This window comes from Lolium rigidum, chromosome 6 (assembly GCF_022539505.1).
Source record: "Lolium rigidum isolate FL_2022 chromosome 6, APGP_CSIRO_Lrig_0.1, whole genome shotgun sequence".
Classification (NCBI taxonomy): domain Eukaryota; kingdom Viridiplantae; phylum Streptophyta; class Magnoliopsida; order Poales; family Poaceae; genus Lolium; species Lolium rigidum.
The window spans coordinates 140,201,184-140,272,995 of record NC_061513.1 but is presented as its reverse complement, the minus strand read 5'-3'; the positions used below and the strand labels follow the sequence as shown (position 1 = coordinate 140,272,995).

Below are 71,812 nucleotides of genomic sequence, written 5' to 3'. Positions count from 1 at the left end.
CCCAGGACGCCGGAAGGTTTTTCTCCGGCCGCAGCAGCGGCGGGGCCGACGTGCAGCACCAAGGACTGCGGGCCGGCGGATGAAGTGCCGGGAGCCGTGGCCTTCCCCTTGGAAGCCTCCGGCTTGAGGAACTTGGTAATCTTGAGGACTTCTGGTGGTGGCGTTGGTGTGGCCCCACTTTGCTCGGCGTTGGGGGCTTCCGGCGGAGGCACCGGTGAGGTCTTGGGAGGCGAAGGTACGCCCTGCCCCAAGGTAGAGCTTGCCGGCGCGGAAGAGTCCGGCGCGGCCTTGGAGGGGGAAGAGTGCGAGCTCTTCTCCTTCTTTCTTTTCGGGACGGGAGGAACCAGAGGTTCCGCCCGCCCGGCAGCTTCTGCATCGGCGCCGATGTTGCTGGCGCCGGTATCTTGTTTTTCTAGAGGGGAGATGAGGTCCTCCTCCGCGCGGTGTTCTGGAGGTGTAGGGGCCGCGCGCCCCGCACTTGAGGTGCCTCCCAGAGGGGAGGCAGAAGGGTTGCCGGTACCAGATGGTACCGGACTTGACTGAGGAGGAGGAGTTGAGGTCTCAGGCTTCGTGCCGCTGGCGCTCTTGGAGAGCTTGAGCGCAGGGCTGAGCAAGAAAAAGAGAAAGAGTCAAAAAGAGCAGCCAAAAGGAAGGGTTTGAAAAACAAAGCAAACAGAGAAACAAAAGCTTACCCAGAGGAGACCGGCATCGTCTTCCCCTTGTAGCGCCTCTTGCCTGCCTCTTTCCCCGCAAGGACTTCCGTCCGGAAGCGTTTGGCGGGAGGAGCTTGGCTTGAGCCGGCTTCAGGTGCCGGGGCCTTGTTCTTCTTGCTCTGGGGAACGAGCTTCTCCAAGAACTCGCGGCCGACCTCAGCATGCAAAGGAGCCTCATGCTCATGAACCTGCGGTTGGGTGCTAGCTGAGGGAGCATCTACAGAGGAGAAATAACAGTAAAGCATGAGAGACCAGAAGAGGAAGCTACCTCAAGCACAGTGAGATCGTCACTGGAACCGGGAACTTCAGTCGAGAGGTTACCGGGGCGCGAGGTATGGATCCGGCCCATCTTGAGGTCCATCCAATGGATAAAAGGATTCAGATCGACCTTGTCCAGAGGACGCTTCCGACAGGGCCCTCGCCGCTCTACTTCGATGCGAGGGAAGCGGTCTTTGGCCTGAAAACAAATGGAAAGTCAGTTAGCCACAACGTAAAAGGTACTGGTACAACAACCTGGGTCGCACAATCTCTTACTTCATCAGTTGGAGGGTTGGTGGAGCTGAGAGGCAGAAAGCCCAACTCCCAATCATCCGGCATGGCAGTCTGGCAGATCTGCTTAGCCTTGAGGACTATGTCCTCTTTGCTTAGAGGGAGGCCGGTGATCTTGGTGGGATCGCCAGGGCCGTACATCTCACTCATTTTATGAGCCCGGCGCTTAAGAGGAAGCACCCGGCGCGAGATGAAGGTGCGGATGATGTCGTCAGGGCAGATGTTGGTTTCTTTCCTCAGCTTCTCCATGAAGCGTACGACCCGGTTCGTTTCAATGTGATTCGTCCCAGGGAAGTAGCCCCAGTTGACCTTAGTGGGTGGCGCCGGGTTGAAAGCCGGCAGATTGATGGGATCTGGGGCGCCGTTGTTCTTCACATAGAAGAAGGTCCCTTGCCATAACCGGCATGACTCGTGACCAGAGAATTTAAAAAAGGGGCTCCCTTGGCGGGAGCCGATGATACAAGACCCGCATTGTACGGGGGGGTTTGGGCTTAGGAATGTCCTTGCCCTGAACGGAGTTAATCCGGAGAGAGAAGAAGCGAGCAAAGGTCTCGCTAGTGGGACGGATGCCGATGTAGGCCTCCATAAAGGTAGCATAACAAGAAAGGTAAAAAACGGCGTTGCCGGGAAGGTGGTGAGGCTGGAGTTGGTAATAATCTAAGATTTGGCGAAAGAAGTCGGAGGCAGGAAGGCCGAAGCCACGCTCGAAGTGAGCAAGAAAGACTACGAACTCACCGGGTTTAGGCACCGGTTCGATCTCGTCGCGAGGAAGCCGACAGGACACTCCTTCCGGTATCCTCCTAGACCGGTAGAGCCAGTCAATCTCGTGCTGCGTGACGTCGGAACCTTTCCAGGCTCCGCGTGTGATACCGGACAAATCTTTTCCGGGGGCTTGGCTAGAGCTGCCAGCCTCTTGATCCTTGCCGGTATCGGCTTCCATCCGGGCAAGATCTGCTGTGAGTCCGTCGGATGCTTCGCTCCGGTGGCTACTGGAGGGTGACTCGGAAAAGGACTCTTCACTAGACATAAGAATCTACCCAGAAAACCGATTCCCCAAGATCTACCCTTGCGCGAAGATCTACGAGTAAGAGAAAAAGCAAAGGAAAATAGGAAGTAAATCTCCTACCGGCCCAAGATCTGAACAGCAAAGAAGAGAGATGTAAATGCGCATCGAGCCTAACCTGAGGCGACGGAGATGCTGAGGAAGAGGGTCGCCGGTGGTGCAGCGAGCTCATAGCGGCTAAGGAAGGCTGGCGACGAGGAAGCAGAGAAGAGGTCGCCGGAACACGAGCGGCGCGGCGGCGGCAGATGTGCTGCGGCGAATCTCCGCGCAGCAAGGCTTGGCGAAGCTCGGCGGAGACGGAGCGGAAGTTCGCCGGGCGGCGAAGCTCTGGCGACGAACGGAAGCGGCGAGGGCGCAAGAGGGCAAGGAGCTCTGTGCGCACGAGGGAGTTGAGAATGCGAAGAAAGGAGGAAGAAGGAGCCGTTTCCCCTTATATAGGAAGAAGAGATAATGGGCTGGAAACCGCTGGGGCGCGGCGGTTCGCTTCGTGGGCCGCCACGTGGCGCGAGGATACACGCGCGGAAAACAGAATGCCACAGGGAAGCCGCACGGATCCGGTACGGCAGCGGGGAACCGGTGTGGCGCCATAAGTGCTGGCGCAGAAGCCGAAGGGAAGTGACCCCTGACACTGGCGCGTCAGGTACAGTGCGCATGTCACTGACAGGCACTGTACCCGAGAAATTCTCGACTTCGCCGAGGAGAGAGTTAATGTCTAAGATACCGGAGGATAAGATACCGGAGAATACCTTGCGAAGGAAGAATATGTGAGTCCGGCAAAGATGCCGGAAGATCTAAAATCTGGCCACCGGAAAGATTAAACCGGTACCTTAAGATATGGGAACCTGGCATGGTCTGTTGGATAAAATCCACCGGACTATACAAGCTTCGGGGACTAATGTTGGGGGGATGACCCCCGGTATGCCAAAGGCATGCCAAACCGGATGGTTTGAGCCATCAAGATACCGGTTTAATGTTTATACCGGAGCACGAAGTTAAGTGTTTGGCTAAGAAAACTAAGCTGGTATCCCCAAGAGGGGTATACCGGAACCAGGTAAAAAAGACACCGGGCTACCGGTAAGAAGTGCACTGTAGCACGTCGGCAGGACTGGTCAAAGATTCTCTCCAGAACTAGAGGACAAAGATGAGCTAAGAAAAGTAGCTTTAAACGAAGCCGTGACGATAAAGAAGAGGATGACGCTGAAAGAAGCCGGAGGACGTCAGACTCCCTGATTAAAGAAGACCCCGGCGTCATCTATGATTAAAGTAACTTTGTAAAGTAGTTTGTCTAGTCAAAGATGCCATTAGGGTTTCTTCCTCTGTAAGCCACCCTCTCCCCTATATAAGGAGAGGGGGCACACCCGTACATGGGACGCTCGATCGAGAGAGAAACCTTGTATGCAAAAACCCGTATCCTGTTGAGATCAATGAAGAGAAAGATCTAGAGCAGAGTTCTTCCTTGTGTGTTTCTTCTTCTACCTTTGCCTTTGGCTGAGTTCTTGAGGAAACCATCCGGAAGTTCGTCCTATCTAATCGAAAACCCTCCCCCGAATCCTCTAGCGCCCATTCGGCCCCAACTTAAGCCATCCTATGGCATCTGTCTGTTCGCCACGACGACACGGCGTGTTCTCGGAGGCGCTTCCTTGGGACGGCGGAAGGTGGTTGTGCTGCCTGGCCTGTAGGTGGCAGCGTTTGATGTGGGCATTTCTCTTCGGGTACCCGACATTAGTCTACCTTCTTTGGCCCAACTAGGGCCCATGAAGATTGTCCAAGGCCAAGGTGGACTCGTACGTTGGTTGCAACGAAGGAAACCTACTAGAAGATGGATTCTTGACGAACAAGGCAAGCAGATGTCAATAAAGAAAAGATTAGTTTATGTCTCAATGTAACCTAGTCGAGTTTGGACAGGACTCTCGGGACCTGGCATCCTATATAAAGGCCAGGAGAGGGCATGCCGAACAACAGAAGAACACACGCAACCCTCGCAACTTAGCATACACAAACCCTAGAAACGTTGCCTCCCGGCGAGTTCACCATAGTAGTCTATCGGCTACCCCATTGTAACCTATTCTACTCGATAAATCAAGATCAGACAAGCAGTAAGTAAGGGTTTTACCTCATCGAGGGTCCCGAACCTGGGTAAATCTCTCTCCCTGTTCGTTTGGTATCCGATGTCTCGTGTTAGCCTGCAGGATTCCATCAACCCTAAAGCCCCTCATGGTGGGCATTGCCGAGGAGCACCCTCGTCAGCGTTTCCTGTGGCGAAGTGTGGTGGTGCACGGCTAGTGCGGTGGCTTGTCGGCGGGTCGACGCCCTCGGCCTGGGCGAGAGGGGAAAGATGCCCCCTTTTGGCAGCTACGGGTGCCCCAGACGTTCACGGCGACATGGATGGCCTTTTCTTGCCGTGTCTTCTTCGGCGAGCTATGTCCTAAAGCTGAAGTCTTTTGGGTGGTCGGTGCGTTGCCCTGCGGCGATGCCCGTGGTGTTTCGTGTGCGGTGCTCGTGCTTGGTGATGGCTCTTGGCACGCTTGGGGATAGCCGCTCTGCCTTTCGATGGTTCGGCTCCCTACGAACCTGGGTGAGAAGGTTGGGGCCTTCTTCGGAGGCCAAGGAGGATGGCATGTCTGGTGAAGGAGATATGCCCTAGAGGCAATAATAAAGTGGTTATTATTTATATCTTTATGTTTATGATAAATGTTTATATATCATGCTATAATTGTATTAACCGAAACATTAGTACATGTGTGATATATAGACAACAAAGAAGTCCCTAGTATGCCTCTTAAACTAGCTTGTTGATTAATGGATGATTAGTTTCATAATCATGAACATTGGATGTTATTAATAACAAGGTTATATCATTATATGAATGATGTAATGGACACACCCAATTAAGCGTAGCATAAGATCTCGTCATTAAGTTATTTGCTATAAGCTTTCGATACATAGTTACCTAGTCCTTATGACCATGAGATCATATAAATCACTTATACCGGAAAGGTACTTTGATTACACCAAACACCACTCGCGTAAATGGGTGGCTATAAAGGTGGGATTAAGTATCCGGAAAGTATGAGTTGAGGCATATGGATCAACAAGTGGGATTTGTCCATCCCGATGACGGATAGATATACTCGGGCCCTCTCGGTGGAATGTCGTCTAATGTCTTGCAAGCATATGAATGAGTTCATAAGAGACCACATACCACGGTATCGAGTAAAGAAGTACTTGTCGAGAGACGAGGTTGAACAAGGTATAGAGTGATACCGAAGATCAAACCTCGGACAAGTAAAATATCGCGAGACAAAGGGAATTGGTAATATATGTGAATGGTTCATTCGATCACTAAAGTCATCGTTGAATATGTGGGAGCCATTATGGATCTCCGGATCCCGCTATTGGTTATTGGTCGGAGTGAGTACTCAACCATGTCCGCATAGTTCTCGAACCGTAGGGTGACACACTTAAAGTTGGATGTTGAAATGGTAGTACTTGAATTATGGAATGGAGTTCGAATATTTGTTCGGAGTCCCGGATGAGATCCCGGACATCACGAGGAGTTCCGGAATGGTCCGGAGAATAAGATTCATATATAGGATGTCATTTTATGTGAAATAAAATGTCGCGGAAGGTTCTATGGAAGGTTCTAGAAGGTTCTAGAAAAGTCCGGAAGAAACCACCAAGGAAGGTGGAGTCCACAAGGGACTCCACCTCCATGGCCGGCCAGCCCTAGATGGGGTGGAGTCCCAAGTGGACTCCACCATAGGGGGCCGGCCACCCCCACATGGGAGGTGGGAATCCCACCTTTGGGTGGGAGTCCTAGTTGGGCTAGGTTTGCCCCCTCCTATGGAAGGTTTTGGTTTCGGGTCTTATTCGAAGACTTGGACACCAACACTTGGGATCCACCTATATAATGAGGGGCCAAGGGAGGGGCCGGCCACCCCAAGACCACAAGGTGGCCGCACCACTAGATGGCCGGCGCCCCCTCCCAAACCCTAGCTGCCCCTCTCTCCTCTATAGTTCCCGCACGCTTAGCGAAGCTCCGCCGGACTTCTCCACCACCACCGACACCACGCCGTCGTGCTCGTCGGATTCAAGAGGAGCTACTACTTCCGCTGCCCGCCGGAACGGGGAGGTGGACGCCGTCTTCATCAACAACCGAACGTGTGACCGAGTACGGAGGTGCTGCCCGTTCGTGGCGCCGGAAGCGATCGTGATCAAGATCTTCTACGCGCTTTTGCAAGCGGCAAGTGATCGTCTACCGCAGCAACAAGAGCCTCATCTTGTAGGCTTTGGAATCTCTTCAAGGGTGAGACTCGATACCCCTCGTTGCTACCGTCTTCTAGATTGCATCTTGGCTTGGATTGCGTGTTCGCGGTAGGAAAATTTTTGTTTTCTATGCAACGTTATCCTACAAAGTGGTATCGAGCCAGTGTCTATGCATAGATGGTTGCACGAGTAGAACACAATGGTTTTGTGGGCGTTGATGCTCTTGTTATCTTTAGTTGAGTACTTTGCATCTTTATGGCATAGTGGGATGAAGCGGCTCGGACTAACTTTACATGACCGCGTTCATGAGACTTGTTCCTCGTTCGACATGCAACTTGTATTGCATAAGAGGCTTTGCGGGTGTCTCGTCTCTCCTACTATAGTAAAGATTCAATTTACTCTTCTATTGACAACATTAGTATCAACGTTGTGGTTCATGTTCGTAGGTAGATTAGATCTATATCGAAAACCCTAAACCACGTAAAATATGCAAACCAAATTAGAGAGCGTCTAACTTGTTTTTGCAGGGTTTGGTGTTGTGATATGGCCATAATGTGATGATGAATATGTATGAGATGATCATTATTGTATTGTGGCAACCGGCAGGAGCCTTATGGTTGTCTTTAAATTTCATGTTGAGTAGTATTTCAAAGTAGTTGTAATAGTTGCTACATGGAGGACAATCATGAAGACGGCGCCATTGACCTTGGTGCTTCGCCGACGATGATGGAGATCATGCCCGAAGATGATGGAGATCATGTCCGTGCTTTGGAGATGAAGATCAAAGGCGCAAAGACAAAAGGGCCATATCATATCACATATGAACTGCATGTGATGTTAATCCTTTTATGCATCTTATTTTGCTTAGATCGCGACGGTAGCATTATAAGATGATCCTCACATTAATATCAAGATAATAAAGTGTTCTTCCCTCGTATGCACCGTTGCATTGTTCGACGTTTTGAAGCATCTCGTGATGATCGGGTGTGATAAACTCGACATACAACGAGTGTAAGCCATGTTGCACACGCGGAATACTTGGGTTTGCTTGACGAGCCTAGCATGTACGGACATGGCCTCGGGACAATGGAAACCGAAAGGTTGAACACGAGTCATATGGATGATATGATCAACATGTTGATGTTCACCATTGAAACTACATCATCTCACGTGATGATCGGTTTTGGTGTAGTGGATTTGGATCGTGTATCACTTTACAACTATGAGGGATGTTGTATTAAGTGGGAGTTCATTAGTAATTAGATTAAAACATGAACTAATTATCATAAACATAGTCTGAGTAGTATTTTGAATTAATTTTGTAGTATTGGCATCCGTTTACTACTATGCGCTAGTCTTATAATTGAGATAGAAATACTGTTAAAATCTGACTAGAAACTTTACGGATTAGTACCGTATTGTTAATGAATCAAGAAATGATTAAGTCCTATTGCAAACATTTAGTGAAACTCACTTTGTTGATTCAGAGAGCTATGGTTTCAATTAGTACCTAAAGTTATCTTGTCTCCGTGAAACTTGAAGTTCAAATCTGTTTGAAAAGTAAGGAGCTGAAAATTTAGTTTTCAGAAATAATCAAGGTACGAGATATATGTGATATCTAAGACCTTATTGCAAGATGATAGAATATAAATTTGGTGAGACTACATTAACTCATAAGTTTTATGGGAATGTACGAAGGTTGAAAACGCAAGGCGTCTCAATCCTCCAACTATTGGGGCACTAACAATATTCGCATATCCATGAAGTGATTGTCCTTAGTATGCACCGTTGCTAAGACTCGTCGTTTCAAAGCATCACGTGATGATCGGGTGTTATAGATTCTACGTGTGCTTCCAACGGGTGCAAGCCAGCTTTGCATATGCGAATACTAAGGTTTAAACTTTATGAGCCTAGCATGTACGTACATGGTCTCGTAAAGTTATCATGAATTGATGGATAAAATTATGAGTGAAATTGTTCATCGTATTACAAATTTACTAATAGTGAAATCTGAAACACTTGTCATGTGATGATCAACTTCAAAGTAAGAACCTCAAGGTTATTGGTATTTTACCAACAAACCTAGAAGTTATTGATGTTGAAATGTTTTTCTGAATAATGAGGAAAGCTAAAAGAGAAACTGCAAAAGATATTTGGCAAAATAAAAGAGAAGACTAGAAAGTCTAGCTCAGGTGTATATAAATGATATACATGTTATGGTTGTATTCCTAGTTAAGTCACACAATGAAATTCTTGGGTATTAATACCATATTGGTTGGTATGAAGTGTCATACAAAACAACGCAATACAAGAATACAATGGCCTAAGTGATCGACAAGGAATATGATAGGAATGCACGTCCGGTAACAAAATAAAGTGTTATTATGTTCGTCGTTGGCATTCTATCTAGCCCTTAGAATTTATAATAAAGAACTTAATAATTGTTATTTTGCTCTGGTCAAATGAAAACAATGAGTTGTTCAAATTATGACATTACTCCATGTATGATGGATAAGTTATTATAAATCTTAATGGTGAAACACACATACATAACACCGACGCTAAAAATGCCATAAGGCAAATGATTTGAATTCCACTTATTTGTGGAACCGCAATTTAGGTCATGTTAGAAAGGATCGCATGAAGGAACTCCATGCAAATGGATTTTTGGAGTCATTCGATTTGTTGAATCGTTTGACACTTGCAAAATCTTTCTAAAAGGTAATGACTGAAATACCGTTCATAGGCCGAAGAGTTGAACGGGCAACTAACTTAGTGAAAACATACATAATGATATATGTGGTTCACTGGGGCATAGTTGTGTGCGGAAGATTCTTCTACTTCATGAAAACTTTCAAACAATGAATTGAGTATATATGTGGATATATTCAATAAGGAAAAGTTTGAAACATTTGAATAGGATTCAAATAAATTTCAGCATGAAGTGGAAATTATCGTAATAGAAATCAAATATCTATGATTGGATCATGGTGGAAATATTTGAATTACGAGTTTTAGCGAACATCTAAGAGAGTTATGAAATTGTTCTACAACTTACGTTTCTTGGAGTATCATAGTGATGATGAAGTATCCAAGAGATATATCCAAACTTTGTTGGATCAATGATGAGATAAAATATTGATGCCATTATATTTTTGTGGATTATGCTTTAGTGACTACCGCTTTTACACTCGAATAGAGCATCATCATGATCCGTTGAAATGACACCATACAAGTTATGGCATGGGTATAAACCCTAATAGTCAACCAAAATCGGATGAATGTCTTTGTTGGTTATCCCGGAGATTTAATTGGGAATTCTTCCCACGAGACAAAGACAAAAGTGTTTGTCAATGTTTCTTATTTCCGAGAAATTGTTTCGAGTGAAGTATTTGAGTGGGAGGACAATATAATTTGATAAGGTTTATGAACCCGAGCATAATGATCGAGTAGCGCAACATCGGAATTGGTTTCTGGAAGCGGCCACGACGATCATGGCTCTCATGACTACAAAGTGTTTTAGCCATGGAGATCGAAGTACATATTGAACCTTGTAGGTATGGTTTACTTTGTGATCAAATAAATGATTTGTGGACAAAGGATTGATTTTGAACAATGATAAATCAACTACAAAACAAAGAAGTTATGATGGGCCCTGACTCCATTAAAATGGCCATGCGCCATGAAATCCAAGATAGATGAATACTTTATGAAAGTAAATGGATCTATGAAATTGATAGACTTGGATGAAATATCCTTGAAGAAAGCTTGACTTATCGAAAAATTGTTTACGACAAAGTTCAAAGAGTTGAATACGATAAGATTAGATCTTCCGTAGCAATGCTTATAGTCTATGTGGATTATTCTAGTAATCACTACATATTTCTTTTATGAGATATGCTAGTAGGATGGCAAAATACACTACTTAACGAAGTATGTATACAAGATACAACCAAGAGTTTTGCTGGTCCGTGGAATACTAGATAGGTATACAAGCTTCAATTGGATGAAGTAAGTATCACTGGAGTTGGAATCTTCACCGGATGAAATAGTCAAAGAGTTTTTGATTTCATCGTAGACGATGAAGAAGCTTGCATTTGCAAGAAATTAAGTGGGAGCGCTAAGACACATTTATAATACTTTATGTAGGTGACATATAGTTGGTTATAAATGATGTAATTATATACTTGATTAAAAAGGTTTCATTGAGAATTAACTTCAATGAAAGGATATGGACCGAAACAAATTTAGTGTCAAGATCTATGAAGATAGATTGAAACATATAAATAAGTTTAAGTCAAAGTACATATGATGGATATTGAAGTAGTTCAATATAGAAATATTAAGAAAATGTTCTTGTCATGTGAAAGTTTTAACAAGACTTGAGTGTATCTGACACTCAATGAGTAAAAACACATGAGTGATTATAGATCACGAATAATATGTACACAATCAGATATCATGTGCTATAAAGTGTTATGAGCATAATTCATATGATGATCATTGGACGACAGTAAGAATATCCTTGAGTACTTTAGAAGAACTAAGGATATATATATATATATATATATATTTGTATGAAGAAATGACAAACAAATCGCTGTAAGGTGTTACACCGATATTGGTTTTGTCACATATAAAATATAATTTCAATCTCAAATTAGACTAAGTGTTGTTTAAAAAGTAGCACAATGAGCTAGAAGTTGTCTATGCTAGATTTAGAAGAGTTCTAAATATTGTGACGGATTTTACAAAAGAAGGCAGAGTATGTCATTATTTTGACAATGACAAAGGATGTTAAGTCAAGAGGTTCTTTGAGAACTTGGTGTAGTTCCGACAGAGTCAGAACTTTGAAGCTATATTGTGTGTGACAATATTAGTGACATATTTCAGACAATGGAATTAAGGTTCCACCGGAAGATCAAACATATTTAAATGCCAACTCATTTGGAAATGAGTGATGCGTTGAGACGCAAATGAATTACAAAATACATACGTTTCGAGCGTGTCGGATCCGATGACTAAAAACCTCTCCCGTGAGCAATACATGATAAAACACCGTAAGGCCAAGGTGTTATATCTTTACAAATGTAAACTAGATTATTGACTCTAGTGCAAGTGGGAGACTCGAAGGAGATATGCCCTAGAGGCAATAATAAAGTGGTTATTATTTATATCTTTATGTTTATGATAAATGTTTATATATCATGCTATAATTGTATTAACCGAAACATTAGTACATGTGTGATATATAGACAACAAAGAAGTCCCTAGTATGCCTCTTAAACTAGCTTGTTGATTAATGGATGATTAGTTTCATAATCATGAACATTGGATGTTATTAATAACAAGGTTATATCATTATATGAATGATGTAATGGACACACCCAATTAAGCGTAGCATAAGATCTCGTCATTAAGTTATTTGCTATAAGCTTTCGATACATAGTTACCTAGTCCTTATGACCATGAGATCATATAAATCACTTATACCGGAAAGGTACTTTGATTACACCAAACACCACTGCGTAAATGGGTGGCTATAAAGGTGGGATTAAGTATCCGGAAAGTATGAGTTGAGGCATATGGATCAACAGTGGGATTTGTCCATCCCGATGACGGATAGATATACTCTGGGCCCTCTCGGTGGAATGTCGTCTAATGTCTTGCAAGCATATGAATGAGTTCATAAGAGACCACATACCACGGTACGAGTAAAGAAGTACTTGTCAGGAGACGAGGTTGAACAAGGTATAGAGTGATACCGAAGATCAAACCTCGGACAAGTAAAATATCGCGAGACAAAGGGAATTGGTAATATATGTGAATGGTTCATTCGATCACTAAAGTCATCGTTGAATATGTGGGAGCCATTATGGATCTCCGGATCCCGCTATTGGTTATTGGTCGGAGTGAGTACTCAACCATGTCCGCATAGTTCTCGAACCGTAGGGTGACACACTTAAAGTTGGATGTTGAAATGGTAGTACTTGAATTATGGAATGGAGTTCGAATATTTGTTCGGAGTCCCGGATGAGATCCCGGACATCACGAGGAGTTCCGGAATGGTCCGGAGAATAAGATTCATATATAGGATGTCATTTTATGTGAAATAAAATGTCGCGGAAGGTTCTATGGAAGGTTCTAGAAGGTTCTAGAAAAGTCCGGAAGAAACCACCAAGGAAGGTGGAGTCCACAAGGGACTCCACCTCCATGGCCGGCCAGCCCTAGATGGGGTGGAGTCCCAAGTGGACTCCACCATAGGGGCCGGCCACCCCCACATGGGAGGTGGGAATCCCACCTTTGGGTGGGAGTCCTAGTTGGGCTAGGTTTGCCCCCTCCTATGGAAGGTTTTGGTTTCGGGTCTTATTCGAAGACTTGGACACCAACACTTGGGATCCACCTATATAATGAGGGGCCAAGGGAGGGGGCCGGCCACCCCAAGACCACAAGGTGGCCGCACCACTAGATGGCCGGCGCCCCCCTCCCAAACCCTAGCTGCCCCCTCTCTCCTCTATAGTTCCCGCACGCTTAGCGAAGCTCCGCCGGACTTCTCCACCACCACCGACACCACGCCGTCGTGCTGTCGGATTCAAGAGGAGCTACTACTTCCGCTGCCCGCTGGAACGGGGAGGTGGACGCCGTCTTCATCAACAACCGAACGTGTGACCGAGTACGGAGGTGCTGCCCGTTCGTGGCGCCGGAAGCGATCGTGATCAAGATCTTCTACGCGCTTTTGCAAGCGGCAAGTGATCGTCTACCGCAGCAACAAGAGCCTCATCTTGTAGGCTTTGGAATCTCTTCAAGGGTGAGACTCGATACCCCTCGTTGCTACCGTCTTCTAGATTGCATCTTGGCTTGGATTGCGTGTTCGCGGTAGGAAAATTTTTGTTTTCTATGCAACGTTATCCTACAGCTGGTGGCGACGCGCTAGGTCTTGAACATATGGCATGTGTCTGGTCGTGAGATTCACGGCGTTTCCTCTCCTCCACTCTGTCCAATCCATTGGATGATGGCATTGAAAACCAAGATGTACTTTTTTTGTATTTTCTTTGTTTGCTTGTTCCTTGATGCTTGTAACTTGTTCGTTCAGCACCTTGTAACTATGTCGTTTGTAGCCTTATTAATTTAAAGCTGGGCCTGAGGGCCTTACCTCTAAAAATGTGGACATAGTGTCAACGATTCTAGTTGGATCGACACAAATGAACGAAGTGGCCGGTTTGTATACAGAAGTCTACAAGGCATTTTTTTCAAGTAAATTCCAGAAAACCACAGCTACCACCATGGCAATTGTAATACTCCAACACTGACCCGCTAAACACAGGCGGTTGATTTTTCTTCAAGTTTCGGCCACATCATATAGTCATGTGAGCCTAGACGCGCACCTAGATAGCCCACCGATCTTATTGTTTTTCTTTCATTAGATCAAATTTTTGGTTGAACTGGACACACAACATGCAATTCTAAAAGATGATGTGGGCTACAAAACCAAACAATACTTATTATTTCTCTTCCATAGTGGTGACGTACAGCACCCCAATAGGGATGATTTGCCTTCAATAACACTACAATATGCTGACGACATCATCATCCTAGCACGGGCAGCTGTACATTCAACCAAAAAATTAAAAGAGATACTCAACAACTTTGCAATGGCAACCAGCCTCCAAATCAACTTCGCTAAAACCTCCTTCATTCCAATGCATGTAGGTGAACTTGACACCCAATTAATTGCAACAGAGCTTGGCACAGATATACACTCCTTCCCACAAACGTATCCAGGGCTCCCTTTATCACCTACAAAACTTCCCCCTTCAGCTTTCCAACCTGTAATTGACAAGATTGACAAATGTCTAGTAGGCTGGTGTGCTGCTCTCCTTTCCAAGGGAATACGTCTTATTCTGCTATCAACAATAATGAACAACATACCAACTCACTTCATGGCCTCTCTTTTAATCCCTCTACTCATAATTGAAAAAATCGACAGGAAAGTAGACCTTTCTTTTGGGCAGGCGATGATGCATGCATCGGGGCTCAATGTTTAGTTGCATGGAAAAAATCTTGCACTCCAAGACAGAACGATGGTCTAGGTGTCGAAAATTTGCATGTACAGAATGTTTGCCTGCTTCTGAAGTTAAGTTACAAAACTCTGCAACTCTACAACACCCCCTGGAGGATCTGGATCACTAACCAATCACCATTCCCTATTAGCCAAGTCCTCCAAAGCTCCTTCATAGGAAAAACTATATTCAAAAGCCTAGATACCCTCCGGGCAATAACACAATGCACTGTCAGATGGCTTCTTCCTGAGCCGCTAGCCAAAACACACCATGCACTATACTCTCACCACACTATACCCAATGCCCTCGTCTGTGATACTATCCAAGTTGGGGCTCAGCATGGACTGAGGAACAGATTAACGGAAGCAGCAACTATCGAGCTTGCCTCTCTCTTCTCCCTCTTGCAGAACATTCAGTTATCCCAGGAGGACAATGAAAGATACATGATCCATGTGAAAAAATCATAACAAAGGATGCATACCTTGCCCTACAAGATAGTGACACTGATGACACCACAACTTCTATCAGGGGTTCTAGAGTTCCTGGCCCGGTCAAGATCTTTGGCTGTCTTATGCAACTCAACAAATTGAACACACGAAAGAGTCTGCACCATAAGACCATCCTCAACTCACCCTTCTGCCCTAGATGCCCTCAGATGATTTAAGATCACCGACACCTCTTCTTCGATTGCCCCACAACACATATGGTCTGGCAGAGAGCTAGGCTTGTGCCACACCGCCAGGTTTGGCATGAGATATGACTGCCACCAGTCACCGGCTCTACCACCCTCTGCATGGCCAATAGTGCTTCTCACCCTTCTCTGGAAAATCTGGGACGCAAGGAACGCACTAATCTTTAGAGATCAAGTACTCTGTGCCCAAACATTCCTCTCTAATGTAATCTCGGACCTCTCTCTATATGGATTTATCGATTCAGAAAGCCCTCACTCAAAGAGGGCGCCATGTCATGGACAAATGACCTCTCTGCATGTAATTCCGAAACCTAAACACTATGTTCAGTTTTTAAACAATTTCGTGGAAGCAGAAATTTCATGGAAGCAGAAATTATGTTGGAATACAGAATGTCTTTGTTCATATTTTGTTCCCACGAAGCTCGGGGTACTTATACGCTCATACTACATAATATGGTTTATATCCTTGATTCATTGGAATCCACCTATCTTAGACATTACATGTGTCATAAAACTAGATCAGAGCACAGAGTAGGTGAAAATTTTATTGTTTCTCGTTGGTTGCCTGAATTTACCATCTTGTAGGATCCATACTTGTTGGTTGAAATCTTTATCAAAGCCGATGTTGAACAATCTATAAATATGCAATCCCTCAACAACATCTTCAATGTGAAGCAAACTTGGCAGTTGGCACTAGTGCAATATATTCCATCTACATATATATTGATATATAGTTGTTACTCCTTGCACCACAAACACGAGGCGGTATTCAATTTGTGCTTTGTTTCTCAGCTCGACCTTGCCTCTTGATGTATGAAGGGGGGCCTTTCGATTTCCCCTTCGTGCTACTTGAAGGAAGTTGCCCTTCTTAGTAGGACTAACCTTTTAGGAATGGGAAGCAATGGGATGCAAAATTTGGCTAAAATGTTCCGGGGAACATGAGAGTTTCCTAGCCATTGATCTATGCAGGGGACATGATTATCAATTCTTCTTCATTGATGTAGCTATGCAGAAAGAAATTGCATGTTATCTACTAGTGTATGCACTCAGTGCCTCTTTGGTATATCCTTGGAAGATAGGAACGCCGTGAGATTTTAGCGGCGGTTTCCTTGGATTGGCCGTCCACTACCCTGGGCTCCTTTTTAGTTTTTCATGACTATGCATTTTGCCTTTTACTACTTTCTTTGTCTTTGTGCATCATGGACATGCAGAGTCCGGGGTAACCTCTTTTTTACTTGTCTCATCTTAATGCGAACTTATGATTTTAGTGGTCTTTGCCGAAACAAAGTTATGTAGAAATAATATTTTATTTGTCTAGAAGAAAGTGAATACTCTTACGTAGTATATTTTGTGTCAGCTGGCTGAGATCTTGGTGTTCCCACAACATTCCTATGACATGATGGAGGGCGCACTAGAAGAATGAAGTTCATTACAAGGGACTTATGTCTCGATATAGATGCCAAGTGTGTCATAGAGTAGTGAATTTTTGGTTTAGCATGTGTGGCTAGTCAGGCATTTTTGGTTTAGCATGTGTGGATTTTTAGACGCTGCGCAGGTGAACCGCGGCAGCCACGCCTGCTCGCTGGGGATCAGCGCCTTCTACGTCTCACTAGCGCTCTTCATGTGGACGTTCGGGCCCATCTCCATGCTCGCCTGCATCGTCCTCATGTGCGCACTGCTCTACTTCCTCGACAGTCCACACACCACCAGGGACTATGCCAAGGGGATACAGCACATGCACCGTGAAATGAGCGCACATAAAGATAGCACGCTGTGACTTCAGTGAAATCAAGTATCGTGAAAGCATGATGTTCATCTTAGAATTGCTCAATGCATACAGACATTTTCAGCCTCAACCAGTGTCAGCTTGTCTGTGGACGCAGCGCGAATGATCCTAGTTTTTTTTTGATGTTGTGTATTAATCAGATAACAAAGTTTTGGTTACAATCGTTCAAGGCCGCTTTCGACACGCAGGTCGGCACCACACCATGTAAAACCCCATCACACAACACACTACGGCTAAATTGACATAAACCATACGCTACAGTATTGCAAGATTTGCTAACTTTGGATAGGATAACTTGTCGATCTGTAGGTTTCATCCTTTTGAAGTCCTTTGCAATGAAACATAGCTCAGACCTGATCCTGCTGTCATCCTCGAATGCCTCAATAACAACAGCACAATCAATTTCTATAATGAGGTTCAAAGCGCTATTAGCAACCTCCAGTTTTAAACCTTCTAGGCATGCAATAGCTTCTCCCATTTCAGCACTTCGGCAATTTTGTATGACTCCCCAAGCGGACAGAATAGTATCTCCGAGATGATTTCGAATGATCGACCCCCAGCTACCCTTCTTGTCGTCCACCAAGAAACTGGCATCAACATTACACTTTATCCACCCATTAGGAGGCTTCTCCCAGGTTTTAGCTTCCTGCTTCTCCATATTTGGAGAAATCACTTTCAGGCTTGGTGGCTTATCTATTTTGTGTTTACCCTTTCTATCCACCACTATATCCCCCTTCTTCAAATTCTGCAATGTAGCTAAATAGTTATGTAAGAAACTAATCGAATTTTTAATAGAGACCTTACCATCACTGAAGATTATATTATTTCTATGATGCCAAGCCCTCCACCAAATAAACATGAGTTTGTCCCTCATGTCTTTATTCAGTTTGTCAAGAAGGACCAGAACCCAATCATCTCCTATACACCGAAGATCGTTCTCACAAGATAACTTCCAGCTATTGGCCAGACCTTGTCTATTTGCCATTGCGTGGGTGCACTTCATAGTTGCATGGTATCCTGTTTCCTCTTTCATACCGCATATGGTACAAATAGGGATCACATTTGGGATTCTTTTACTTCTATTAACTTGCACTGCTAAATTGTTTGTTGCAAGCTTCCACGTGAAGATCTTCACCTTTGGGGAACATTTGCCTCCCAAATAGTATTCCAAAGTCCCCTATCTCCACTATTGTTCCCACTAGAATTTGGAGGATTATTTAACTTGAGATCAAGTGCCAGATTGTACGCACTTTTTACAGTAAACATTCCATGTTTTTCAGCAGTCCATGCAATGAAATCCTCCTCATCATTCCTTGGCAAACGGATCTTCAAAATTTCTACATCATCCTAGTTGGATCGACACAAATGAACGAAGTGGTTTGTACGCAGAAGTTAACAAAGCTTCTTTTTTTCAGTAAATTCCAGATAATCATACAGCTACCATGGCTATTATAATTCAACAGGGAATCGACGCAGGCGGTTGATTTTCCTCCAAGTTTCGGTCACTTTGTGTAACTTCGGTCAATTCTATGAAGGGTCTGTCACGTTTTTGTTATTTTTTCTAGATTGTAATTGTTGCAATAGAACCTTTGTAATCGCACTTTCAGTTCACCTTTTCTTTTCTCTTTTTGCTTCTCCTTTTGTTGTAACTCTTTTTGTGTGCAACTATATTTTTTGTGGTGATGGAGACCTCCCAGACTTGCAGTCACCTCGGCCCTAGACATACAAATTACAAAATGACAACCAACATAACTGATAGTTTTGAGGAAGTGTGTTTCAAACAAACAAAAAAACACTTCCCCTTACTCAAAGAATATACAATTTCCATATTCGATTCGACATTCCTATTAAATCCAAACGCATGGTGTCAACGATTACCGCCAATCCTATGATGGTGTTGAAGGTCACAGAAAAATACATATGATGGGTAGGAGCCCGAGGAGATTATGAGTTTTTTTTGTAGGACTTCATTAGTTTATCTAGCTGGTAGAATGGTCAACATGAAATGAATTCATGGAGGAAAATAAATCAAACTAAATATATTTTTTCCTTAAATTGGAGTTGCTATGTCTTAAATTTGATTACAACACAAACATGCGCTTGACATCAGTGTCCAAATCAAAGATGATGCACTCTAAGAAACAAAATATTTTTTTCATACCAGGGCCACAAGTGGGATCCCGTGTATGTGATCCGCGTCATAGTCTTGCGAGCCTAGACACGCGTCTAGAAAGCCCACTGACCTAATTTTCTGGTCTCTTCCAACAGATCGATACTTTGGTTGAACTGGGTAGTGCAAACTATAAAACCAAGCGTTTTTTAAAAAACAATTTCATGGAAGCAGAAATTCTGTTGGAATAGACAAGATCTCTGCGCAAATTTTGTTCTCACAAAGCTCGGGGTATTTTTACACTCATATTAATTACTCCTACATAATACTCCCTCCCTTCCTAGATATAAGCCATATAGTTTCTGGCACGGAAATTAAAGAACACATATTTAGGAAAAATGGCACCATGTTTGACTAGGTTTAACCCTAGGCATTTGACATGAGCTAATATAGGACTTTCCATAAGATAAGGAAACCTAATCAAATGCCTAAAAATATTGTCCATACAAGCGGGGCAACGCAATACACCTTATATTCTGGATTTTTTTCTCAAAAAACTACATGGCTTATATATAAGAACGGAGGAGTGTGGTTTATGAATCGAATCTTCCGTATATGATATCTGTGATTCATTGGATTCCAACTATCTTAGACATTACATGTGTGATAAAATTAGATCAGAGAACAAATTAGGTGAAAACTTTATTGTTTCTCGTTGGTTGGCCTGAATTTACCTTGGTGTAGGGTCCAACCTTGGTGGTTGAAATCTTTACGAAAGCCAATTTTGAATCATCTATAAATTTGCAAGCCCTCAACAACGTCGACAATGTGAAGCAAACTTGTGAGGGGTTTCCGGTTGCACTTGGGCTATATATTCTATCTACCTGTTGATATGTAGTTGCTACTCCTTGCACCACAAACACAAGGCGATATTCAATTTGTGCTTTGTTTCTCAGCTCGACCTTGCCTCTTGATGTATGAAGGGGGGCCTTTCGATTACCCCTTTTGTTTTATTCGGAGGGAGTTACCCTTCTCAGTAGGATTAACCTTTCAGAAATGGGAAGCAATGGGATGCAAAATTTGGCTACAGTGCTACTGGTAACATGAGTGTTTTCTATGCATTGATCCATTCAGGAGACATGCTGCTCCTGGGTGACGGACTACTAGAATTTCATCTAACGGCTGAGATACGCACTTCTAAGATTATGCCCAACTGGTCCAACAATTATACTTCATTGGAAAAGTATATTGACCAATAGCTTGTTGGACCCGACTCGTTCACGCTGACGGAGGCGATGGCATACGGAATACCAAAGCTGGACGTCGCCGCAGGCCTCCTCCACCGAATCCACCCTGCACGCGGACACCACACTGCACTCCGGAGTTGAACGCCAACGGCCGTCCAAGAACAGGTTGCATTCATCTTAAAATTGTACTGATGCATAGCTACAGATTGTATTAGAACAAAAGACAGCAATAGTGACACACTTGTAAGCGATTAAATGTGAACTTCCAGAGTTAATATCAGAAGACTTGTAAAAGTGGATCACTCACAAACTAGGGTTAGTCACTGCTTCGCGAACTTCGTGAGAGCAGAACGCCAAACTGATATATGGCTTGAGTCTGGTCCTGCTATCTTGCTGCAGGAGCAGAACTTGAGCATCTTGTGACCCTATCTGAGTAATGAAATCCTCTTTTACCCACGATTTTTTTTATATCAGAAGTTATTTGTAGTTCGCGCATAGACTAAACAATCCTCTTGACTGAATCACCATCACCAATAACAAGTTCAAATATTAAAGTGCATATTCTCTTGCCACCTCTGATAACCTAATGATAGGTCGCAATAGATCGTAAACTTCTAGTGAGTGTCCCTAACAAAAAAAAGATACACACTACAATTATCAGGATGAACTTACTCACCTCAACTTATTTATTTTATTTCTCCTCATTCAGATGTTGAAACTGAAGACATTGTCTATAATTACATGTTGCTAAAAAGGTTGAGAAGAAACAAATATCAGAGCATGATAATTTTTAGTACAACAGCGTGTATGAAAACACTGGTAACCCAAATATATCATCAGTCATAAGTACAATTGTTGATATTCGAGTAGAACGCATATCTTTCCCTGATACCTTAAGGTTTCTATGAACTGGTTAGTCCATTACACTCCTTATGACTTACTGACCGCACCTTATTCTGAGGAAGAGGTTCAGAAGGCAATTTTTCAAATGGAATGCAACAAAGCATTGGGTTCAGATGGTTTTTCAGCGGAGTTTTATCAAACTTTCTGGGATACTATTAAATCGGACCTTCTAGATTTGTTTGGTGCCCTGCACATAGGACAACTAGAATTATTCCGTCTAATTTTGGTGAAGCAATATTGTTAACGAAAGTTAATGGGGCAGAAAGGATTTAACAATATAGACCTATTTTCCTTTTAAACGTAAGTTTCAAGATTTTCACGAAAGTGGCCACCATTAGACTTAATACGGTTGTGGATCATGTTGTTCATCCTTCAGAGATCGCTTTCATGCAAGGAAGGAATATCCTGGATGGAGTGGTGGTTCTGCATGAGATGGTACGTGAGATGCATACTAAGAAATTACATGTGGTTATTTTAAAATTAGATTTTGAAAAGGCATATAATAAGGTCAAGTGGTCTTTCCTACAGCAAACTCTTAGGATGAAAGGTTTTTCTCCAGAGTGGCGTGCTCTGATAAATGATTTTGTGTATGGAGGAAGTGTGGCAATCCGGGTTAATGATGATACCGGACACTACTTCCAAACACGAAAAGGGCTATGCCAAGGGGGTCCGTTATCACCAATGTTGTTTAACATTGTAGCGGATATGCTGGCTATCCTGATAGAGCGTGATAAGTCTGATGGTCAGATTGAAGGTGTGATACCACATCTGGTTGATGGTGGTTTATCAATTCTTCAATATGCCGATGATACAATTCTGTTTATGGATCATGATCTTGAAAAAGATCGCAACCTAAAATTAATTTTGGCGGCTTTCGAGCAGTTGTCGGGATTAAAAATTAATTTCCATAAAAGCGAATTGTTCTGTTTCGGCGATGCCCAAAATGATACGGCTACATGTGCAGAGCTTTTCGGTTGCGGGCAAGGCCAATTTCCTATTCGCTATTTGGGGATCCCTATTCGCTGAATGAAAAATAGTGGAGGAAAGATTACAAAAATGTCTTAGCAGTTGGAAAGGAAAACTGTTGTCCCTGGGAGGAAGATTGGTACTCATTAATTCGGTACTCACTAATATGGTACTGTATATGCTATCCTTCTTCCACATACCAAAAGGAATCCTGTATAAACTCGATTATTATCGATCCAGATTCTTTTGGAAAGGGGACAGCGAGAAAAAGAAGTATCAACTGGTTAAATGGAGTATAGTTTGTAGTCCCAAAGATCAAGGAGGGCTTGGAGTTCATGACTTGGAAGTCAAGAATTCAGCCCTGCTAGGTAAATGGTTGTTCAAGCTTCTTACCGAAGATGGTAGACATCAAGCTATTTTCTGGTGCGTAACCCCGCAACGGCGCCAGAAAATAACTTGATGTCTACGCACGCTTATATTCCTGTAGACAGTGTTGGGCCTCCAAGAGCAGAGGTTTGTAGAACATCAGCAAGTTTCCCTTAAGTGAATCACCCAAGGTTTATCGAACTCAGGGAGGTAGAGGTCAAAGATATCCCTCTCAAGCAACCATGCAATTAAGATACAAGAAGTCTCTTGTGTCCCCAACACACCTAATACACTTGTCAGATGTATAGGTGCACTAGTTCGGCGAAGAGATAGTGAAATACAAGTAATACAGATGATTATAAGTAGTAGTTGCAATCTGAAATAAAGATGGCAGCAAGCAAACATGTAACAGAACTTGTTGGAAACGGTGTTTCAATGCTTAGAAACAAGACCTAGGGATCATACTTTCACTAGTGGACACTCTCAACAATGATCACATAACTGAATAAATAAATGCTACTCTTAAACACTCTCTTGTTGGATAACAAACACCATTCATTGTGTAGGGCTACAAAGCACACCTCAAGCCGGAGTAAACAAGCTCCACAACGTCATAAAGGAATCACACACGATGCGCACACTGTCACCATCACACCGTGGAGAGTGAATTCGGAGTTCATATTAAAGTAACCTCTAGAGTGCATAATATACCGTTGCAATTTAGACCGAGTACTAACATATCATACACACTGTCACCAGTAGCTATGAAAGGGGGAATAGATCACATCAATACTATCATAGTAATAGTTAACTTCATAATCTACAAGAGATTACAATCATAACCTACGCCAAGTACTACATGATGCACACACTCGTCAACTTTACATCATGGAGGAGGAATAGACTACTTTAATAACATCACTAGAGTAGCACATAGATTAATAGTGATACAAAGCTCATGATCACATAAAGATCACACCATGGGAGAGAGAGATGAACCACATAGCTACCGGTAGAGCCCTCAGCCTCGGGGGAGAACTACTCCCTCCTCATCATGGGAGACAACAACGGCGATGAAGATGGCGATGGAGTCGATGGAGATGGATTCCGGGGGCACTTCCCCATCCCGGCGGCATGCCGGAACAGAGACTTCTGTCCCCCGAAACGGAGTTTCGCGATGGCGGCGGCGCCCCTGGAGTCTTTCTGGAGTATGATTGATTGATGTAGGGTTTTCGCGTCGCGAGGAATATATAGGCGAAAGGGCGGCGCGAGGGGGTGCCTGGGGGGCCCACCCCATGGCTGGGAGCGCCCCCCCCCCTAGCCGCGCCGCCAGGTGGTGTGGGGCCCCCTTGGCCCCTCTCCGTCTCTCCTTCGGTGTTTTGTGTCCGTCTCGGTAAAATAAGAGGTTTGGCTTTTGTTTCGTCGAATTCCGAGAATATTGCCCGAACAGCTTTTCTGAAACCAAAAACAGCAGAAAACAGGAACTGGCACCTCGGCATCTTGTTAATAGGTTAGTTCCGGAAAATGCATCAAAACGATATAAAGTATGGATAAAACATGTAGATATTGTCATAAAACTAGCATGGAACATAAGAAATTATAGATACGTTGGAGACGTATCACAGCCCACGACGCCAACACCAACCATCTTCCACGGGTCCCTCCGACCAAAGTAGCTCCAAATCGATGCCCTCAAGAGGGAAGGCGACACAAGAGCGCCGCCATCGACCGATCACGGCGGATCTAGGGATTACCCCGGAGCTTTTCCGGACAGGATGACAAAACATCACCTCGGCGATGCCTTCAAGAAGGAAGCGGCGCCCGAAGCCATCGCCATCGCCGGCCTCGGCCAGCTGCCGGCCGGCCAGCCACCGAGGACAAGGCATTAGCCCGGAGCTTATCATGCCATCCTGCTTCATGCTTCTGGCCAGACCACCTCCCTTCCCTCAACCACCATCACCACCACGGCCGCCACACCCAGCCCTGGACTGCACCGTCGGCCGACCTCCGGGCGCCGGCAGAAGCACCACCGTGCCCCTCACGGCCACCCCAACCTCCCGTAGCACTCCAACACGCCCCAGGGAGGGCCGCCACTGGCCAGGGCCACCGCCCTGGCCCACGAACGCCGGCGAGCTCCAGCACAGAAACCTCCCAGCAGCCTCGCCCTGAGCACGACCTCCGCCGTCTCCACCACGCCGGAGAAGCCGGCGAGCAGCCGCCACCACCACCTTGACCCGCCTCGCCGCCCCTCGCTTCCCAGATCGGGCCCGGATGGCCCGCTCTGCCCGCCGGCCCCTCCAGCTGCGCCACGACCGCGCCGCTGCAGCCCGCCGCGCCCAGCCGCCGAGGCCGCCTCCTGCGCCGCGTTGCGCCGTCCAAACGGCCGCCTCGACGAACGCCCCACCACCATCTGCCCGGGGCCGCCGCCCCAGCGTCCGAGCTCCGCCGCACGCTGCGACCGGAGGATCCCCGCCACCCTTTGGGAACGGGGCCCGCCGCCACCGCGGCAAGGGCCGGCGGCAGGGAGGAGGGGCAGGGAGGCCGGCGGCGGGGGGCGCTAGGGTTTCCCCCGAGCCGCCAGAGGAGGGCGACACGGGGGGGGGGGGGGGCTGAGATGTGGACCAGTATAATTGGGGAATTGGTATTGAAGTAGATGAATACACCACAATGTGCACTGAATTGTTAGTTGGTGACCTTTGATTTAGTATTGCCACTAAATCCAATTCATACACGTTGATAATAAGGGGAACACATATACTGTCACCCCTGGAAGATTGCAGTTCTTCGCCATCTCATTGTAAAATACCTGTTTTCCTTCTTTCTTTCTTTTTTCCTTTTTTGAGAGAAAGCCAGGATTAGGGCATCTCTTCCAACACAAGACCAGCAAGTTCAAACTTGGTCCTAATATTAAACTTCAGGTCATTGATGATTAAGCTCAGCAGGGAAGCGTCAGCACAATTTTTGTTTAGCGCCATCATCAGGAGCTGAGAATCTGTCTCAAGGATAGCATGAATCACTCCTAGTTGCTCGGCCAGTCGCACCGCCTGTACTGCTGCATTCAGCTCAGCATGAAACGCTTCAGAAACGCAGTCACTTCAGCCCGCCATTGCTGCCACAACCTCACCCCTGTGATCACGAGTAACAATATCCCAAACCTGCTTGGTTATTTCTAGGAGGGAAAGGGGAAATGACCTTCAGAACATGAGATGATTCAGTTAGAAACAGCACGGATTTATCCTGCAGTCTATACATCCAGATGTTACAGCCAACACATGCACACAAAACGTGGAGGCGCAACTCTCAGGTCTCGAGCTGTCCAGCATGTACCCTGTCGAGCAAAAACTAAGTGGAAAATGAGGACCAGGGGATTCAGGAAAGATCATCCCTTGCCATTCCGCCGCGGCCCCGCGGATTGCATAGATGTAAAGATGGAGGAAAGCAGTGGTTCACGGGATCCTCCTCTACAATCTACATGATCACTTCCGAGTCCCGACAGTGATGAGATGCGCAAAATTGTAGTGTAACTACTATTCCAGTAGATATCTCGACTCTGACTCCGTTGCCTTCTCACTTAGTGACCTCTCCCTAGCTTTGTCAGCCTGCACGAAAATGAAATGCAATGCACCGTGAGATAGGTATTAACTCTTCCAAGAATGCATCGGGCTGTTCGTTATGAGCCTTAGGTGTAAGTGGGTTCAGTTCAGATGGAGATGAAGAACAAACCATCTTTTGCCAGTCGGTGAAAAACGTGACGGCCGAAAGAAGTGTGCTCTGTGAGATCGACCCACATATGATACCTATCCACAGCCCTTTTGCTCCCATGTTCAGAATAAAACCGAGGAGCATCGCCATCGGGATCCCAAGCAAGTAGAACGAGCCGAGGTTGATGTAAGCGCCCACGTGCTGCCACCCACATCCTCGAGCAATACCTGACAAAGAAACAGATGTTACACGCCGTCGCAAACATTTGTCAGGACTGCGCATAGAGAACAGTTTGATCTCAGGTGACTGACCTGAGAGAACTCCTTGGAGACCATCCGTAACCACAGTGATGCAGACCAGAGGAACCATCGCCGCAACGGCGGATATGACCTGGTCCTCGCTACTGTAAGCATGACCCAAGAGGCGCCGGGACAGCAAAAGAGTTCCACTGACGATCACCGCCTCTGTCACTGCGATCGACATCACCACACGGACTGCCGATCGAGCTCCTTCAGGGTTTCCAGCACCCAGTTCATTTGCTACTCGCGTGCTGCTCATTAAATAACAAAAGTAAAAAAAATACAGAATCAATTACCAAACAGATATTGTTTCCAAGCAGCAAAAGAAAAAATGTATCCTCCATGTAGTTAATTGGCTTCATGGTTCATACCTTCCACCCGCTCCAAGCCCAAGGGGTATGGTGAATAGTAATGTTATACTCGTGAGGCTGTAGAAAAAGAGTATGTAACATAAGGTCAAACATTGTTGGACTAGCAGATTTATGCCACATAATACAGTGACCATATCTTACCAAATTGATAGAACTGAGGTCTGAAGCTCTGGGTTGGGTAGAAGCCCCGACATGAGAATAAGGAGCTCAAATGACCACCACTCAAGACTGAACAAAAGTACAAAGCAAATATAAACATGACATGATTGGCAACAGGTAACTGGAAATTCAAAAGCAGAGGCAATGCAGTTCCCAGTCAGGTTCCGGTGATTACCACATCATCAGTGCAGAGGGCAGAGCTAAGCGCAGGAACACACCCACTCCCCTGAAGGCCTTGATCGTCGGTGGCGTGCGCGTCTCCCTGCAGGAGCTCGATATCACAATGTACGCTACGAGCATGGCCACATTGAGCCAGTAGGACACGCTGATCGCCAGAGCGGCGCCGGTGTACCCCATTCCGGTCCTGAACACCAGCACCCAGCACAGTGGTACATGCAACGCCAGCGTCGCCACGGAAGACAGGAGCAGTGGCACAATCAGGCTCTGAGACTGCAGGAATTTGGTGATCGGCTGGATCAGCGCATTCGCGAACAGTCCTGGGATCAGCCAGACGATGTATCTCCCTGCTCCGTGCGCGATCAGGGGGTCCTGACCGATCAGGACCAGGATTTTGCCCATGAACACCCATAGCAGTGACAAAGGGACGCACACCACCAGGAGGGTGACGATGGCTCTGTAGGTGTGCAGCCCGAGATTGTGGTATTGCTTTGCACCGTAGGCTTGGCCGCAGAGAGTCTCCAGTGCACTTGCCATGCCGATCTGTTTCACAAATCAATTCAGTGGTTTGATTTTTTTGGAGGATATTATTCAGTGCTTTTATAAACAGTAGCCAAATAACAAGTCACGTGAAAATATCTTAGTAGCAGGTAGATGAGTAAATATGGCCTGCTCTGATAAAAAATTATTTACAAAAGCTACTGTTTAGCAAATACTTCCTCAGTTTCATATTAGTTGTCGATGATTTAGTACGTATTAAATCAGCGACAACTAGTATGGAACGGACGGAGTAACTGTGACAAAAAAAAAAACTGATCTCTTTTTTTTTCGAGAGCACGCGCAAAACGTGCCTTATCTTTATAGAAGAAGAAGCATAACAATATACAAGAGAGCACAGCAGTGCTGGCCACACGCACACCAACCCCTCCGCCTAGGTCTACTCTCTCGCTATGTCTATTCTCCCTCTTCTCTTGGCCCTCTCCCAAAGGTGGAACTCGTCCCTGATCTGCATCACCATTTGATCTTTATATAAAACTGATCTCACCTAATGGGGTGTCTGCCAATTTCTTCATCTTTCTAGATGACAGTTGGCTGACTAAAGAAATTCCGAGACACTGATGACTCGCCTAAAATCAAGTAGTACCTCATAATCCAGTCGTACCCCTTAGAGCATGTCTAACAGACCCCTTAAAAGGGGCAAACCCGTATAATAACCGCCGATATACGGGTTTCGGCTCTACCCGGCCGACTAGCACGCCCCGTAAAAACGGCCCCGCACCGATTTTTTCAGTTTTCGATTACGGGGCGGGTCTTCGCCCCCTACTTGTGCGGGGTGGGAGCGGGGATAGAGGGCCAAACCGGTATCCCATTTTCGAAACCGCGCGCGGACATTTCAGTTCCCCCCACCTGTTTTCCCCCGCGCACCGCCGCAGCCTCCCGCGCGCCGCCGCCGGAATCCGTCAGATCCGCGCCCCTCCGCCGTCCGCCGAGCCGCGCCGAGCTGCGTCGACGCCCCCCGCACCTCCGCCGCACCTTCGTCGAAGATCCGTGTCCCTCCGCGCGCGCCGCCGCCCTCCCGCCGCGGTCTTCTCCGCCGTATTCGCCGGTGAGTATTCCGCCGCGTTCTTCTTCGTTGTCGCCCGTAGCATGGTCGTGTTTGGGCTGATGTATGATACACCGTGGTAGATGGCTTCGGAGGATGTGCACATGGCGGATTTGGACGCGACGTCGACCAATTGGTCCTCATCGGATTCCGACGATTCGGACATCGACGAGTTGCTCAACAACGACGAGACGGAGATGATGCTGCTCCTGTTCGGCATGAAGCAAATGGAGGACCGCGCCAAGCTTCTGGATCAGCGGAAAGGATCCATGACATCGGGTTACCCTAACTATGCAACCCTTGTCAAGTCCATAAAAGAGAAAAAGGACAAGGCTTTGACAAGAAAGGAAGCTTGCTTCACCAAAAATCAAGAGGCGCAAGGATATTGAGAGAGCTTTTGGTGTCTTGCAAGCAAAGTTTGCAATTGTCCGGGTCCTGCTAGGTTTTGGGACAAGGAAACTCTTGTTGATATCATGGCATGTTGTGTGATTCTTCACAACATGATCATTGAAGATGAAAGAGGTTTGAACTTGCCATGTATGTTTCTATGACAATGTTGGCACCCGAGTGCAGCCCGAGAGGAACCCTGGTCGGATTGAAGCTTTTCTTGCAGCTCATCGAGGCATTGAAAATGCCGAGACTCATCACCAGCTCACCCAAGATCTGATTGATCACCATTGGCAGTTGCATGGCCAATAAGTTATTACATTCATTTCCCATTGTTGTATGTGTGAAACATTCATTTCCTATTGTTGTATGTGTGAAACATTTGTTATTTGTTTAATTCTTCCATGTGAACATTTGTTGACATTTCCGAAAAACATTATTGTAATAATTATGACGATTATTGTGTGATGTAAAACATTTATTTTATGTGAATGTTGTGTTGGTTCTAATATCCAATTTGTCAAAAAACCCTGTTTTGAGGGTTGAAAACTCGGACGAGCTAGCAGACCCCGTATCCCCACCCCGTAAAACAGAATATTCTGTTTTACGGGGTGGGGATACGGGGTCTGCTAGCTCGTCCGAGTTTTCGGCCGGCGAAAAGTGAATACAGGGCCCTCTACTCGCGTTTTAAGGGGCGAAAAAATACGGGGCCTGTTAGACATGCTCTTACTACGTGATATCATATCACACAATGGAAAATGACCTTTGGAGGTAGGTAATGTAGAGTTTCTTTGAAGAAAACCAACTTTAAATTACTGGTGGAAGAAATCAAACATGACAAAAGTATGTAAAACCCGTTTCAGAGGAAACATGCATGCTTTGAATGGTTCCTGAAAACTGAATACTACTCTTGATGGCTGTGGAGAACCATTCCTGCAGTGCCACGCCCTTGGTAGCAGACTATGCTAATGTCAATCTCTTCATCTTTGAAGACGACAATGAGCCCAGAGCCTGAGACACTGACGACTCGCCTAACAATCAAGTCGGTCGTACCCCTAATTACGTGATAATATCATATCACGCAATGGAAAATGACCTTTGGAGGTGCTAGGTAAACTTTCTTTCAAGAAAATAAACTTTAAGTAATGGTGGAAGAAATCAAACCCGACAAAAGTATGTGAAACCCGTTTCGGAGAAAAAGATAGTCTGAATGGTTCCTGAAAACTGACTACCACTCGGTGGCTGCGGAATACGTAGCTTTCCAGCGGTGTCATCATGCCCTTGGCAGCAGACTAGTTGGCATAAGAAATACACCGATCGGAAATCTCATAGCTCCCACTAGTTCAGTCTCGTTAGTCTCATAATTCACACTAGAAAAATCAAAGTCACATGGCCATCCAAGTATCCAACTTAACATAATAGTATACCACTAAACTCTACCACCTAAAAGTTGTAAATAAACGGAATAAAGAACTAGTACGTGGGCTAGACTCTTAGTGTTCTCCTTGTCTGAATTTCGAGATGGCAACAGCCTGGATGAGCCAAGAACAGTAGAACACGGCATTACAGTGGCCTAATCGAACTAGGCGACCAGAGCCGAGGATTGCACGACATGCAACACTCAGAAATGAAATTAAGGCGAGACGTTCTTTACCGGACAAAAAACAACAAGAAACGCTAAACAGAATGCGGAATATGCGAAAAGAGGATCCAGAAGGAACGGAAAGAGGAGCGGTGAGGGGGATAAGCCAGTGTACGGACGAGGAGGCTGAAGCCGGAGACGGAGGCGAGGGAGGTGGCGATGGCGGCGGAGGAGAGCGGGAGGACGCCCGGGAGGTGGCCGACCATCATGTTGGAGGAGACCTGCACGGCGTACTGCGACAGGCTCACCGCCACCATGGGCAGCGCCAGGTACGCCAGCTTCCCGGTCTCGCTCCTCCAGTACCCCTTCTCCTCCCCGGCGGCGTCCCCCTGATCCTTCCGCGGCAGGAGCGGCGCCTCCGCCATCGCGAGCCGCGAGCGCAAGATCGATCGTATCGATCTTTCTGCGGGTGGGATTGGGAGCTCGGGCCTCGGAGCTAGCGCTTGTGTTGTGTGCCTGCGGTCGCGGGCAGAGAGCTGAGTTATACGCGCGCGCGGGGTTGGGGGCCTCTGATGGGATCGGCGGAACGTGTGTGTGTTTTGGTCAGGACGGCTGTTTGGGCACGGCGCCGAGTCGTTGCCGTCGTCATGATGGTGACACACGCTGAATGAAAACATGGTACCGTGGGGGTATGTTAACGTGAATCTTCTCCTTGGCCCACATAAATCCGGAGATAGACCGCCAAATATTTGCTGATTCGCTGTATGCTCCACCTCTGAGACAAAAGCAGGGGCCTGGACAAAAGTGTGACCGAGTAGAGCAAGAACAACAGTACAATTGACTGAATCTAATGTATTATCGTATCACCTATAGCTAACTTTACAGCTATATCTATAATAGAAGATATAGAAGTATTATCTTTGTTTATAGAAAAATGTTGAAGATTTATCTAAATTTGAATTTATTTATACACTAAAAAATGTTTAGATACATCTGAATTTAAATAAATTTTTGACATCCTTTTATGGCTCACCATTCACTCTTTAGAAGAATGTGCTAGAGCTGGTCTTTGCATGAGAGTCCATTTACTTCTCTCTCTTCCAACTCAGCTAAAATATAATATTTAATCTCCCAGGGTCAGTTGATTAGACTCTACTGTACATGCGCGTAGGCGTACAATATTTAGTAATGTGCTACGCAACATCCAAGGCAGTGGTTGCATCAACGCGAAACACAAACTTTGCCGAAGCAAACGAACATCGGTGGCTTGCACGACAACGACAACAACGGAGAGTTACGGTTTGGTCGCGGCAAGACATTGGTAGTCGGCGCTTGTTTCGTCGTGTCCGACAGGTCTTGGTGTTGCTTCTGCGAAATCGGATCTGTTGTCATCTGTGTTTGTCGAGCGATATCTCCTCTTCGGAGCTTGTCTTCAAAATCGAAACCTCGGGTCTTCTACGTGAAAGATCCATTGTTTGGCATGGCAGGTGTGGGCTTCACCGGGCCGCCACGCCGAGGTTCCTTCGATAAAATCAAAGGCATTGGCTTCAAGAGTCATGGCAGTGGCACCGACGGACAATCTTGATGACGAATCATATTTTACTAATGGGTGTGTGGCTTATGTTGGTAGCTATATTGGTTGTGTGTTCCCTTGAGAAAGCCATGTTTCATGATGGTCACGATGGCGTTTGTGACGGTTTTTACCCGGTCTCAAGCTAATTAATCAGGTAATTATTTTCTTAATTAATAAGATGAGACAAAGATTAAACCTTAGATTCGGAAAAGCTAGGTACATTTGTTAAACTTCTAGCGTAGAGCTACCCAAAATGTGTCTTTAATATTCAAGGACGCTAAGAGTATCTCCAAATTTTACAACGGCGCCCAAAAAATCGCTTTTTTACGGCGCATGAGAACCAAAACGCTGCTCCAGCTAACACAACAATCAACCTTGATCATGATGAAGCATCAAGCGATGAGGGCAATAGAAGCCCCACTCCCAACTCCATTGGTAAAACCAAAAGGCCCGCCAGAAGGAAGCAAGTAAAAGAAAAGGGGAACAAGGCTGGAGACAATGACATCATGAAGTCATTGGAAGCTATTGTCAACGCAAGAAAGGAGATGACCAAGGAGAGGAAGATTGCGAGGAGGACATAGGTAGATGAGGGCCGGTTGACCGAGGAGAGACGGGTGGCTGCCGATGAGAGAAGGGTCGTGGCCGAGGAGAGGTTGGCAGCGGTGGAGGAGAGGAAGGTGGCCATGGAAGAAGCCCATCATCAAGTCGAGCATGAGAAATATCTTGTCATGACGGACAGAACCAACCTTGATGAGAAGCAAAAAAGGAATATATCAACCTTTGTTGGGATGAATGTTGGCTAAAAAAAACAGATGGTGGGAGGATTCATGGAAGACATGAGTGCACCAATGCGGGGCATGGGAGCTCCAATGTGTGTCATGAGTGCGCCTATGTGAGGCATGGGTGTCTTTGGATCACCAAAGGGTGGCATGAGAGGCATCGAAGCTCCAATTGGTGGCATGGGAGGTATTGGAACCATGGGGGCTCCAGTGGGTGGTATGGGAGCACCAATGGGTGGATTCATGGCTTGTATGATGGCTCCCATTCCTCCCACAAGTGGCGGCTTTGGACCTTCAATGGGTGATAGCATTGGCTCCGGTGTTTCTAATGAAGATGGCGCACAAAATGGAGCAACCAATGGACAAGATGAGGCATGAATGCCATTTGCATTGTTTATGTGTTTGTGAACTGGTTTGATTTGAACTATACTATGGTGATGAAGCTATGCTCTTAATTTGATGTGTGTCATGTTTTTGTGAAGGATATTTGATTCATATATTGTGTTTCATATGTGTGTGTTGCAGCCGGCCACCGGCATTCAGGTTTTTAGGCACCTGGACGCAAAAGGCCACGCCATATCGTCGATTGGAGATGCTCTACCACGATTACCGCAAAATGGAGGTGGCTGAAAGTTTTCTAAAAAGCTACATGTGAAATTAAGTGCTGCAAAGGGACAAATTTATAATTATGCAAGCTCCCGATTGCAGATTGATGACAATTCCAATGCCTTGGGAGACACCATGTCCATATCGACAAAGTCGACAATACCGCAACAAAATGAGAAGCTTGTCCCGTAATGTTTAGTGATTTATAGCATCTGATAGAAAACGGTGAAATGGAATCGCATGAGCATCACCTGTACAATGAGCTAAACCTGAACCTTCAGAGTGATGTTTACATGCAATCTGGTAGTTCTTTTTTCGAGAAACAGCCCAATGGATATTCTGGCAGACAAAACTCACACCGGTATCAAAATTTCACAACTTCAAGCTCACACGCGACAAGGGTCACCTACAAACCAAAATTATGAAATAACTGTGTTCATTTCATTAGATAGTTAGTTGGTGATATCAGATATCCATCGACTGAGTGGTCGACAAAGCGCTGTTCTTCTTTTTCTTCCTTTTCTTGTCCTTCCTAGTAGATTTCTTCCCGATCTGTGCAGAGTCGTCTTCTTTCATGGATGAAGGTGGTTGTGTTAATACCAGATGCTGATGAATTGCCGCAAATGGGTCTAGCTGGAACTGAGGATTGTTCAGTACAGCGTTCAGTTGAGCAGATTCCCGTTGCCTGAAAAACAAAGCAGGTATTGAAACTAACGATGCAAAGAGCAAAGAAAACTGGAGGACAGAGATGTCAAGTGAGAATTACACTAAAGCCTGCTTTGATTTGCAGTTCAGCTTTACTTCAGTCTGCTTCTGTGAGCTAGCTGTTTCAGGAAGGAACTCAGAAAGTTCTGAGAAATCATATGCTTTCAATTTCTTCTGACGGCTCCTCTGTTTCTTTTTCTGCAGACATGGAACTCAAAATGAGCCAGAGTTTGACAACTGCATGTAAATTTCCTCTATAGCAGGCCAATTACAGCATATATGGTATCAAGCAGTCAGCAGTAACAAAAACAAGAAAAACTGCCGGTAGGAAAGCTTCATATCAAGAGACATTTTTGTTGTCCAGCTTTGACAAGGAAAAAATGCCCTTTTTGAACACCCACAAATACATTCACGTGACAAATTGGGAGAGCACAACACTTGATGAGAACTGAATGTGAACTTATGTATTATGTACATTCAAAATAACAAAAACAAGACAAACAAGTACACAACCAGTAGTGTCAGGCTAATATGGAAAAGCAAAAGGCATCCTTTAACACCCGAAATACATTTGCTTGTTAGGTACTCCGTACACAATTGCAAACCAGTAACTAGCTACATGCCTCAAATGTGCACAACTAAGGACACAAGGGTAGCGGATACAGAAGGTATACAGCTGGGGAAATATTGGAGGCAAATTAGCAGTCAAAACTCAAAACCATTTTTTTGGTAATTGGCCGTAGGCCTGGAATTAAAACTCGAAACTCGCGAGCTAAACGAGTAACTCGCGACTCGACTCGCTTCAACTCGAACTCGGTGTATAACGAGTCAAGCCGAGTTTCATATTTTGTGGTTAAACGAGTTCAAGCTAAACGAGCCGAGCTCATCGAACTCGTGAGTAGCTCGTTTAGCTCGGTAAAAATGGAGTCGGCCCAAGCCCACCAAAATGGACAAGTATATTTGTGGTTTCACAACTTGAAAATATTATTCTCAAGATATATTGATCGTTGTGGTTTATATTGTTCAGGTACCATAGTGCTAATGCTTATTGTTCATCATTCATGCCCAAATATTCGCGAAAATACATTGTACATTTTATATATTCTATTTGACAGTTTTAAACGAGCTACTCGTGAGTTACTCGCGAGCTTTGCGAGTCGAGCCGAGTTTCAAATCCAGACTCGATTGTTAAACGAGTCGAGTCGAGCTAACTCGATTATTGACCGAGCTTTAGCGAGTCGAGCCGAGCTGGCTCGGCTCGGCTCGAATTCCAGCCCTAATTGGCCGTGCATTTTTTACGAGACACCAGCAGCTGAAATTGTGGTAAAAAGATTTACACATTCCCAACTACGGATGACCTCGTATCCATCTAGCATTCACTATTCAATGTGTTACAATTGAGTACCTAAACAAGCTACACCCATGTAGATAACTTTGTTTTTTGTTTTGTTTTGCAAATGGCCTAGCTTGGTATACTGGCTTCACCGAGTCTATAGCTTATATCGTGGCTTGGCTTTTCAAGTTTTCATGACTACTACACGTAACTGTGTTGTCTTGCTGACACATGGTCCATGCAACTATTATTGGCTTATGCTAAAGAAAGGTGTGAGTTTAAGCAATCATACTGATCTTGGCCTCTGTGAATTGTCCCGTGGCTAAACTGGAGAAAACTAACATAATTAAGATTCCACATGTGAATGACACCACAATACCATAAGTTTTCTATTGCCATGCCACACGCTGGCTGGCACATCTGATTCAGTGTTAGCTTGTTGACGAGGACATGCTAGAAGTCTCCTGGGATGAAATTGTAGGTACACTCACAGTTGTGAAACCACCCACCGGGTTCCGAGGGTTTACCCACTTGAATAAAAGTCAGGATGGCACCCTCTGTTATATTTTTTAATAAATTGTACATGTTGCTTGGACGTGCATGTCAATCATTGTTGGTTAAAAGAACTGGATAAGTGAGGCAACATACTTCTGGTAACAAAAGATGGATTAAACTGACCAGGAGAACTCTGGCACTCTGCACTCTCTTATCATTATTTTAACATTTCAGAACTGAATCTTGTTAACTAGGTATCAACCTTGTTGGAGATGGATGATGTGTTGTGACCATCATGGCCTTGTCAAATAAGAAGGAACTCCTAAAGTGCGAAAAAGTTACCAGGGTTGGGAACGTACTGATAACTGACCCGACTAAAGTAATTTATCAGTTTCCAGATTTCAAATAAGAGCTAGGATTTTAAAAAACATGAACCAGAAGGCAATCACCTATGTTAGGTTCTTTTTTTTTCTGCAAATGACACGTATGTTAGGTTCAAGTGGGCTATGGTCAAATACTGCTGAGGGGTAAACGAAGTACTTTATCAGTTTCCAGATTTCAAATAAGAGCAGGAATTTTGCAAATAGGAATCAGAGAACAATCGTCAATGTCAGGTTCAACTGGGCTATGGTCAAATACTGCTATCGTTTCACAGCAAGTTGAATTAGGCTAGATATGAAAGCCAACAGAACAGACAAAATCTGCAAGCCATCGTTCCACATTATTCAATCAATACTTAAATGATTCAACCAACATTCTAGAAGGATCCAGTATTCAAGGGGCAAGTCCTTAATGAACTCCAACACAACATGAAGTCCAATTGAACAACTTCCCACGCATGTGACCCGATAATTCGTACTGAATATAACAGTATCCTTGGAATATGGAAATAGATAATATAACATCACAGAAACATCAGCCAACAGTAACATATTAAACATAATAAATGTCATTGTAAGTCAATAACCGGCAAGTGTAGGCAGGGTTCTACAAAGGAAGCACAATAATGCTTATTTTTTGTTTTAACCAAACTATCAAGTGAACAAACAAGTCACGATATTGCACATGTATGCAAAAGCTGATAAAAAGGAATGTTATGCTAATGAAGGAAAGGATTTTGAACATAAAAGCACCAAAGTACCTTACTGATAGCCTTCTTAGCATTTAGGGAAGTAACCGTATCTTTCACTTCTGAAATGACAAGCAAAAGGTCCAATGAGTTGCATTATAAGTTGAGGCAAACAAAACAACTCATAGTATTCTGCAAAATACATTCAAGGTGGCTAAGTAGAAGAAGCAAAATGCAGTATACATACATGAAAAAAAAAATCAATAATCAATCATAACGCATAACAGCATCTACAGTACAATATCTCAAACTAAGCCGATATCCTGTACACATTATTGTAGAGAAAGTTGATGGTCCTGAAGTGCATATGAGTTACGAGAAATGAAGATACTAGATAAGTACAATAATATGTAAAAATATATAACAGATTGTAGTATGAGTAAACTGCATTTTAGACCAGATTTTATTATAGCAGTTGCAGTTTGGAATTTGGACCATGTATGTCTAGATGCAGCATTATACATCAGGAGGGCCACATAATGTTGCACTTTACACCAGCTTTTGATGATGGTAAACAAGCACATGGAAAAAGTGGACGGTCTTTTTATTTTCTGGATGAACACAATTCAATTCAGGCAAATTAAGAAACTCTTTGCACTGCCCATCTTGATTCGCTAGGCAGGGGGACTTGTGCATATTAGCAGATATAGCTCAAGGAATCAAGGTTAGCATAGCTAGGCGTTTGGTTCTTTTCTAGAAAAGTGTAGTAAATTGGTAATTGCTTAAAATATTGTATAATACCTATCAGGGTCCATTTGGTGACATGAAAAAGCAATGTACAATCTAATCTTACGCACATGGGTAAGCAAAGTGAGCCTTTTGAAATCTACCAAAAATATAACCTTGTACAATTCCAAAGGAACCAATAAATGTTCTGCAACAATTCACCATTGCACTAACCAGCTATCTGCTATAGGAAAATGATTTTCTAACAATAATAGCATTCTCTTTAAGAATACCGCAGAAGTGATATGATTACAAACAATTACCATCAGCCTTGAGTACTTTCAAAATGCGTTGCTCAACACACAAGAATGCATAATCCAGAACATGTAGTACATGATCACAAGAACTAACATAGAAAAACCTTACCAAGAAGGAGCACATGGAAGAAAAATCATGAACCTCAACAGGAAGGGTACACTTACTTGTGTAGAAGCTAAGCTTCTTCTCGAGCTTTTTCTTAGAGTTGAGCTCCTGCTTTCTAGACCCAGTCCTGCAAGCATTTGAATTTTCAGTTATAAGGATCCTTCAGGAGGACAACAAGAATCAACTCCACAAACAAATCGCAATAACAGTATAAGACAAAATTACTCCACTCCAAGGAATGGTTCAGACGAATAACAGTAGATGATCCCATCAAAGAAAATGCTATTTGACCGGGTCAAGATCAGGAGCTCCCAATTCATGTTTACCCCATCTTTATCTCTGTAGAAACCAGTTGTCACCAAATACACTATTAAGGTGGCAGCGAAGCAAAAAGTGGGTCAGAGAGGAGGATCTGGGCAGTGGCATGGACAGAGTGCTACTAGGATACCAGCAGGTACGGCAGGGAGGCGGCTGCCTGAGGTGGCAGAAATGTTCTGTGGTGAGCGTGTGTGTGTGTTGCAGACCATCTAATAACAAAATGCTGAAATTACAATAAATATGTGGTGTCATCATTATTGAAAAAGTCAAATAAACGGAAGTTGTTCAACGCCCGTATGGACTGTTTTTAGCGCAATTGCATCATATGTGTATAGGAGTATTCCTTCTATTTCTGTATAACAAAGAAGAGCGCATGGCTGCAGTCTTAGCGACAACAGACAGATCAAGTTGCACTAAGGAGATAATGTATACATATATGCATCAGTTATCATCTGGATCCTCGTGTATGAGTGTATCTACAGCTTTCCCAAGGCATGCTCAACCATTTGTCACAGAATATGAAGAATTCCAGAAAGACGTACACATACATCATGGAAAGAAATTTAGATCTCACTACCAACTGTTGAAACAATGCTAGCGTGGCATCAGCCATACATGAACTACACTGAATATTTGATTTGTAACAGAGAGCGCCCTCTTACATGTCGAAGTTGAGAAACTTCAGAGAAAGCTCCGGGTTGGGGGAGGGCCAGGGGACGGCGGCGGGACAGACCGGAGGCGGATATGGAGAGGTGCAGGGAGGTGGTCGGCGCAGAGCAGAGCTAGGTGGAGGCGGAGAACAGCTGGTCGGTCGGCGGCAAACACGGGGCTGCGAGGCGCGGATTATTGCGAGGCGGCGACGGAGTGATGCTGCACTGCGGCGGGGAGGCGCTGTCGGAGTGGTGCGACACGGCGGCGGGCGGCGGCTGGGCAGAACCCTACCGAGACAAGATGGACCGAAGGACCGGGGGTATTTTGATCATTTGGGCCCATATTAGTTGGGCACTTATAATTTGCCCCACTTTAGTTTGGGAGTTTTTTTTTTTGAACAATACTTTGGGAGTTTGGGTTGGATGATTTGTGTCACCCACATGACTATGTTTCAACCAGAAAAAAAACAGCCTCTTTTTGTTACAAGTTAGTAACACGTTAATTTTCTATCTATTTTGTTTCAAGTCACCGTTGATAAAAAAAGAACTTCTTAAACACATATTACATATAGGATCTAGTTTTGCACCTTTGACAAAATAAAGCAGAAAACATCATAGACAGAGTACAAAAGTTGAGTGCTAATTGCTAAAACAATTTAACTTTTCAAGCTATAGAGAAGTCTTTTTTTTATTAGTGCACACATGTGTAGCTCATTTGGAGCAGAAATCCACTTTGGTTTATAGGAGTAGATACTCCATTAAAAAATCATATTTTAAAATAAAAGAAAAAGGAAAAAAATCTTGTGCACATATCTGCATATTCTCTTTCCACATATAAAATTCAGGGAAAAATACATTTGTTGCTACCTGTGTAAAATACTTTTGTTGCTACTGCAAAGAAAAGTACCTTCCAAAAATATTTTGAACATTTTATATGTGTTTTAAGATCATCTACTCCTATGAGGCAAAACGTCATTGCCGCATTTGGAGCCCAAAGAGTACGACTTCCAACCACAAGCAACCTGCTCTGATGCACCAACACACATAACCGCAATTAGGCTACACCACCAGTCACAGCTAATAGGAGCATCTCTGATTTATAACAGGACATGGTTATGTACAACCAAGTCATCTAACAAGTTCTTGCGATTGCGGACATAATCCAAGACAACTAGGGTTGGACAGATTACTGGACGAAGATCTTACAGTTCATCGCTAACAAAAGGATGCAACATTTCAGTAGCGCGTCAGAACCTAGTCACTACAGGCACTTGACTAACCAATGCGAACTTTTGATTAAATCACTCTAGTTTAGTGGTGCACACAGCTTCTCTCCCAGAACAGACAGTTCAGATACCCACTCCAGCATTCCAGTCCCAGGACTTGCAGTACTGTCCTAGTAGGAGCTCAAAATTTTGACATTCCAAGTTTTCAACTCCGATCATGGATCCGTGTTGGTGGGCTTGCCGCCTTCGCCTGTCTGGTTTTCAGGTAAAGCTGATTGTGGCTGCTCTTGCTGCTGTCCTGCGCTGGTTTCAGGATGGAAGTTGATGGGGAACTTGGTGACTCTGGGCTTGTCAGTCAGAATATTTCTCTGCACCCGGTCAATCAGCAGCTTCGCTGGGGGTTCTTCTCTGAGTTGCTCATCATCATAGTCATTGTTCACGTAGTAACCTACTCTGATGAACTCCTGCCCCATGTACGAACAAGTCAACAGGAGCACTGTAACACCAATTATGTCTTCCTCCCGGATCTTTGAGGGATCCGGAGGGTCAGCCTGAAAACAGAAAAGACATATATCAGTCTCATGTCGCAAACTTAGACCTCAGGTAGGAGCAAAGCAGCTGACTGCAATATGAACATGGAGATTTCTGCACAGCAGTCAAACTGCATTTTCTTATCAGAGTCCATGATTGCCAATCGTGAACTCGTAGATCCGTATAAGATGACCTATTTTACCTGCAGAACAAAACGGTATGTCCCGACATTCACAGGGCCAACCAGCACACTCTCAAGTTGCTGATCATAATTCTCATCTTCTGCTGATCCAACGTATATAAGCTTCCACTCCAGATCTGAAAGGCCAACCAACAAAGTCCACATTAGTACTTCCACAGTACTTGCAACAAATGATAAGTTGAATAGTTAAATAGATCAAGTAAAACTATCAAGATGTAAACCAGCTATTTTGTCAAAGAACCTGCAAAAAGAATTTGCACATCATTTCACTAGAAGGTAGAGGCAGGTTATAATTTCAATCAACAGCAGTACAAATGTTCACTGGCCCAACACGTGCATAAACACATATCAAACAAAAATAGACACCAAGCCACCAAGTAAACCAACTAGGGTATTTTAGATAAGCTCCTTCGACAATAGCGGTAAAAGTTATTCTGATTGTACTTGTTAATTCATTGTGAAAACAATGTGAAATTGGTAGGAAGATGGTCAATAAAAGCATACTGATAATTTGCAGTGGCACCCAACTCATGATGGCTTGAGAAAGAAATGTTTCAGAAAATTGGCCAACAATTATGTCTTGAGCCCAAATAGTATGACAAGACTCATAAAAGGTGCCCCAATAAGAAAGTAGCAACATAAGAAAACAATTATGATCCTATTATCAAGAGTTGCTCCCTCATGAGGACAGCACTAACGAAAACAGCAATGAAGCATAAATACAACCCATGTAAGTATTCTATAAACCATTGACTTTATACAGGAAAGTAATCAAATGGCAGTATCCAGATGCACATGCGAAGTATAATATACAGTTTCTAGACCACATTATTTTAGAGAACTCGGCCCGAAGAACCTGAAGAGTAGTCAAATATCTTGATAGTATGGCCCTATTATGCACTGTATCCAGCAGCCTAACGATCATCAATTAGAATAAATGATTCTTAAACTGAAGGATAAAAGCATACAAATAGTAAGGAGAGTCCATCAGACTTGCGTATCACCTCAATACAATATAAATTCCGCTTGTGAAGAAGACAATTACTATTCATAAGGAAGAACACACTTAACCAGTTAAATTGTATGCCAGTTCATGCCATGTGAGTATAATGAGCTGTAGCTTTGACAATACTACACAAATTCATTGTAAGAGACCGATGCGATTTCCCAGAGGTAACTGGTACTCTAAGTATCATGATAACAGATAGGAGTAGTTTATTCCATCCATGTGTGCTACTTCCTGCTAAAACTTGCCTTGCATTCAGAGCTCTGTTTTATTCTCAAAGCTGAAGGAATTGACCTAATAAACAATTTCATTCAGTCATCAAAATGAACCAATCAACAAGTAGTCCAAACCTATCACGCCCTCTTCCGCAATTCCAAGCAACTTATTCAGCCCTATCGAGTCATGAAACTGCTCCGCCGCCACCCTAAAACCCTAGAAATACATACAACCCGCGGTATCCCAGGCTGACGCCCCTATTTCAGTTTCAACCGCCTGGTATATACAGCAACCGAATCGGGAGAAATAACTTATAGATCACCAAAGCATCGAAACGAGCTCCCGAGAAATACGCAAAACAACATCAACAAACGGGTTCGATTTAGGAGGGAGGGGGAGTGAAGGAGGCGAACGCACCATCCTCGAGGGCGACGAGGCACTCGTAGGAGATCTCGAACTGGAACGGGTTGACGAAGGAGGTGGGGTTGTCGAGCACCGCCACGTTCGTCAGGTTCACCGCGCTCATCGCCGCCGCCGCCGCCGGTGGCCGTACGGAGCGGGCGAGGTGGGGAGGGAGAGGGGTTTTGGCTTTGGATTTGGGAGAGGGGAAATAGACAGAGCTCAGAGAAGGGTACGCATTTTCCGTTTTACCCCCTGGGCTTACCAGCTATCAATGCTGGGTGTGTACGGTAGCCTCCAGGAGTCCAGGGTGCCCACCGCTGACTGGGTTGTGGCTTGTGGGTGGTTTCAGCCTTTCACGGCCCAGGAAGGAAATGTCACGACGTGCTACCTGGCCGAGGCCCGGAAGCCCAAGAGAGGACCCATGGACGCAGTGCATCCGTGAAGCCCATCTGAAAGGGAAGTCAAGGGCCCAAAGTCTAGACTCTAGAGTAGGAAGGTTTGATATATTTGTCTAACACATCCTAAAAAAAAAATCTATTTGTCTCAACAAAGGCAGCTTTGATCTATTTTCAGAAAAAAAAAGTGCAGCTTGATATATTCTGTAGACCAAGAACTCTACTGGTGTATCCTCTCACCTTCCCTCTCCGTTGATACATCGAACATGTGAGTTCATCTCGATTCCATCTTTTCGTCCTCGACGTGATGATAATGTGTGTACTCCGTCGAATTCGTGCCTAACTATGAAAATTAAATGCATAACATCTCGCATGAGAGTGAACAATTCTTTAGCATCGTTTCTCAAGTCTGAAAGAATCCCGAAATAAATTATGCGGTTCTCGTTGAGTGGGATCTGATTTCCACATAACCAGAGAGAGAGAGAGATAGAGTCATTATCCATGTTATTGCTTCATTGGACCATCGATAGCGGTGGATTAGTGTGCCCACGGTGTGGGAGATTCTGCAACATGATACTGGCACCCACAGACGTGAATCAGTGTTAGGGATTGGTTCATATACAAATGGCAGGTGCTTGGCTGGTTGATCACATATCCTTACTTTGAATCGTAAATTCCAACTCCATGGATTGATTTGTGTATCATTGAAGACGAGTTCATTGGCAACGATAATCACCTTCAGACTATGGCCAAGCGAAAATAGAGATCGATGCCCCGTGGCCATGGAGAAAGTCCAAACCTACTTATCCAAATTGGAGATCCAAGAAGCGATAGAGACCAACTCAATCAAGGCCATGAGCGAGACGCCTAGGGGGCTCGGTGAACGGATGCATCCATCGGTGTGATTCAGAAGTACATGGATGAAGTAGGCGCTTGAGTCAGGGTGCTGGAGACGGTGATGTCCCTCAATGAAGACAAAACACCTCGTCCCACTAAAAACCACCATGGAGGATCGCACTAGTTAGGGTTCCTGTTCGGTTCCTCTAGAGCACTGCCAAATGCCCTCGTGGGTAACTAGGTGAATAGATCTTTCACCCGAACCTTCATTTTTCGATTTGATTGTCATTCATGCAAATATTATGATGTAGATGACAACACCTGCACTGATTATCCTAATTAAACATAGATATAGGAACTCTTCACGCATGCCTAAAACAGATTTTCCTCGCTCAATGTGGAAAATCCAAAATGGGAGAAAGGTGAGTGCGATGAATACTTCTCTACTTACCATGTATCTAGAGATTCTTGATATAGCTTTGCCACAATGAACTTCACAAGGAAATGTCGCCCTTTATTTAACTAGTAATGTTGACTAATTAGTGTAATGCCTTATGCGAAAACAACTTCGAGTACATAGTCAAGGGTTACTCGGGTAAAGAAATAGTTGGTTGTAACAGCGCCCAAGTCCAATAGATAGTTTTTAAACGAATGTGTAAGTGTGCAACATCACAAGTACAGTGGACCAAGAGAACTTCCAAGCATACATACATACCGTACTCTCTTAAAGAAACGGCATGCCACGACTCCAACAAACAAACTACATGTGAATCTGTTCCGACGTACTCCTCCTTCATTTTTAAAAACCATTTGCCTGGTCTTGGAAGTCCAATTCTTTGAAAGCTGTCGGAACAAGAGAGCAGCAGTCAAAGCTACTAGAACCGCAGTGCAGCGGAGAACACGTACAGCGGCATCTTCCTTCTTCCCCACCACCATTTTCTTGTTTAGGGATTTGATCATCGTAAACTAGTACGGCAGCCTGGATCTTCAGCCGTCACCGCCGTGTCGTACCACATGATATTGCACTCTTCCGGCTGTCTTCTTCCTCCTCTCCTCTCCCCGATTAAGCCACAGGGTCAATGCGCCGCCCATGCATACGGCCTGTGACTAGTGATGTCAACCGGATTCGGTGTAACCGCAAGTCGGATGCTCCCCCAAACTTGTGAGTCAGAGCGATTTACCGCCTGAGTTGCCCTCCTTCATGGTTTAGAGCATCTCCACTCGTCTCCCTACAGAGCCCCCCACGGCCACTTTTTTTCATCCGACGGCGAAAAACGGCCCAGTCAGGCCCCCGGTTTCTCGTTTTGGTCCGGATTTGAGCCTATTTTCATCCGAACTCCCCATGCCATCCTCGGTTTCCCGGGGGTCTCCCGGGGACTTCGGATGAAGCTAAACCAACCGCCCACGCCCACGTGTCTCCTCTTTCGTCCGGATTCCCCGAGCCATCCTCTTTTTCCCCGAGAAACGCCGCTTGGGGAGCACACGACTGGGAAACTACTCCTCCCTACGCCAAATCTTTCTCCAATCCGGACGAAAATTTCGCCGGATTTGGGCGTGAGGAACGCCAACGAATGGGGATGCTCTTAGAAATAGAAACTCTCTCGGATGCTCCCTAGCTTCTTTCCCCGGCCGGCCGGCCGGCCGAAAGCGTCATCAAACTATTCGTATGGCCATGCCCTATATCCTTTGTTTAGTTATAGCACCGTGCTTATCTAGCTGCATGGGTACAAGTTTGACAAGCACTGCGTTTTACTTGAATGGATTGGAAACTGACGCGCACACACTCACAAGTGGAGGATTGAGAGTTTCAGACCGCGGCTAGCTGACGGTGCTGGACAAGGGAGTTTTTTTTTTCTTTTACCTGAAGATTGTTCGAGCTCTGTAGACGTCTGATGCTGTGATGCATCATCATCCATTTCCCCTTCGGTTTCAGTCCCGGCGTCGATCAGTTTGACCCTGCCACCGCCACCGGAGCCCGTTGCTGGGTGGGACATTTCGTGATATTTTCAGAGCATCACTGAATCAGCGGCGACAGCATGATGTGGACCAATTCAACCATCTTTTATCGTACTCATAGCTCATGAGCTTCCAATGATGAACCGATGAGAACCCCGGAAACCTGGAGCACATTTGTCACGAAACGCGAAACGGACTGCACCGCACCTTCCAAGATGGATTTATCTACTAGCAAAGAAACAATCGAAACAACGCGCTCTTCTCCTATCCGCGTGACTGCAAAAAGTACAGACGGGGGAATTATACTATGACCAGTTGACCACCACTCACTAGTGCCACAGGTAAAACGCGAGGGAGCGACCTCTGAAATTTGGAAGTCAACAGCAGCAACCAGATAACACGGGCTGAAACAGATTGTATTATACTACCAGGAAAGGCCACGCTGGAATAATACGGCCAGGGAGCGGAACAATACTGCGGTCGACGGTCGAGGACGAGGCGACATTTAGACAGAGACGGTGGAGACGAAGACGCGCGGTCGTACGTACTACAACGTAGGTACGCGCGTGGCCCCACCCACCCACCCGTCCTCCCTGATTGCTCAGACGCCCAGTATAAAACCTGCGCTGCCGCGAGCCTAGCCTTGGCTCGCCATCCATCGCCTGCGCAAGTCTGCAACGCACAAGGCACAACACCCACACCCGAGCTGCTAGCTGCAGGAAGGAAGAAAGGTTCACGCCGCCGCCGTACCGCGAGAGCGGAAGATCGGGGTGGGGAGCTGACGGCGGTGGTGCGCGAGCTGCTGTGTGCTGATATATAGCGGCAGGCAGACATGGGGCGCGCGCCGTGCTGCGACAAGGCGAGCGTGAAGAGGGGGCCGTGGTCGCCGGAGGAGGACGAGCTGCTGCGGAGCTATGTCCGGACGCACGGCGCCGTCAGCAACTGGATAGCGCTCCCGCACAAAGCAGGTACGTGCCTGCTGGACGCACTGATGATCGGCTACCTAGCCTCTACTTTGGGGAGAACTGGCCGGTGCCCACTGAGCTTGCTAGCCTGCCGGTGGCTGGCCGGCTAGCACGTGATCGCCGTCGAAGACCTTGTAATTGGGGAAAGCCGGCCTGTGAGCTCGCTAGCTTTAAGCTAGGGAGCTCGCTGATGTTTTCCTGTCAGCCAACTAACCGGCCTGACGTGCGTGCGCAGGGCTGAACCGGTGCGGCAAGAGCTGCCGGCTGCGGTGGCTAAACTACCTCCGGCCGGACATCAAGCACGGCGGCTACACCGAGCAGGAGGACCTCGTCATCTGCTCCCTCTACAACTCCATCGGAAGCAGGTGGTCCATCATCGCGTCCAAGCTGCCCGGCAGGACGGACAACGACGTCAAGAACTACTGGAACACCAAGCTCAAGAAGAAGGCCATGGCCATGCACCAGCAGCACCCCTACCACCACCACCACGGCCCGGGACGTGCCACTCCGATCGCCACGCCGCCGCCCGCTCCATCATCATACATGCAGCCGTCGCCCGCGTCCGCCTCCTCCGCCGTCACCACCGCGAGCGGCGACGCGTACAGCAGCTTCGGCGCCACCGCCTACTCCCCGTCCAACCAGGCGCAGACGCAGGCGCACCTCGCGCACTACAACAACGTCAACGCGGCCGCCACGGCGCCGCTCGCCGAGTTCCTGACGCCGGCCGCGGCGAACAGCTGGGCCATCAACATGGCCTTCGACGACTTGTTCCTGCCGGAGCTCGTCGGGGCCAGCGAATTCCCCAGCGGGGACCTCTTCGCTGGCGGCTTCGGGACGCTTCTTCAGGACAACAGCAGGGCGCCGTCGACCCTGCAGGAGCTCTCGGCGTGCTACTTCCCCAACGCGCAGGCGGAGATGTGGGCGGACGTCAAGCCGCCGCCGCCGCCCGGCGCCGGCCTGTGCCCCAGCCTGACATGATAATCCTTGAGCAAATCATACGACTACTTACTCCATCCACGTACGGATGCTCGCAAGATTCATTGCTTAGTCGATCGGCCTATCTAGTCTCTAGTTCCTGCCATCTTGTCGATTCCTCTTTGTCTGTCTGTCCATGAGATCGATTATTACATGTACATTATCTTATCCGTTACTGCCGCCGCTGTTTTGTCATAGTAGATGAGATGATGTGCTAGATTTGGGTTGCCGTGCAGTTTGCAGCTGCTCGCTGGCTTCTGCCTACCATGCAGTCACATTACTGTAGAATCTTTGAGTCAGTGCGATCGATGTGACCTGGATTGATATATGGCTCTGTCAAATCAAATCCACCCTTGGAGGTCGATTCATTTGGTAAAGTCGTGGCTCATGTGCCCCAAGTCCGCCTCTAGTCTAAGTAGCCAATCACCAGTAGAAATTGTCATACTATCGCATTCAAAAAGATTAAGTAAGTACGAATATTAATTCATGGTACACTTACCCATCGTGTAATCATCATCATATATGATCAGTTCATCGATAGTACAGTACTCCGTACTAGAGCATGGCTATTGCTTGGTCAGGCAGGGCGCAACGAGAAGCACATGATGTACTGCGCAGTTCATGGTGTGACGACGGCGACGAAGCGGCCGGTGCCGTGTGTGCGTGTGCACGACATGGACCAGGTCGATCGATCGATCATGAGAGGCTCGCATACGCTTTGCATGGTCAGTGTCATCGGAGCCGGCCGGCCGTTAACCGATCGATCATGGAGAGATCGAAGGAAGATGCAGCCAGCAAGCGTGTGGATGCTGCAAGGGACTTCCCAGCAACCGGATGATGATTGTTCGTTAGATTCCCCGTGTAGCAATCACGACGCATTTGATTAAGCCGATCTCATTTTTCTATCCATCGGTCTATCGAAGTACGGAGTACATGGGCAATGGATTATGAAGCCGTTGTTACCTAGACTTATATTTTTTGGCTAGTGGCCACGTTTAGTTAGTCGCACTACTGGCCCCGTTTTTCTATAGGAGCTCGATCAAGGCCGCGTGTGCTAATTAACTTGCGCATGCAAAGCCGGGAGCGCAAAGTGACCATGCCCGCTGCACAGTATGGACCATGTCAAAACTATGTGGGTGCCAGGAAACTTCCGACCATGTACTGCTACGCCGTGGGGCCATTCCCCGTATTCAAGCTCACACGTTCGGATCACGTCCAAACGTGTGAGCTAGAATACTGGGAATGACTCAACGGTGTGATTCGGACGGACCGAGCGACACGAATCGATCTACGAGGATCCATTGCCAGCCTAAATTTGGATTGCATACGTGGTCGCATGGATAGCGTTGCATCCGCACTTGTTCCCCTCTTGTCCTACTTAGGTCCCTCTGCGAGGTGGCATGCAAATCACTTCACTCCTGAATCATCCTCTCCCTCCTCGTAGTCGCTTGCACCGCTCCTCACCCTTGTATGGTGTCACCCGTTTCGGCCACTGCTTGATGAAGTGCAGTTCTCTTGGCAACTTTGTTTGTACGCACGTGCCATGTCAGAGGAACTCGAAACATGTAGTAGTTCCCGCGGATAGTTTTTTTTGTACGCATGTGCTTTTACAGTTGTTTTCTCGAACCTGCCCGAGACAACTGTTAAATGTAGATGGGCTGCAGCCCAGTAAGGCAGCCCATATAGTCTACAATTCCTGAAATCTCAAGGCCCATCACGTTGGCAGCTTGGGACAGCCTTGGGGAACAAAGTTTAGTCCCACATTGCTAGTTGGGAGAGAGTTGGAGTGGTATATAAGGGCTGTTGTTCTAGTCATTCCAAGTGAGTGAGAATAGAAGAAGCCCTCGCGCACTCCTCCTCCTCCGCCCGCCCGTCTCGGCTCGGCACGGCACGTCACGTCACGCACGCACGTCGCGTTTCGTGACTCGAGTTCGAGTTCGAGACACACTCAAGGAAGCCTAAATTTTTGCTTGGTGCACCAACTGTGTTGGGTACGTGTCGATCTGCATGTGCATGCTCGCCGCGTGTCCCTGGCTTCCTACGCGTGTCAACGCGGGCGGGTCGGCTTCCTCCGAGGCTATACAAGGAGACCGATCAGATCTGGAAACAGTGCTCTTAGATCTCTCTCTCTCGCGCGAAGTTCCTTTTGTTGTGCTACTCTCTAGTCTTCCCCATCCCGGCGACTGCGTGCACAGCCGTCCGGGAGAGCAGGCCTCCGAAACCCCGTCCGTTGAGATCCTGCACCGGGAGACGGGCGATAAGGTTTTTGGGGAGCATCTCGGCGCGACTGCTCGCTGCTGTTCGTCTTCTTCATCGACGGTTCGGCTGCTTCATCGACAGATCCGACTACACCATGGGCGACATCAACAACTCCCATGGTGGTGGTGGTGCTGCTGCTGCTGGTGCGACCTTCCCGGTTGCGATGTACGTGCTTTTACTCTCCTACCTTGCACTGCTACTTGTTCCATGTTCGGATCCGATGCATGTGCTTAGTCCGATGTGTATGGTTAAGTATGCTTGTGCATCCGTAATCTTGATTTCGGTAATTAAACTCACACGGAAATTGCCTAATAATCCAACAATCCAAAAACCTTATATGCATAGGCAATTTTCACCGTCCGGTTTCTTCTGCTGCGCTCAAACCGAGCCCGTTTACGGGTTCTCATTTCAAGAGATGGCGAGTAAGACCCTCTTGTGGCTCACTTCTATGGGCGTGCACCGAGTTGCGGAAGGTACTCCCAGAGGTCCGCTTACTCCTGACGAGGATAAAGCGTTCGGGGATGCCACCGTAATCTTTGTGGGTGCCGTGCTAAGTGTGCTTGGAGACAAGTTGGTTGATGCTTATCCGCACATCCGAAATGGGAAGGAACTGTGGGATGCACTCGGACGCTAAGTTTGGTGCTGCCGATGCCGGAGGTGAACTCGTATGCTATGGAGCAGTTCAATGACTACGAGAATGGTTGAGAACCGATCCGTAGTAGAACGAGCTCATGAGATACAGATCATGGCAAAGGAACTCGAGCTTCTCAAGTGTGTGCTACCGGACAAATTTGTCGCGGGATGCATTGTCGCTAAGCTTCCCCCTTCATGGAGGTACTTTGCCACTTCCCTGAAACATCAGAGGCATGAGTTTTCTGTTGAGAATATCATGGGCTCTCTGGATGTTGAGGAGAAGGCGAGGGCAAAAGACAAACACATTGGAGGAACCGAGGGACGTTACGCTGCCAATATGGTACGGAAAAATGCCCACAAGTCCAAGGGAAAGAACAAGGGAGTCTCCCGGACTACCAACTTCAACAAGAAGGGGAAAACGGAGAAGAAAGATCCTTGCTTGGGTGTGTGGCGAGACTGGCCATTGGGCTAATCGTTGTCCACAACGCAAAGGAAAGAAATGTCGAGTCTGGACGGAACTCAAATTACGTCGGCATGGTCATTGGCAACACGAGAGGAAGGAACTACGGGGTATGGTAATATGTTACCCTCTTGTTCTTTCGGTGTCTCGGCCTACGGAATGGTGGGTTGATACAGGTGCTAATGTTCATGTGTGTGCTGACATCTCCATGTTTACCTCTTATCGGGCCCGAGGTTCCTCGGTAATGATGGGGAATGGGTTACATGCTACTTGTTCGTGGTGTTGGCACGGTAGATCCGAAGTTTACTTCGGGAAAGATCGTGCAACTGAAGAACGTGCTGCATGTCCCTTCTATCAAGAAGAATCTCGTTAGTGGCTCCCGTCTTATGAAAGATGGGTTTAAGTTGGTGTTTGAATCCAATAAAGTTGTACTGTCCAAGTATGGAACTTTTGTTGGAAAGGGATATGAATGTGAGGGAATGTTGCGTTTCTCTCTAGAAGACTACGTGATAATGTTGTGAACCATGTAAGCACTAGTGTTAATGAAACTAATGTTTGGCATTCACGACTTTGTCATGTTAATTTCGGTTGTATGACGCGGCTTGCTGATATGAGTTTAATTCCGAAATTCACCTTTGTCAAAGGCTCTAAGTGTCATGCTTGTGTGCAAGCAAAGCAGCCTCGCAAGCCTCACAAGCCTGCGAAGGAAAGAAACTTGGCACCACTAGAGCTCATACATTCAGATCTATGTGAGATGAATGGTGAGTTGACAAGAGGTGGAAAGAAATATTTCATGACTTTGATTGATGATTCCACTAGGTACTGTTATGTGTATCTACTGAAAAGTAAAGATGAGGCTCTTGATTTCTTTAAAATCTATAAGGCTGAAGTTGAGAATCAACTTGAAAGAAAGATAAAAAGGGTCCGGTCCGATCGTGGTGGAGAGTACTTTTCTAATGAGTTCAATTTATTACGTGCGGAACATGGTATAATCCATGAGAGGACGCCTCCCAATTCCCCACAATCCAATGGGATTGCGGAAAGGAAAAACCGTACTCTAACAGATTTGGTTAACGCCATGTTAGATGTGTCGGGTTTATCCAAGGAATGATGGGGGAGGCTATATTGACTTCGTGTCATGTCCTAAATCGTGTTCCAACCAAGAATAAAGAGATTACCCCTTATGAGGAATGAGAAAAGAAAAGACCAATACTCTCCTACCTACGAACTTGGGGCTGTTTGGCAAAAGTGAATTTGCCAATCACCAAAAAGCGAAAGCTTGGACCAAAAACCGTGGATTGTGTCTTTCTTGGCTATGCTGCCCATAGCATTGCTTATAGATTTCTTGTGGTGAAATCTGGAGTGGAAGACATGAATGTTGGCACCATCTTTGAATCAAGAGATGCTACATTCTTTGAGGATATATTCCCTATGAGAGATATGCATGACATGTCTAGTTGGGAATCTGATCCAATACACGGAACTCCTATGGAGTACGATGAGGAATACGATGATGAGAGTTCAGATTCTGATGAAGATAACAATGAAGCTCCCACAAGGAGTAAGAGACAAAGGACTGCAAAGTCTTTTGGTAATGATTTCATTGTGTATCTTGTGGATGATACTCCCACTACCATTTCAGAAGCCCTCGCATCTCCTGATGCAGACTACTGGAAGGAAGCGGTTCAAAGCGAGATGGATTCCATCTTAGCTAATGGAACGTGGGAGTTAACTGAGCATCCTTATGGGTGCAAACCTGTAGGATGTAAATGGGTATTTAAGAAGAAGCTTCGAGCAGATGGTACTATTGAGAAGTACAAGGCTCGGCTTGTAGCCAAAGGCTATACCCAAAAGGAAGGCGAAGATTTCTTCGATACCTACTCACCTGTGGCGAGATTGACCACCATTCGAGTACTACTGTCATTGGCTGCCTCACACGGTCTTCTCGTTCATCAAATGGACGTTAAGACGGCTTTCCTAAATGGAGAGTTGGACGAGGAAATTTACATGGAACAGCCTGATGGTTTCGTACTACAAGGTCAAGAAAGAAAGGTGTGTAAATTAAAGAAATCTTTGTATGGCCTAAAGCAAGCACCCAAACAATGGCATGAGAAGTTTGAAAGAACTTTGACATCTGTGGGCTTTGTTGTTAATGAAGCTGACAAATGTGTGTACTACCGCCATGGTGGGGGTGAGGGCGTTGTCCTATGCTTGTATGTGGATGACATACTAATTTTGGGGACAAGTCTCAAAGTGATTGAGGAGGTCAAAACCTTCTTATCTCAGTGTTTTGAAATGAAAGATCTTGGGGAAGCTGATGTTATATTGAACATCAAGCTATTGAGAGATGAGAATAATGGGATTACACTTGTGCAATCTCATTATGTTGAGAAGGTGTTGAGCAGATTTGGCTATGCTGATTGCAAATCTACTCTCACACCTTATGATCCTAGTGTCTTGCTTCGAAAGAATGAAAAGGCAACTAAAGATCAATTAAGATACTCTCAAATCATTGGTTCACTCATGTATTTAGCTTGCGCTACGAGGCCTGATATCTCGTTTGCTGTGTGCAAACTTAGCCGGTTTGTGGCCAACCCGGGAGATGATCATTGGCATGCTCTTGAGAGAGTGATGCGCTATCTAAAGGGAACCATGAGTTATGGAATTCATTATACCGGGTATCCAAGAGGACTTGAAGGGTATAGTGATTCCAATTGGATTTACGATGCTAAAATGAAAGCCACAAGTGGATATGTTTTCACTCTTGGTGGTGGCGCTGTTTCTGGAAGTCTTGCAAGCGAGACCATCTTAATGAGGTCAACTATGGAAGCGAGAACTCACGGCATTAGATACGGCTACTTGTCGAAGCGGAATGGCTTCGTGAGCTCTTGATGGACTTGCCTATGGTTGAAAAACCAATACCGGCTATCCTCATGAGCTGTGATAATCAAGCTGTGATTGTCAAAGTGAAAAGTTCTAAGGATAATATGAAAAGTTCCAAACACATCAAGAGGAGATTGAAGTACTGTCGAAAAGCTGAAGAACTCCGGAGTGATAGCATTGGATTATGTCCAAAGTGCTAAAAATCGGCGAGATCCTTTCACAAAAGGACTATCAAGAAACATGATAGACCTTGCATCGAGGGAGATGGGTTTGATACCCACTTGAGTTGCCGAGGGGTAACCCAACCTATGTGATCGGAAATTCCGTGAAGTAGGACCCGGGAAAACAAACCGGAGCAAGCGAGTTGAGAGAAAATTTAATACTCCCACTCCGCTGCGGATGCAATTCTCTCATAGCTACTCGTAAGGCGGAGTTGACAATGTCTTAATGTGTTACGAGCGGCTCTTGATGAGCGAAGACGCCGTCCTACGAGGCGATCTTTTGAAGAACACACCTATATGAGTGACACTACTGGTCATAGTGTGGGAGATTTGGGTGAATCTCTAGTAAGCTCATGAAGGGCCGAGGAGTATGACTTATAAGCTCCACCCGAGGGAAGGCTAAGGTAGCCTAGTACCGTGCCGGCATTGAGCGAAACTTGCTGCACAAAGGCCGACAATTCAAGGCATAGTCCATTGTTCGGTTGTAGTCAAGCGTAGCACCTTGCCTAAGTGGAAGTTCAACTTAACGGTCTCCACCGAAGTGCGGGTATATTAAACGAGTAAATGGAACTAATGTGTCATCCGATGTGCATATGAGATATGGTGGGGGATTGTTAAATGTAGATGGGCTGCAGCCCGATGAAGGCAGCCCATATAGTCTACAATTCCTGAAATCTCAAGGCCCATCACGTTGGCAGCTTGGGACAGCCTTGGGGAACAAAGTTTAGTCCCACATTGCTAGTTGGGAGAGAGTTGGAGTGGTATATAAGGGCTGCTGTTCTAGTCATTCCAAGTGAGTGAGAATAGAAGAAGCCCTCGCGCACTCCTCCTCCTCCGCCCGCCCGTCTCGGCTCGGCACGGCACGTCACGACACGTCACGCACGCACGTCGCGTTTCGTGACTCGAGTTCGAGTTCGAGACACACTCAAGGAAGCCTAAATTTTTGCTTGGTGCACCAAGCTGTGTTGGGTACGTGTCGATCTGCATGTGCATGCTCGCCGCGTGTCCCTGGCTTCCTACGCGTGTCAACGCGGGCGGGTCGGCTTCCTCCCAGGCTATACAAGGAGACCGATCAGATCTGGAAACGGTGCTCTTAGATCTCTCTCTCTCGTGCGAAGTTCCTTTTTGCTGTGCTACTCTCTAGTCTTCCCCATCCCGGCGGCTGCGTGCACAGTCGTCCGGGAGAGCAGGCCTCCGAAACCCCGTCCGTTGAGATCCTGCACCGGGAGACGGGCGATAAGGTTTTGGGGAGCGTCTCGGCACGACTGCTCGCTGCTTGTTCGTCTTCTTCATCGACGGTTCGGCTGCTTCATCGACAGATCCGACTACACCATGGGCGACATCAACAACTCCCATGGTGGTGGTGGTGCTGCTGCTGCTGGTGCGACCTTCCCGGTTGCGATGTACGTGCTTTTACTCTCCTACCTTGCACTGCTACTTGTTCCATGTTCAGATCTGATGCATGTGCTTAGTCTGATGTGTATGGTTAAGTATGCTTGTGCATCTGTAATCTTGATTTCGGTAATTAAACTCACACGGAAATTGCCTAATAATCCAACAACAACTCCACTTCGCGTCTTGTAGGCTCTGGCACATCTGCGAACAGCATCGCCATGACATGTTCAGCCAATTGCCCTGTTGAATTTGAGGCACGAACTCAACCTCTATTTTGTGTCGGTATCGACAATGAACTAGTGACCATTTATATGACCGTCGTCCTTTATTTTGCACATATATATATAGTAACTCGAGTCGAGTTTTTCTGATAACCATTTTCGTTGATACATCGTTGGACGACAAGTCCTGGTGATACCGATGTTTTTACGGCAGTGACAAACCCCCATCCATAACTACAAGGAGAGGCAGCTCACAAGTTTTAAGCACTCGATGAATGGACGAAAGGCCAAGTTGAATTGTAATCGAGAAGCCAACCATATCCAGCTCTACAACGACTACTTCCATCTTGCAGAACCTCTCAACCAAAAGACATTAGCACAAGTGTCCGGATAAAGTGATCCAAAGGACTATTCCTATTTTCTATCTAGGGGCCAATCCAAAGGAAACAAATATAACATATTATTGTCTGGATAAAGCGATTTTTTGGGACTGGCTACTGTGGAACCCGATTAATTAAACTTATCCCAACAGTAAGTTACGTAATTCCCCCCACTTCTAAGTTATAAAATTTACTGTACGGGTGAGTTTCCTTCATACTATTCATCTAAAACTTGTTAATTTTTTCATATACTATATAAAATGGCACACACATACATACATGCATCCTATACATGCAAATTTTTGAAGGTCTGAAAATGCGTATTTTTGGCCTGCACATTGAAACGGGTTCCGGAGTATCCGGGATCCACCACGTATTTCTGTTGTCTGAAACGAGTCTATGTGCTGGAGATGCGAGAATGTACGTGCGTGTTTCATGTCGCGAGAGACCAGCGGCAACTTTCACGGTACACAACACGCCTAGAAGAAGAAGCTCCCCGGCCGAGCTAGTGACGCCACCAATCATCGTGTGGCACATATATAAAAACTTACTCGTACACTAGCTAGTCTAGCTAGTCGTTTACATAAATTTCCACCCTAGCTAGCTCGCATGCGTCGCGTCGGAGCTCGATATGGACGGATGGGTCTCCCATTATTTTTCTCCCAAGCGTCGCGTCAGCAATCCGGATGGATCGACGCGCCGCTGACATTGCGCTGAAGGGAAGGTTCGGTCTGGCTCGGTCAGTCCTTTGGGTGACGCACGCGTGCTCGGTCGGTCCGTCCATGACTCCATCCATGTGTTGCAACCGTCACCTCACTCGGTCCGAGTCTCATCGTCATGGGATTATGGCTATTCTTTTGGGATGTGTCACGTCTCGCTCTCCGATCACGTTCGTCACGAGAACAGGCGTGGGACAGAGCGCATGGACCTGGTAGGCATGTACGTAACGTAGCTATACATACGTTCTACCAGGGTGTGAGTGCAGTGAACGTACGACAAGAATGATCCATGCCTGGTTGATTTTATGGTGCGCGCAGGTCGTAAAGTGCTCCTATAGACTGGTTTAATTACTCCTGCTGATGCACTGCCAATTTTTTTTAGAAAGGTCGGCGGCCAAATAATAATGTATTGAGTAAAAAATGTGTGTCCATCTTAGGATCGGAAATGCTAAATATGTAGTACCCTACACTATGCTACCCCCTCCGTTTTTATTTTACCCTGCGTTTTTTTGCATTAGTCAAAGTCAAAAACTTAAAGGTTGACCACAAACATAGTAAAAAAACATCTATAATTGCATATTTATATAATATAAAATAAATTCAAGATAATTCTAATGGTGCTAATATTATATTTTATTCTTTATTTGTAGTCAAACTTTATAAAGTTTGACTTTGGCTGAACCTAGAACACATGGTAATTGTAAACGGAGGGAGTAGGTTTCTGTCGTACATATCGGCTTATGGTTCTGCCTGGTTTCTGATTTGGGTTTCAGCGAGGATTTCATTGTTGAGGAGAACAATTTCCTCCCACTAAAAACTATTCTTCTTTTATAAAACACTAAATGATAAACCTAGATTTTGAATCTGATAAGTTGGAGGTACCTTCCTTCTCCTAACCATCGGACCATAGTTCAGTTCTTAAGTCACTTGAATACTTGATCCCATAATCCGTCGAATTGTCAATACTTTTTGAAAGTTCATGGCGAGTTAAAACCAAAAATAAGCGTCTGGATTGCAAGAAACGAAAAGTTATTGTATGGAAACACGCAAAGTGAAATAGACAAGCCCTGAAATTACTACCGTATAACATTTTCCTTCAGCTTAAAAGGCGGGTGAAACATTACTTATCGCCCGTAAGTTTGGTAGAAAGTTAAGGGCATGAGTAGTCTCTAGAACTCTAGGTCACTCTCTGAGAAACTTGTGCCATTTGGATTCTTGTCTGTAGCACACCTCAATAGTCAAAGCAGTCGGCTGGAGAAATGTTTTCCAGGTGCATTCATAGTGAATCTCAAAAAAAAAGGTGCATTCATAGTGGTCAATAAACTTGCATGATGTGATTTCCCCGCAAAAAAAGAGTAATAAATATCACAAAACTGGAGTATCGTATTGCCTGGTTAATTATGGTACGTACTAGGTTGGTTAATTACTCATTCTGACGCATTGATAATTAAGAAGTGAAAGTCCGCACTCGCGAAAAACAAATGAAGGTTGGCGTCCTAGTATACTACCGGTTTATGGAGCTATTAGTATGTTACGTATTTCAAAAAAATTAACTATTAATTTAGTCAATAAATCAAAAGGAAAATATATAAATAAACTATTGTAAACTTCTTTTGAATTTGAAGTTAATAGTATAATTTTGATGACATATATCTCACATTTTGTTGACCAAATTTGTAGTCAAACTTCTTTCTAGCACGGTAACTCATCCCATCACCTTTCTACCCGCTCCCCCTTCTTTTTGCAAATGCATGGAATTCCTCCCGAGGCTGCGGAGTTCGACCTCCTAGTGTTGTTGTGTATAAAAGTTATAGCATAAAAGGAATAACATCTAATCATGAACTTGGTTGAAGCGTTTCGATGACCTGCAGGCAATAACATCTAAAAGTTATAGCGTAAAATACTATGCCTCCATCCTAAAGTTATAGCATAAAAGGAATAACATCTAATCATGAACTTGGAGTTTAAATAATACTACCTCCATCCCAAAGTTTAAGGCTTTTTTTTTGAAAAGTCAAACCAAGTAAAGTTTGACCAAACTTTTAGAACAATCTATCAATAAATATAATATTTTGTAGATACAATATGAAAATATATTTAATGATATTAATTTGTATTTTGCATGTTAATGAATTTTGGTAAAAAAACATACTAGTCAAATTTAACATACTTTGACTTTCTAAAAATAATATAAACCTTAAGTTTTGGGATGGAGGCGGTAACAATTATTATTACCTCTAGGGCGTAACTCCTTCAGAATTTGCAATAATACTATATGTTTAGAACTTTGTTTGCCGTAAATATTAGAAGATATTTTAAATTGCCCCCTCGACTCTGATTTAAAGCTTTTGGCCCTTTCTATTAAGACGGTGCACCACATTTAGGGAAGTTTCACTATGTTCTAATTAATGTAGATGCAAGTTAAAATCCAGAAAACTTTAGAGGAGGAATTGGAGCTGTGATTCGAGATGATAGAGGGAGATTTATTGCAGCGTGCAGCGACCCAATCGAAAATGCTATTGACGCGCATTCTCTTGAAACAAATGTTGTTAGTTGAGGTTTGGCCCTCGCAAACGAGCTTGGGTGTGCTCGCATTATCATCCAATCTGATTGCCTGCAGGTCATCGAAACGCTTCAATCAAGCTCCTCCTCCTCAACGGCTGTGCGTGCAAGCTTCTACTTTTTATATGTGTGAGTTTAATTTTTATATTGGGGAAGCAAATGGAGTTGCAGATTGTTTAGCGAGTGAGACGGGATCATTACCTATTGTTTGAGTTAATGAACCGCTGGCTTTTATTACTGCTTTGTTAATTGACGATGTAACTATTATATGATTAATAAAGCTCGCACCAGAGTCCTGATGTTTCCCTCAAAAAAATGTGGGCTAGGATTATTTTCCAGATATTGGCACCCATGCTACTTTAACAATTAATTCCTATGATTAGGAAAAAAGAATCATCACACAACAGATGAGTTAGTGGTAGATGCAGGACTAGAAACAACTTGGTGTTTATCTGTCTACACATGCTTAAGAGTTTTATATATTTGTGTCTAGTTGGAGAAGAGAGAAGAGGAGAGAGAATGTAAGTGGGCTCTTATGCAAGAGCTAGCTCTAGCACGTGCTTCTAGGCAAGTTGTCTCAATGAAATGTGGGTCATCCATTGAGAAAGTAATACATTCTTATCAATTATTGTACTTGTTGTCTACTACGTACAAATTAGCTATAGATGACATGACATCTTCCTTATAGGCAGCAACAGACTATACTATTGGAGTTGCTCTTACACGTACGCGGTGGCGGAGGTGCAAGCCTCTACACGCACTCCACAGATGAATAAGAATGCGGCAAGCAATGGCCACGACCAGGGCACTGGCACTGCTTCACTCAGATGTCAGATTGGTAGAAGGAAAGCGCTTGGACAAGTACGGAACCTGATTAGACATTGCTTCGGAAGTCTTAACATATAGACAACTGGATTTCATAACGTGCATATTTGAATGGGCACTATAAAATTCACTCTTGTTCCCCAAATGAGCAAAGTTTTTCATCGAATCCTCTTGTTGATCACGGTTGACATTGAAGAACTCGAGATCTTGTATTTTCAACAGCCGGTGTTGGAAGTGGAAGAAAAAGAGGAGACCTAGAGAGACAGACCCTCGGAAAACCCTATGAGCTAGACTTCTTACCCCCGAAACAAAAACACTGCTTCATTTTAAGCTGGTGAACGGATAAATTGCATTCTTATAAATTTGGTACTGAAATTGCAGCCACGCATGTATATGTGAGCATACGAGTCCGAGAACACACATGACATGCGTGTGTGGTGCGTGCACTACCTCTCCTATCACTTTCCCCACCAACCTGAAAAGGTCCAAAGAGTGACACGAACAACATCTTAGCTGCAGCACCCCAAGTGTCACTAAGCTGTCAGATAAGGACGTGCGCTTTGCGAAACGTATATGCATGCACACACGCAATACATGTCGGATAATTGTCGGAACATATACATGGAGATATGGATGGCAAGAGCTCTTTTTGTTTGAGAGAAATGTAAATACAGCACACTAATATCGAGATGTATGCATGCATGATGACTGAAAATCTTGCAAATCTCCTACCCCGACCGGTTCTCGAGAGAGATGAGAAAGAAATCTCGGACCTTTGCCGCGGAGCATGGCATGCGGTATGGATTCCCGGAGATTGGATTTGGACTAGCCTCTGACTTCAGAGAGAAACCTAACCAAATTTGTTTGCGACGCCCTCGTGACTAATTAATAATCAGAGGCGACCCCGTCGGTCCGTCTGCTGCGGCGTCTCTGTCAAGAGCGTCAACCCTCGCTCGATCTCCTTTAAACAAGACACGCCGGGAAATTATCTTTGTCTCTCCCCCACCCTGGCTTCCGCCGCTTGCGCGTGTCGCCTAGCAGGAGGTGAATATTCCTGGGCTGCTTTGGAGCATCTGGCTCTCATCCATCATGGAAGAAAAGCAGCTGAAGCTAGCTACCGTGCAAGCAAGCAAGCAAGAAAAGCTAGGGCCGGTCGACAACATCGGCATCAGGTCCTGATCGAATGGACCTGATCCTCGTGTACTTGGCCATGAATCCACCTATTTCTTTGCCAAAACCCTGGGCGTGGACTCTACACACGCGCGCGCGAGCTATCTGAAAATCGACCGGTGCCGCAAACGCTTTCTAGCCTCTAGCGCTTGTTCGTTTCTGTGGCGCTGGCATATATCGTTGTGGGCATGTGTATATAATCGTTGTGTTGTGTGATGTGCTAACCGTCGACCTGACCTAACACATGCATGCAGCTAGGTTTGAAGTGGAAGGTCAACGAGTCTGCTGGTACACATATCGATCATCAGTGCTGGGCTAGCTGAACCTGCTTTCTTCGTCTCCAGCATGGCAGCATCCCCACACGTCCTGCAATTACAAGGGGAGCTCTCATTTCGCAACAGCCGAGCTGACAACAAAATTCCTCGCATTGGACCGATCTTCCTGTCCTAGGCTGCTTTCCACCCACAGGTTCTGAAGCCACCGTTCAGACAAAGGCATGGATCGTATCTGTACTAACCAGCAAATTCCAAAGCTACTTTAAGCACATCGCAGAAAACCCTTAATTTGCTTAGAATCAGCAACGGCAATTCGCATAGGTCATCACCTTGATTGGCCAAAATTAAATGCGAGTCTCGTCGACGTACGCAGAGGTCGTACATACCCGGACTCCCCTTCTACCTCAACAAGCAGTGGGCGTATCTACGACCGTCGACTGCCATTTCACACGACAGGATCGATCGCCTTTGCGAATCTCATGCATGCGTTCCTCATGCAGTCCAGGCGACGGAGAGAAAGGGCAAAGCCCATGGCTAAGCTTTTCCGAGCAGGACAGTGCGAAAAGGCGCCATAGCAAGGGGCCCTGTAAAACAACTGAACGAAGCGAAACGAAACGGGTCACACACGACATCTGCTAGTGCCGATCGATGGCGCGCTGATGAGACCGAGTCCACGTCGGGCTGTCAATTTTGGTCTGGTCTGTGCATCACATCGATCGCCGGCCGCCGGGTTTAGCTCCGTGCATGTGATCATGGCATGGACTGGCCGGAGAAGGTTCCACCGCCACATTGCTGAAAATGGGGATAGGAAAGCAGTGGCGTCTCAAGGAAGGCTACCCATCGATCCTATCTTTGCCCGTCATGTCGGGAAGCTTACCCGTCGATCCTAGCTTTGCCCGTCATGTCGACTTTTCGATCCCAAGCGGATAAAGCTGACGGATGAGAGATTGAGATCTCCCCGATCACAACCAAAATTAACTAGCCCGGCAGTCACTCACAGCCTACCTATCTTATTTCGTAACAGAAGAAATGTCATATCTATCACCTATATATGGATGACTATATACTAGCTGCTGGGTGTTATTACCTTGGGACAGGACACTTGTATGTGTAGCTCGATCACTCCTCACGCTGTCAGCTGCCGTACGTCTCCTTTTGTAGGTTTCTAAAGAACCGTCAACTTTTGAATTCTTAGGACTAACAAGTCAATCAACCGTACCTTTTGTCATGGGGAGGCATAATTATCCGCGGTCTAAAGGCCGGATCAGAGAGTATCTGTTAATTAAAAAACAACACCTTGCTAGTTTAAGAAGGTGGTGCTTTTCACGTTACGGTCATCACCTTTTGATTATGCTAATTAAGCATGATATATACATGAGTTGAATTCATGTGAGCTAGTAGTCTCACTTGGCTCACATGCCAGACTGCTGCTTTCATTATCTTTTGAAAGAGTATCATCTCCCAGTCGACAAGTTGTGGACAAGTTCATGGCTTTGTTCTTGTCAATTATATAGGCCTTTTCTTGCCCGTTTTCCTAAGTAGACATTTTCCTGTGCACGTTGATCTAGCTTTGTGAGCCTGTCAAGTCGCCTGCCTGAGTTGGGAAAATTGACTTCTTTTGTTAGGAGCTTGCCCAAAGCAAACAACCAAATCGGTCGTTGTCTTGGGACAACTCTCTGCCTGAAGCTCTTGTTAGAGAATGTTGTTTCTCTTTAGTGCATTACCATGTGGTTGCTACGCTCTTAAGAGGAAAACAATATCGGCAGGTTAATGCACAACGATGACTTGTTGGCCTCAAGGGTACTAGCTAGTAGCAGTACGAATACTCCCATCCTAATTCTCCATTGTCCGAGATCCGAAGGGTACAGGCGCATGCACAATTATTCACAGGACGCATGCACAACAATATTGTTCATCATTTCAAAGCGAACGAAGGTTAAGAACATCAGATTTGTGAGAGCCAAGCATGTAGTTATTTATGGTTTGTGCTTCCATAGACTGATAGACCTCCAAATCTCACAACAGTGTAAACCTTGAAGATGTATCTTTATGAGTGAAACACAGATTAAATGATACCTGTCCGGGATTAGGGGTATGATGGCTGAGATTAAACGATACCACGATACTCTTTGGAAGTTTACACTGTTCTGAGATTTGGGATCTGTGTAAGCACAAGCCTTTATGGTTTTAAGCCGCGCCGCACATCCTACCGGTAGCGGCCCCATTCCCTGTCTTCCCGTGCAGGTTCTACGTAGCGGGGATGAAAAGCAGTAGTGCTGTAGGAAAATAGGGTTCCGAGCCAAACAATCTACCCTCTATTCCTCTTTTTTATCGTTGGTGCTGCTCAGAATACATATTGAGTCTAGAGGGTAAAGATCTAAATCCTAAATATTTCAATCTGTTTGTAGATAAGACTCGGTGACCCGTTCAACCAACCACAATCATTAACCAGCATCTAAAGCCGGTCCACAGATTTTGCGAGCCCAGGACAACACAATACGAAAGACCCTTTGTTTATACTGGCGGAGCTTCCTTAGGGCATCACCAACGCGGGCGCTTAGGCCAGACGCTAGGGTGAATATCCCAGCCGTTATCAGCAATTCCTGGTTGAGACGGGGATTAACACTTGCATCGACGCAACTTTCCGCGTCGGGCGCTTAGCCCAGCTTTTTCCGCATGGACCGTCGGAGAGTGGGCGCTATGGTTGATTCTGATGTTTTTTCAACTAAATTAGCGGCGGCTTAAGCGCTCCGCGTTGCCGGACACGGCGCTTATCTGATAATCTGAATTTCATGTATTCTTTTCGCTCGCATAAGCGTCTATCTAAGCGCTGAGCAATGTACATGCCCTAGCGCCAAGGGGGGCACTGCCCCCTACCCCCAAAAAAAATACTTAAAGGTATCCCTAATATTTGTTGGATCCCTCGGCATAGAGAAATATTATGAAATGCAATAATAATTAAATAATGCGTACATTTGATAGTTTCATGTTTTTGGAATCTTCGTGAAGACATTTGAAACTACTTACCTATATTGATCGAGTGAACTATATATCATGATACTTGTTTTCTACCAATAATTCTTTGTACATATGTATCTCTAGAATTAATCACTAAACATATACGGAAGTAAATGATCATATGCCCGTGCAAAAATTGAGTAGAAGAGTACACATATTTGTCACTGAATTAATAAGAGGATAGAATATACGGTCTCTCAAACATGTATGTTGCTGACAAGTAGAACTGTCCGAATAGGAAGAGACCTGCCCGCGGAATGGTATAGTTATGTGACTGTGTAGTTAATTTCCACTAATATATACTTACCACACCTTGGAAAGACACACATGAGGTCCTGTGTTGTTATGTACATTTGGGATGGCAAAAGAGAAATCATAGCATAAAAAATTATTAAAAAAATTGGAGTATTTTTTTTAGGTAACATGAGTCGGAGTAGAGACACGATAGGCCGAAACTTGAGCCATCTATATTTTGTAAAATTATTATATATAGTTGGGCCTCAAGACTGGAAGTGTACTAATACTATTAACGGGCCCATAGAGAACCAAGAGGAGGCGGGGCTCTCTCCAATCATTCCGAAGAGCCGAGATCTCGTAAAGGAAAAATTAGCTAGCTCAGCAGGTTTGGATCCGGGTGAATCAGTTCAGTGAAGAAAGGGAGCCTAAACTTAAGGCTTTTCCGAGCTCGCTCAGTTTGCTCACTGAGTTCTTAGATTAGCACATCTCGATAGTCTCGCTCATAAAGGAAGAGTAGCGCCCTAGCTGGACTCGCTTCGCTTTTCGACGTGGAGATTGCTGCTGGCGAAGCCTAGGGCGTGCTTTTCAGCCTCCCTTCTCGATACAAGACACACTACTTCTATCCTTTGAAATGGAGACTACAGAGAGCCTCTTGTCTCCCGCCGTTTTGGTTGTTATTTTCTCGGTCGTCAATTTGTGGATAACTTGATGTCTTTGTTCTTACCAATTATATCTCTTGCCCACCTTGATAATAAGCCTTTTTCCCGTACACATTGACCTAGCCACTACAGGAAAACAACTTTGTGTCGATGGCCCGACGGCGAAAGGTCGGGGTCGTCGGCATAGTCTCCAGAAGCCCACGGCCGAAAAAAAAAAAACCGTTGGCGCAGCTAAACCACGGCATCCTTTGATTTATAGGATGTTATCAGAAATTTCGTATGATTTAGATCTTGTGGAATTTTTTTCCTTCAATTGGTGTTTGATTCACGGGATTGTATCCTGCAGAAATATTTTAGTAGAAACTCCATAGTGCAGCTAGCATGATGTCTAACCTCATGGAAAAATCACAGAGGAAGGGCTCGTTTGATTCATGGGATAGGGAAAAAACATAGAAATACGAATAGAAAAACATAGAATTAAGATGCCATATCTAATTGAATCTATAAGAAGATGAAGTGCATTTGATTGTAGGAAAAGAAAGAGGTATGACATAACAATTGTTTGTATAGGATTTGCACTACACGATTTATATATGATTAGTTCAGCTAAGATATATTCCTATGAATCAAACCAATCATGTAGGAAATAAATTCATAGGATCCAATTCATATACAAATCCCATGAATCAAATGTTGATGGCTTCCTATAGTTTTCCTTTAGTACAATTAAACAACCATATGTGAGAGTTCCTATGCCCCCAGGATTATTTTTCGTACTTGTGAATCAAAGGAGGCCACCCATTTCCTATTCCTTTATGTTTCGTACCTTTGAATCAAAGGAGGCCGAAAGATAAGTCTACAGAGAGCTTGTTGTCTTCCTCCGTTTTGGTTTATTATTTGGTTACGTAGATGGAATTATATTTCTTGCCCGCCTTCATAATAGGCCTTTTCCTGTGCACGTTGACCTAGCTTTGGGAGCCTGTCAAGTCGCCTGCGTGAGTTGGGGAAATCTTTCGTTTAGGAATTTGTCTGAAGAAAGCAACGAAATCGGTCATTGTCTCGGTCAGCTCACTGCCGGTAGCTATTGTTATGAAAGAGAAACCGTGAGTCCTTTTTTTGTGCATTACCAATTTACCATGTTGTTGCTGCACTCTTAAGAGGAAAACAATTATTGCCAGGCGCATGCACAACGATGTCCTCCTGGTTAACTAGCTACTCCCATCCTGATACTCCTTGTTCTGCATTGTGAATCTGGTGGCAACCGGAACAGTGGAATCGCAGATTGGGAAAGCAAAGAAGGAACTGTATTAGCACACGCAGAAGGTGAAAAGCAACGCCTATGCTATTTTGCTAGTTCAAACTATTCTGCTCATGTGCATGTACAGAACAAATCGCACGGTAAGGCTGATAAGGAGATGGTGACTAGTGACTTTTATCTGGGTTGTCACCGCTGACGTCCATCTTCCTGGTTTGAGCTTTGAACATGCAAGCAACATCAGTAGCCGCGCTACAATCCTCTGGGCTCCGATCTTGAACAGAGCGTATGTACCTAGGCATCCTCACTGAGATCCCACGCGATGGATGGACAATACCGATGGCCGCGTGATGGACAGGGGATAATGTAAGGTCTGCCAATAAAAATAAAATTTAGAAGATGCTCCTTATATTTTCTGCAAGGTCAGCATAAACCATGTGGCATAAGCCCAATATATTTACGTACTCCTTATAGTTTCCAAACCCAGATGTTAATAATAAGGGGGGCTTCACATACCTGCACCTCGGATCTCCCAAACTTGTTCCGCAGTGAACCACAAGTCCGGCTGCTCATCTGTTTTATAATAAACAGGTTTCTTCGGCAGTATCCTTTCGTTGGAATAAAACTCCTTCATCTATAGATCAAATTTCCAACATCAAAAGGCGTAGACATGGAAGGCTTAATAACAGCAATACACAGAAGTCTGATTGTGGACATGATACAGGTTTAAATTAAAACAATAAGCCAACAGAATTTGTCCCTACAGCAACATATTCACTAGAGAACTGCCAGCGGAGTCAGCCTTTCACAGGATGTACATAGTAGCATCCTGTATATTGCTACATACCATTCCAGTATATGTAATTTTTACTATTGATCGTATATTAGCCAACTTCATTCTTTTATTGTGTCAATTTGTCAAAGCAAAAAAAAATCGCATTCAACCGTGTAAGCAGCTGCTGACACATGATGTTCTTGTAGATGCAAGGTACTAGAGACAAGTGTGACACGATTAAACAAATAACAGTTAAAACATACCTCTTTATAGAAATCATCTGAGAAACCAGACATAACACGGCAGACACTTTGAAATTCTTCAGATTCAGGGTTGTAGCATGCCATCAGAAAAGGACTGTACCTGTAAAAACAAACTGAAGAACAGCTTGGGGGAGTGGGGTTGACTCAATGCACAGGGAAACAGGATACCTACCATCCAGCTTTCCGTCCATTGCCATACCATGCACCGACTGGAACTAAGTCAAGGCTATCACCTAGGCCTTCCACATAGTCACGCTTCACCTGCAAACGTCGAGCAGGATGATCAGAAAAGTATGAAACATTAAGGTAAACACTTTTTCAGTACACAGCAACAGTTCACACCTTTAGCCACGAATCACAGCGCTTGGAAGCAGAGTATCCAGCATCAATATCGAGAGTCTTCAACATTATACCCTCACAAGAAGACTGGCATGCTTTTTCAAAAAAGCTGCTCATTCTGTGTAAAGTGCTAGTATTATCTATAGATGCTTCATCTTCTTCAACCTACGTTGTCAACATTGATTCATTTGCAGTTACAAGCATGCATGAATGTATTCCAAACAAGCAAACATGGAAAGAAAGACAAAGGGTACTCAAGATCTTGCAATTTCAACCAGAGCGAGTTAGCATCCTACGTTACCCTAGCTCACTTTGGTGGAGGTGATGTACAATTCCACTACCTGGCTTCAAATTCTCATGGACTCGGTTTTTTCATATTTCCTTCAAAAATGAAAACTTCATATGCTAAATCTTATTGTGTCTTTGTTCCCCATTGCAAAGTAGACTAGCAGAATTGCTGAAATACTGCATTGCTGGATGCAAACATTGATTTGATTGAGAGTGGTGTAAAAAGAAGGAACCAAGCAAAGAAAGAAAACAGGATGATTTAACATATCAAATATTATTAAAATCAACAGATGCAGTATCTTTGCCATCGTAGTGTGTGCAGGAAATGAAGCTATGGTGGTAACAGTGAGTCTTTTTTGTTCCTGCCATCAGTTGAAAAAGCAGTCAGTATATTTCTATAGCTGTTAGTAGTTCTGGAGTGAAGATGAACTGTAACAGTTGAAAAGGACATGCAGGAAGTGGATAGCTGGTGTCAAGCTTATCACCCTAGGTTGCAAGAACCACCATGCCATTAACCTATTCATGTCCGATGCTGCGACACTCTATCAAGACTCAGGGGTTTGGATGTGTTTTCTATTAGTCCAGGCTTTGGGTGTGCCCTTGAATCCTTGTACGATTTGCCCCTTGAGTCCTCACAACCAAGGGAGAAGGGTATTCCTAAACCTGCTAGGCCGGACTGTAAGTGGCAGAGACCACCTGATGGAGTTGTTAAAGTTAATTCCGATGGTGCAGTTAATGTCAAAGATACTCTGGCAGCTACTGGTGCTGTTGCACGGGAGGGGGTGGTTTTCCGTGGTGCTACGGGTAAAACTTACCGAGGTTTGTCTGATCCTCTGACTGTGGAGTCCCTTGCACTTAGAGATGCTGTTTTGTATGCTCCAGGAAGGGGTTTCAGCAGTGTCGTTTTTGAAGTTGACCTCTGAAGATTTGGCTCGACTTTGGCAAAATAGAGCTAATGATCGTTCAGTGATCAAGCAGGTTTTAGATGAGATTAGTGAGCTGAGTTTGTTGTTTACAAATTTTAGCTTAAGTCATGCTCGTCGCGAGGCTAACCAGGCGGCTCATTCTTGTGCGAAATATACAAGTTTACAAGATGGGTCGTTTTCCTGGGATGCTGAGCCACCTGCTTTTCTAGTTCACAGCCTTCAGGCTGATTGTAACTTGATGTGATTCTGATGGCTGCAAGTTTCTGACGTACTCTTTTCGGGTACCTAAGGGGGCTGGAAGGTTTTTAATAAGGCGGCTTGCTAGCTTTAATATATTATCTTTTCAAAAAAAAACTAATACATCTATAAATTGAAAGTGTTTCATTTAAGGATGAAACTTACAATCAGCTGCTGAGCTAACTCTAAGTATCCTGGCTTCTCCTGGAAAACGTCATGGATGTCTGCAAGGCAAAATGCAGGAAGAGTTTCATAACATTCATTGAGGCATTACTCAACATCTGTTGTACTTCTTATACAAGTTCTCTAGATGGTACTGAAACTTACAGTTTCTCCTTTGACGAAGTGTATAATCCAATAGCCTAAAAAAACACAGTTAAATTCCTGCTATTTTGAATAAGACAATCAACAGCAAATTTGTTGTGCCTGGGATTTTCTATTCCACATAATTGCAGTTTGCACTTTTTTTTACCACTGCTGCAACTTCACCACAAATAGAACCAGATACTATGCAGTTAAAAAAGCTCAGATATTATTACCATAGGCTTGCATCAGACCAGATATAAAAAAAACTTGAGCCAGTTCAGTGACACAAGCCAACCTGCCAACTTCATTCAAGCTGAGCCCAGTTACCAGTGACACACTAGTTTAACAGGACATTTAAACGAATCTTAGACGTGGTAAGAATATGTAATCCAAACTCCAAAGTGCAATTTACTCAACAATAAACCATACGGAAAACACTATACCATATAGCTAAAATAAATTGTAGCTTATACCAAGCATTTCCATTAGGCAACCCATGTGATATAAACCGGTGGATAGGGGTGATCCCTCCACACACAAAAAAAATACTTTCTTGTAAATGAAGTCTTTTCAAGCATACCTCTGTCCATTGCAGAACATGATATCAAACACAAACACACAGATGTCAACCTGCAAAGTGGTTGAGATAGTATCAGCTTTGAGATGGAATAAACTTTCTGTGATTATTAAATAATTGAATATGGAGAAGGAAATCCAAACACAGAAAACGCAAAAAGTACTTTTTTTTTTCAAAAGCATAAAATAGGCACTCTCAGGTCTCATTGACTATGTGTGTTTTGCTTCTAACACACATGCATAGGGAAAACTGAAATAGAAATACAAAATATAATATGCGAAATACTGGAAATTCAATTCGGCTCCCATGTGCATATGCTCCCTCCACCCAAAAAACATAATTCTAATTGTCAAAAATGCAGGAAATGCAATACATATTAGTGCTCAGAAATAAAAGAACATACATATTAATATTAGTGAAACTCTGGAAATATCTATGGGCCTATGGCAGAAATGCAACAATCTGCTACCTAAATATTTGATTGTGGTGATAAATAATGGTATAAGCAAATGAACAGGCAAGGGTGAAAGCTTGAGTTATT

The 71,812-nt window shown here is 44.9% G+C and overlaps 4 protein-coding genes across 6 annotated transcripts in view; all 4 read right to left on the bottom strand.

Moving 5' to 3' along the window:
* Window positions 1–26,140: 26,140 nt before the first annotated feature.
* LOC124661871 (protein DETOXIFICATION 12-like) lies at window positions 26,141–31,384 on the bottom strand. Its single transcript, XM_047199761.1, has 7 exons — window positions 31,180–31,384; window positions 27,427–27,971; window positions 27,234–27,320; window positions 27,093–27,149; window positions 26,734–26,972; window positions 26,444–26,649; window positions 26,141–26,319 (listed from the first exon to the last, which is right to left on the bottom strand). Exons 1-7 carry the CDS (start codon window positions 31,315–31,317, stop codon window positions 26,248–26,250), a joined length of 1,344 nt encoding a protein of 447 aa, XP_047055717.1. The 5' UTR covers window positions 31,318–31,384; the 3' UTR covers window positions 26,141–26,247.
* A 2,938-nt stretch (window positions 31,385–34,322) lies between these two features.
* On the bottom strand, window positions 34,323–39,884 carry LOC124664578. Its single transcript, XM_047202063.1, has 5 exons — window positions 39,690–39,884; window positions 38,769–38,836; window positions 37,633–37,682; window positions 34,725–34,861; window positions 34,323–34,643 (listed from the first exon to the last, which is right to left on the bottom strand). Coding segments are annotated over exons 1-5 (477 nt in total). The 5' UTR covers window positions 39,692–39,884; the 3' UTR covers window positions 34,323–34,423.
* Window positions 39,885–40,748: 864 nt separating this feature from the next.
* LOC124667337 (histone chaperone ASF1B-like) lies at window positions 40,749–43,427 on the bottom strand. Its single transcript, XM_047204635.1, has 3 exons — window positions 43,276–43,427; window positions 41,637–41,752; window positions 40,749–41,454 (listed from the first exon to the last, which is right to left on the bottom strand). The coding sequence occupies exons 1-3, from the start codon at window positions 43,382–43,384 to the stop codon at window positions 41,119–41,121; spliced, it is 561 nt and encodes a 186-aa protein (XP_047060591.1). The 5' UTR covers window positions 43,385–43,427; the 3' UTR covers window positions 40,749–41,118.
* Window positions 43,428–67,587: 24,160 nt separating this feature from the next.
* Window positions 67,588–71,812, bottom strand: part of LOC124660709 (DNA ligase 6) — a 13,091-nt gene continuing 8,866 nt past the window's right edge. The window contains exons 13-20 of one of the 3 annotated variants that reach the window (XM_047198523.1): window positions 71,275–71,324; window positions 70,716–70,750; window positions 70,554–70,612; window positions 68,941–69,102; window positions 68,771–68,859; window positions 68,599–68,698; window positions 68,077–68,194; window positions 67,588–67,933 (exon numbers count right to left, since the gene is read on the bottom strand). In XM_047198523.1, coding sequence (XP_047054479.1) covers window positions 67,728–67,933; window positions 68,077–68,194; window positions 68,599–68,698; window positions 68,771–68,859; window positions 68,941–69,102; window positions 70,554–70,612; window positions 70,716–70,750; window positions 71,275–71,324 — 819 coding nt within the window. In that variant the 3' untranslated portion in view covers window positions 67,588–67,727. Of the gene's footprint in view, window positions 67,934–68,076; window positions 68,195–68,598; window positions 68,699–68,770; window positions 68,860–68,940; window positions 69,103–69,593; window positions 69,866–70,506; window positions 70,613–70,715; window positions 70,751–71,274; window positions 71,325–71,812 lie in introns of those variants that run through there. The other 2 variants (XM_047198524.1, XM_047198525.1) reach the window with 2 other exon arrangements.

Coding starts and splice junctions, on each gene's coding strand:
- LOC124661871 (XM_047199761.1), bottom strand. CDS start 31,317: ATGGTGGCGGTGAGCCTGTCGCAGTACGCCGTGCAGGTCTCCTCCAAC. Junction 26,650..26,733: donor TCTCCAAGGAGTTCTCTCAG/GTCAGTCACCTG, acceptor TTTCTTTGTCAG/GTATTGCTCGAGGATGTGGG. Junction 26,320..26,443: donor TCACCGACTGGCAAAAGATG/GTTTGTTCTTCA, acceptor ATTTTCGTGCAG/GCTGACAAAGCTAGGGAGAG.
- LOC124664578 (XM_047202063.1), bottom strand. Junction 37,683..38,768: donor GAAGCTTAGCTTCTACACAA/GTAAGTGTACCC, acceptor TTGTCATTTCAG/AAGTGAAAGATACGGTTACT. Junction 34,862..37,632: donor CTAAGAAGGCTATCAGTAAG/GTACTTTGGTGC, acceptor CCATGTCTGCAG/AAAAAGAAACAGAGGAGCCG.
- LOC124667337 (XM_047204635.1), bottom strand. CDS start 43,384: ATGAGCGCGGTGAACCTGACGAACGTGGCGGTGCTCGACAACCCCACC. Junction 41,753..43,275: donor CCTCGTCGCCCTCGAGGATG/GTGCGTTCGCCT, acceptor TTGGCCTTTCAG/ATCTGGAGTGGAAGCTTATA. Junction 41,455..41,636: donor CATACCGTTTTGTTCTGCAG/GTAAAATAGGTC, acceptor TTCTGTTTTCAG/GCTGACCCTCCGGATCCCTC.